Source organism: Henckelia pumila, chromosome 3 (genome assembly GCF_033568475.1).
Source record: "Henckelia pumila isolate YLH828 chromosome 3, ASM3356847v2, whole genome shotgun sequence".
NCBI classification, from domain to species: Eukaryota; Viridiplantae; Streptophyta; class Magnoliopsida; order Lamiales; family Gesneriaceae; genus Henckelia; species Henckelia pumila.
Window position 1 is genome coordinate 175,806,666 of NC_133122.1, and position 72,089 is coordinate 175,878,754.

General features: G+C 34.4%; 4 protein-coding genes and 1 long non-coding RNA gene across 11 annotated transcripts; 2 read left to right on the forward strand and 3 right to left on the reverse strand.

Moving 5' to 3' along the window:
• Nucleotides 1-4,320: 4,320 nt before the first annotated feature.
• Nucleotides 4,321-9,392, reverse strand: LOC140890009 (uncharacterized). The gene is made up of 5 exons (XM_073297758.1): nt 9,056-9,392; nt 6,440-6,587; nt 5,459-5,950; nt 5,245-5,338; nt 4,321-5,148 (listed from the first exon to the last, which is right to left on the reverse strand). The coding sequence occupies exons 1-5, from the start codon at nt 9,390-9,392 to the stop codon at nt 4,321-4,323; spliced, it is 1,899 nt and encodes a 632-aa protein (XP_073153859.1).
• A 9,069-nt stretch (nt 9,393-18,461) lies between these two features.
• Nucleotides 18,462-22,053, forward strand: LOC140889356 (uncharacterized). 3 transcript variants are annotated; one of them, XR_012152135.1, is made up of 6 exons: nt 18,462-18,754; nt 19,324-19,374; nt 19,536-19,782; nt 20,021-21,561; nt 21,633-21,712; nt 21,804-22,053. It is a non-coding gene; the product is annotated as an uncharacterized lncRNA (long non-coding RNA). The 3 variants fall into 3 exon arrangements; XR_012152136.1 differs by having other exon boundaries at nt 19,483-21,561; XR_012152134.1 differs by having other exon boundaries at nt 19,536-21,561.
• Nucleotides 22,054-22,964: 911 nt separating this feature from the next.
• On the forward strand, nt 22,965-44,271 carry LOC140887749 (callose synthase 7). Of its 3 annotated transcripts, XM_073295198.1 has the most exons (42): nt 22,965-23,693; nt 24,847-24,947; nt 25,640-25,752; nt 25,843-25,930; nt 26,032-26,142; nt 26,244-26,366; nt 28,752-28,841; nt 28,996-29,087; nt 29,160-29,289; nt 29,928-30,062; nt 30,139-30,215; nt 30,318-30,405; nt 31,769-31,882; nt 32,627-32,744; nt 32,962-33,293; nt 33,374-33,426; nt 33,515-33,575; nt 34,396-34,477; nt 34,623-34,672; nt 34,755-34,841; nt 35,025-35,129; nt 35,310-35,404; nt 35,484-35,565; nt 35,642-35,805; nt 35,943-36,066; nt 36,169-36,272; nt 36,361-36,463; nt 36,572-36,723; nt 38,093-38,202; nt 38,293-38,412; nt 38,507-38,575; nt 38,703-38,892; nt 38,973-39,084; nt 39,231-39,350; nt 39,903-40,021; nt 40,111-40,194; nt 40,464-40,576; nt 40,810-41,039; nt 42,440-43,237; nt 43,367-43,417; nt 43,526-43,711; nt 43,786-44,271. In XM_073295198.1, exons 1-42 carry the CDS (start codon nt 23,489-23,491, stop codon nt 44,023-44,025), a joined length of 5,721 nt encoding a protein of 1,906 aa, XP_073151299.1. In that variant the 5' UTR covers nt 22,965-23,488; the 3' UTR covers nt 44,026-44,271. The 3 variants fall into 3 exon arrangements, with proteins under 3 accessions (XP_073151299.1, XP_073151300.1, XP_073151301.1); XM_073295199.1 differs by lacking the exons at nt 22,965-23,693; nt 24,847-24,947; nt 25,640-25,752; nt 25,843-25,930; nt 26,032-26,142 and having other exon boundaries at nt 26,244-26,376; XM_073295200.1 differs by lacking the exons at nt 22,965-23,693; nt 24,847-24,947; nt 25,640-25,752; ... (3 more) ...; nt 28,752-28,841; nt 28,996-29,087 and having other exon boundaries at nt 29,168-29,289; nt 29,938-30,062.
• Nucleotides 44,272-50,729: 6,458 nt separating this feature from the next.
• LOC140892698 (GDSL esterase/lipase At4g10955) lies at nt 50,730-52,805 on the reverse strand. The gene is made up of 2 exons (XM_073301661.1): nt 52,595-52,805; nt 50,730-51,824 (listed from the first exon to the last, which is right to left on the reverse strand). Exons 1-2 carry the CDS (start codon nt 52,750-52,752, stop codon nt 50,852-50,854), a joined length of 1,131 nt encoding a protein of 376 aa, XP_073157762.1. The 5' UTR covers nt 52,753-52,805; the 3' UTR covers nt 50,730-50,851.
• Nucleotides 52,806-55,378: 2,573 nt separating this feature from the next.
• Nucleotides 55,379-57,171, reverse strand: LOC140892871 (cytochrome b561 domain-containing protein At4g18260-like). Of its 3 annotated transcripts, none has more exons than XM_073301903.1 (5): nt 57,076-57,171; nt 56,668-56,847; nt 56,378-56,539; nt 55,858-56,006; nt 55,379-55,780 (listed from the first exon to the last, which is right to left on the reverse strand). In XM_073301903.1, the coding sequence occupies exons 2-5, from the start codon at nt 56,806-56,808 to the stop codon at nt 55,480-55,482; spliced, it is 753 nt and encodes a 250-aa protein (XP_073158004.1). In that variant the 5' UTR covers nt 56,809-56,847; nt 57,076-57,171; the 3' UTR covers nt 55,379-55,479. The 3 variants fall into 3 exon arrangements, with proteins under 3 accessions (XP_073158004.1, XP_073158002.1, XP_073158003.1); XM_073301901.1 differs by having other exon boundaries at nt 56,665-56,847; XM_073301902.1 differs by lacking the exon at nt 57,076-57,171 and having other exon boundaries at nt 56,665-57,010.
• Nucleotides 57,172-72,089: the final 14,918 nt, after the last annotated feature.

The window sequence follows — 72,089 nt, forward strand, 5'->3', positions numbered from 1 at the left end:
CCAAAATATGTATTTTAAAGCTCAAATTAAGCATTTTCTTGGACAATATAAGTACGTAAAAAATATACTTCTAAATATGTATTTTTTAATGTAAAAAAATTGAGATGAAGTGCATGCCTATCATTCAGAGTATTGGTATTGATTACAATATCATATTAATTAGAACCATTTTTTTTCAAAATGCCAAGATCCAGTATTTTGTTACTCATTTGGAGTATTTGATTGACCAAAATACGTATTTCAAAGCTCAAATTTAGCATTTTCTTGGACATTATAATTTCTTAATAAATATACTTCTAAATATGTATTTTTTAATGTAAAAAACAAAAAGTGAGATGAATTTCATGAATTTCATGAGTCATGTTGTGAATGGATACTTATCAACTTGAAAACTACTATCTACAATGGATGATCACGCATAAGTAATAGGAATAAAGACTGATAATTATAATATCATACTAAGGATCATCTTACACTTGTTTAGCAATACCAATAAAATGTTATTAATAAATATTATTAACCATAAGGATGGTTTTTTTGAATAAGTATTGGTATTGATTACAATATCGTATTAATTAGTACCATTTTTCTTCAAAATGCCAAGATCCAGTATTTTGTTACTCATTCGGAGTATTTGATTGACCAAAATACGTATTTCAAAGCTCAAATTTAGCATTTTCTTGGACATTATAAGTACTTAATAAATATACTTCTAAATATGTATTTTTTAATGTAAAAAACAAAAAGTGAGATGAATTTCATAAGTCATGTTGTGAATGGATACTTATCAACTTGAAAACTACTATCTACAATGGATGATCACGCATAAGTAATAGGAATGAAGACTGATAATTATAATATCATACTAAGGATCATCTTACACTTGTTTAGCAATACCAATAAAATGTTATTAATGAATATTATTAACTATAAGGATGGTTTTTTTGAATAAGTATTGGTATTGATTACAATATCGTATTAATTAGTACCATTTTTCTTCAAAATGCCAAGATCCAGTATTTTGTTACTCATTCGGAGTATTTGATTGACCAAAATACGTATTTCAAAGCTCAAATTTAGCATTTTCTTGGACATTATAAGTACTTAATAAATATACTTTTAAATATGTATTTTTTAATGTAAAAAACAAAAAGTGAGATGAATTTCATGAGTCATGTTGTGAATGGATACTTATCAACTTGAAAACTACTATCTACAATGGATGATCACGCATAAGTAATAGGAATGAAGACTGATAATTATAATATCATACTAAGGATCATCTTACACTTGTTTAGCAATACCAATAAAATGTTATTAAGGATGGTGTTTTTGAATAAGTATTGGTATTGATTACAATATCGTATTAATTAGTACCATTTTTCTTCAAAATGCCAAGATCCAGTATTTTGTTACTCATTCGGAGTATTTGATTGACCAAAATACGTATTTCAAAGCTCAAATTTAGCATTTTCTTGGACATTATAAGTACTTAATAAATATACTTCTAAATATGTATTTTTTTAATGTAAAAAACAAAAAGTGAGATGAATTTCATGAATTTCATGAGTCATGTTGTGAATGGATACTTATCAACTTGAAAACTACTATCTACAATGGATGATCACGCATAAGTAATAGGAATGAAGACTGATAATTATAATATCATACTAAGGATCATCTTACACTTGTTTAGCAATACCAATAAAATGTTATTAATGAATATTATTAACCATAAGGATGGTTTTTTTGAATAAGTATTGGTATTGATTACAATATCGTATTAATTAGTACCATTTTTCTTCAAAATGCCAAGATCCAGTATTTTGTTACTCATTCGGAGTATTTGATTGACCAAAATACGTATTTCAAAGCTCAAATTTAGCATTTTCTTGGACATTATAAGTACTTAATAAATATACTTCTAAATATGTATTTTTTTAATGTAAAAAACAAAAAGTGAGATGAATTTCATGAATTTCATGAGTCATGTTGTGAATGGATACTTATCAACTTGAAAACTACTATCTACAATGGATGATCACGCATAAGTAATAGGAATGAAGACTGATAATTATAATATCATACTAAGGATCATCTTACACTTGTTTAGAAATATCAATAAAATGTTATTAATGAATATTATTAACCATAAGGATGGTTTTTTTGAATAAGTATTGGTATTGATTACAATATCGTATTAATTAGTACCATTTTTCTTCAAAATGCCAAGATCCAGTATTTTGTTACTCATTCAGAGTATTTGATTGACCAAAATACGTATTTCAAAGCTCAAATTTAGCATTTTCTTGGACATTATAAGTACTTAAAAAATATACTTCTAAATATGTATTTTTTAATGTAAAAAACAAAAATTGAGATGAATTTCATGAATTTTATGAGTCATGTTGTGAATGGATACTTATCAACTTGAAAACTACAATCTACAATGGATGATCACGCATAAGTAATAGGAATGAAAACTGATAATTATAATATCATACTAAGGATCATCTTACACTTGTTTAAAAATACCAATAAAATGTTATTAATGAATATTATTAACCATAAGGATGGTTTTTTTTGAATAAGTATTGGTATTGATTACAATATCGTATTAATTAGTACCATTTTTCTTCAAAATGCCAAGATCCAGTATTTTGTTACTCATTCGGAGTATTTGATTGACCAAAATACGTATTTCAAAGCTCAAATTTAGCATTTTCTTGGACATTATAAGTACTTAAAAAATATACTTCTAAATATGTATTTTTTAATGTAAAAAACAAAAATTGAGATGAATTTCATGAATTTAATGAGTCATGTTGTGAATGGATACTTATCAAATTAAAAACTATTATCTACAATGGATGATCACGCATAAGTAATAGGAATGAAGACTGATAATTATAATATCATACTAAGGATCATCTTACACTTGTTTAGAAATACCAATAAAATGTTATTAATGAATATTATTAACCATAAGGATGGTTTTTTTGAATAAGTATTGGTATTGATTATAATATCGTAATAATTAGTACCATTTTTCTTCAAAATTCCAAGATCCAGTATTTTGTTACTCATTCGGAGTATTTGATTGACCAAAATACGTATTTCAAAGCTCAAATTTAGCATTTTCTTGGATATTATAAGTACTTAATAAATATACTTCTAAATATGTATTTTTTAATGTAAAAAACAAAAAGTGAGATGAATTTCATGAGTCATGTTGTGAATGGATACTTATCAACTTGAAAACTACTATCTACAATGGATTATCACGCATAAGTAATAGGAATGAAGACTGATAATTATGATATCATACTAAGGATCATCTTACACTTGTTTAGCAATACCAATAAAATGTTATTAATGAATATTATTAACCATAAGGATGGTTTTTTTGAATAAGTATTGGTATTGATTACAATATCGTATTAATTAGTACCATTTTTATTCAAAATGCCAAGATCCAGTATTTTGTTACTCATTCGGAGTATTTGATTGACCAAAATACGTATTTCAAAGCTCAAATTTAGCATTTTCTTGGACATTATAAGTACTTAATAAATATACTTTTAAATATGTATTTTTTAATGTAAAAAACAAAAAGTGAGATGAATTTCGTGAATGCGTACGACTTTTTAAATATGTATTTTCTTGGACATTTTTGCTAGTGTTTATTCCTCATCAATGCGTACGGCTTTTTAATTCAGAAAGCTAGTACTATTTAAATGGTTTTGAGTACTTATACATCATATTTGAGAACTTAAGTTCATCAATTAAGTATTATACAAGCACACTAGGCCTAATCCCGATAGTAATTGATCAGCAAAATTTTCACTAGTGTGTGGCAGTGAAAAATAAATTTATGATATCAGTTTTGTTTGCAATTATATGACTAAGGTGCATCACATAAAAATTTCATAATATATGCTAGTGATTAATAAATATCTCATAATATATCACATAACTAAACCATCGAAAATACAAAAGTTTAACCACAATATATATCAAACCAGTAGGACAAAACACATGACAAATTGTCTCATATGACACACAATAACACAATAGAGAAAATGCATTAACTAAACCATCGAAACATCAATACGTAACACGACCAGATCTTGTACGTTTTCTGGCACACCCATGAACGGTTGTTTCTTTCTCTAGCTCCAACAAATTCTTATGGCTGCCAAAGAAATAAAATAAAATAATTAAGACATTGCTGGACATATATAAAAAAAGAACCAAAACAGTTGAATAAAAATGTGAAATAAATAAACAGTAAACGATTTTTTATGGGATGACAACCAATTAGTTGACGGCTTCTTTACAAGTTCTTCTGTTGTGTCCTGTCCTACCACACCTCTTACACTTTGTCACATGATGTTCAACTTGAGAAGGAATCCTCTGAGTCTTTCTACGTCCTGGTTGACTGCGCACTGTAGGAGCATAAATTATATCTCCTTCATCGATATATCCTTCGTACATGTCGAAGGTTGGAATTGGATTGATTACACCTTTGTATGATTGTCGATACCTTTCCATTTTGAAAAAATCATCACAAAATCGATACACCGACAAGGACTTGGATTCTATACAGGCACAAGCATGCTTACATGGAAGCCCATAAATTTGCCAAGCTCGACATGAACAACTCAACAAATTCAAATCAATGGCAAAAGTTTTATCCATATCCACCACCTCAAACCTTGATCCACTTGATCTATGAACCTTCAAGGTACGAGATTTACTACATGCGAGTGAAACATCCTTCTCTTTTCTAGGGCTTAATTCTTGGACCATCTTAAGTGATGATTCTCGTCTTTGGTGCATCATGGTCATAATTTGGATACGTATATGGTCTACCAAAGAAACAATAGGTAAATACCGAGCAGCTTTTACCCAATTGTTCCAACTCTCAGCCATGTTATTGTTGATTATACCCCATCGCTTACCCAAAAACAAAGCATTTGCCCAATTTTCTGGTGAAGAATTCACAATAAATTCTATAGCAAGTGGCATGGACTCAGTTATCTGATTTATATGTTCATCAAATTCATGCCTAGATGGAGCATATGCTGCTTTCTTCAACACCAAAGACCAATGTCTTTTGTTACGGAATGGATACTTTCGCAACACCTACATTAATAAAATAAAATTGTAAAAGACAATGAACACAAACCAATATTAACTGAAACATATATCAAAAAATAAAATGCACTAAACACAACTAACCAGTTTGACAAAATTATCTACAATATGTCTGAGGCAGTAAGCATGGTGACTACCAGGAAACATAGAGTGGATTGCCTTGATCAACCCCGAATTTCTGTTTGAGAAAAAAGTAAAGCCGTGGAAGAAAATGATTCCTTGTGAGGCTAGGACTTCTTTTAATCGATAACAAAACCAATCCTAATTAGAATCATTTTCTGCATCCACAACTGCATACGCTAATGTGAAAAGATCATCATTAGCATCCTTGGTGACAGCGACTAGAAGACTTCCTTTGTACTTATTTTTAATATGACACCCATCCAAAAATAATAACGGCCGACATCCACTAGTGAAACCAACAAGACAAGCATGAAAACAAATGAAAAGTCGTTGAAATTTTTTAGTCATAGGATCAATTTCACATCCAACAAAACTTCCAGGATTTGTTTCTTTAACAGCATGACAATACCATCGCAACTTATCATATGACCCATTCTCAGTCCCATGAATATCATGCATCGCTATTTCTTTGTCCATCCAAACTTTGTGATAGTCAAGTTCCACTCCATAGTCTCTTTGTATGTCTTTTACCATTGTACATGGACGATATGATGGCTCCCCTCTCAACTTCGCTTTCACCAAATTAGCTACCCAAGGTGAATCAGCGTTCGGATGCCCTCTGGACTTCAAATTATCCTCACCACAACAATGGATCAGGTTGCATTTTCTAATTGCAAATGAATTATCAGATTTATGTTTAGAGGCATATATCCTCCAGTCACAATTTTTGCCCCTACAAACAATAATAATCTTCTCACTATCATTTTTCTGGAAAGAAATTGAGCGTCTGGTTGCGATAGCATAATTTTTAATACAAATTCTGAATTCTGCTGCGTCTTTAAATGTTTGTCCTACGCCGCGTATGCATTGAATCCAAGAATCAATTGAGTTGCTTACATTTCCAATTTCGAGCGGGCTTTCACCGGTTGAATTTATATCATCTTCGATTTCAACCCTTTATCATTTTAATATATAATCAGTCTAACAAACATAGATATTCATTTAACCAAAATTCAAATAAATAACTAATAATCGATACTTAAGCATGATGCCCAATCAACAACGCAATGAATTATAAGCTTCTGCATGCACAACATATATATGTATGAAAATAGACTCATTCTCAATAAAAATGACAAATAAAAAAGAATCTTACCCAATGACATTTTTACTGCCCCGACTCTGGTCGATTTTTCTCGATGCCTTCAAATGAATTATGCTCAGTTTCAAACACATATGAAGATTTATCATGTTTCGAACATCATCGTCGTCATTCAGAGCGACAGAAATCTTTTCATGGGGAGCTATGAATTGTAATGTAGTTAATTGGGGATTAATGTCACTACATTTTTGTCCTAAACTATGGAATACCTCCATTAACGTGACACCATTAGGAATTGAAATTAGATAAAGACCCTGGAGGTATCGACAACTACCAAGAAATGATAAATTCATGCTTCCAGATCCGGACTCCATAAATGATGTGACTCTGAAAAATTGAACAAATAATATAAGATTTCAAGCTACGTAGAATGAAACTTCAAAGTGTAAAATAGAAAGGACACTGGTTAGAGTAAAAACAAAAACAAAAAAAGAAAAATGTGAGATTTTTAAGCTATAAAGCACAGAGCATATACACTTCTTACAAAAAGAAGAAAGAAAGAAAGCATATACACAAGAGATAAGGCGATAATCCACAAAAATTAAACACAAACGGAAATTTTACTTTCGAAGAGGATTGTGTTTTTTTTTTGGAAAACACAAGAAAAAATAAGCAGGAGAGAGCAATAAGCTAAATCGTGAAGATTATGTTGGATAAAAAATTACCTGTTAGCGAGCCAAGCGATTTTTGAAAAAGATCACAAAATGAGACGATTTTTTGCCCTAGGGATTCTCTTCCGGAACAGTGATGGCGAAGGAGAAGGATGAGGTTGTGGGATGAGATTGCATTAATTATTTGAAAACGTGTTTCCCACATATATCCAAAAAAAGGGCGATTACGTAGCTTTATTAGGTCAGGGAGTTGAATCTAAGATTTCATATTTTTCAGATACTAAATCTTAAAAATATTTTTGTGGGGACTGATCAATAATGAAACATATGTCTGATGAATTTTTAAATAATTGACCCTTTAAACTTCTCGTAGGGCATGGCCTGTCGAGTTTTATGAAAATATCTCTGCTGTGGAGTAAACAAAATGTCTCAGTTGAAAATCTTGCAATGTTAGATTTAAGTCGTGGAGGAAAAATTGGGTAGAAATTTATTTAAAATAAAAAATAACAATAAAATCTATAACTGTTATTCTTCGATACATATTGAGTAAACCTCTCAAGTTGATGTAATAGTATATAAAATCAGGTTAATCAAGTATACCATGTACGACAAGCTCGTCCGAGAAAGTGTTGATAAGAGAAATCGAACTCTTAACTATTGGTTAAACATTCACGTATTCTACCAACTTAAGCACTTTTATGACTTATAGGTTTTTTATTTGACCTAAACATCTAACGTATTTAAATGAGGACTAAATTCTCTGCTACACTTGACAAATCTAACGGTATATTCAAGGGATTTATAAATTTCAACCAATAATCGTCTAATTTATATCCTAAAGAATTTATACATACTATAATAAAAGAAAGAAATTTTAAAAATAGAACTTTGATTCGTATATTAAAAAATTAACTCGTACTTCCTCGAGGTTTACGAGCTGATTTCCTAATTTTGTTATTATTTAGTTCAATCAAAAATGATTGTATTCCCGAAATTTAGTTAATGAGAATATATTAATAAAATATAAGCAAAAATTTTAAATTCGACTATATATTTTGAACAATCGAAAAAGAGACACAAACGTTTATAACTAAGATGGAAGTATGTTGAAGTGCAATAATTGTCTCTGCTTGGTAGGACGATAGAAACATTGAATTGCACTATTATCACGAGCTATAGTTTTTGGTAAAACGGCAAGCGCTCGGTCCTATTGTATTAGAGCCAAAGTCATGAGTTCAATTCCCAATTGCAAGGAGTGTAATTATTGAGAGAGAGATTGTTGAGGTGCAATAATTGTCCCTGCTTGGTAGAGCGATCGAACCATGATGTTTGGGATATTGTGCGGGTTAAAAGATTTGAGTTATATCATATACTTATGGAGTTGGTCTCTTATTAGACATTCTCACGAAACTTTATGCGTGAGACGATCAAATTCACTTATATTTACAATAAAGAGTTATATTTTTAGTATAAAAAGTAATACACTATCATATATGACCCAATTCTGTCACAAAAAATTTACCCGTGAGACCGTATCACAAGAGTTTGTGATCCTCATGACATTATCCTAAGAGTGCGTCTAATGGTAGATATTTCTTAATACATATGACCTACACATTTATTTTTTTAATATATCTCACATGTTATGATAAAAAAATTTATTTTAGATTCAGCGTTAAAGTATTACCTTGAAAATATGGTAATATAAAATATCCTATTTGTTTGGTGCAATTTCCTAAACCGTTTGGATCTTAGCTCTATGGAACAATATGTTACTGCTGAAACATAGAAGAATTGAAATCTTATATCAAAACACTATGTATGGATGATATGAATTGACCAAAAAAGAAAAAAAGATGGAATGACAATAAGCGTCTATTATTGAATTGATCATTTAAAATTTATTGACTATTCATTTCCTACACACGTCTTTTTTTAGGAGGTCTACAGCCATTATGTGGCATAGGGGTTACATCCCGTACGAAAGTTAATAGTATACCACTTCTACGAATAGCGCGTAATGCTGCGTCTCTTCCGAGACCGGGACCCTTTATCATGACTTCTGCTCGTTGCATACCTTGATCAACTACTGTACGAATAACATTTGCTGCTGCAGTTTGAGCGGCAAAAGGTGTCCCTCTTCTCGTACCCTTGAATCCACAAGTACCGGCGGAGGACCAGGAAACTACTCGACCCCGTACATCTGTAACCGTGACAATGGTATTATTGAAACTTGCTTGAACATGAATAACTCCCTTTGGTATTCTACGTGCACTCTTACGTGAACCACTACGTACATTCCTACGTGAACCAATTCTCGGTATAGCTTTTGCCATATTTTAGCATCTCATAAATATGAGTCCGAAATATATGTTTTGCCAAAATCTGAAGGGAAATAACATTAAAAAGGCGTCCAAATGACTGAATGAGTATCAAAACAGATAATAAACAACACAATTGGGGTCAAAAGTTTAAAAGAAAATATCATCCAATTATTACGAATTTAACTTTTAAAAATTAAAAGAAAAAGTTATATATATAATTGGTCAAGAAATTGTGGTCCCTTGACAGTAAAAAGAAGTGTTATTTTTTGCACCTCTTAATGATTTATCTGAAATTATTGTTTCACCCATTCCCCCAAAACAGTCTAAAGTATCTAACTTGTCGACCCAAACAATAGGAATCGACTATTCGAGGCGTACATTTTGTGTAATAAATTAAAAAAGACGATGTTTATTTATTTATTTAATGTGAAAAGAGAAAAGCAAACAAAACGAATACATATATTTTCCTCTTTATTAATTATGGAAATTTGGATCTTTCACATTAAATATTGACTTCGTGCTACAACTTTCAAGGAAACCATGCATATTGGATCTTTCACATTAAATATTGAATTGGTGCAATAACTTTCAAGCTAAGAAGTGGACAGTCTTCACATATACACATATATTATAAAAACTGAAATTTAAATTGTTATAAAGATTCAAAATATTGAATATTTAATCATGGTGGATGCAATTCACATTAATAATTACACAAAAACTCTTATTAAATGGTTTCACCGATCATTTTTATGATACAAATATTTTATTATGATCACTCATTTTAAAAAAAATATTACTTTTTTATGTTAAATATTGGCCGTGTTTGTTAATGCAATTTGATTTTTTTCTTGTTTAATTTTCTTTTAGAGAGACAAATAAAATGCTTATTGGAAAGTTAAAAGATTGTTGACCATACTCGAAAACAAGTGTCTATTCAAAATTATTGGATAAATAGGTCCAACTAATTTTGATTGATTAAATGATCAAAATATGCAATGATAAGCAGTACAGTACTTCATCATCTCCCTATGGTCTATCGCCCGTTTATGTTAGCATTCATAAATTAAATAAAAATAAGTACCAATACATCGAATAAATTTGCGATAAAATACATGGAATAATTTAAGTGATAAAATATATATTGATAAACATTTAATCAGAAATATGAAATACATAATTAAAGAGAATAAGAAGAACAAAGAGTGTGAAATAAATAAAATCAATTTTTATAAAATTAAAAAAAATATTATACTTCTTGTTTCAATATATATATATTATATAATTTCGAATATATATTGAAAACTAACGATGATATGATCCAATTTCTCAACAACCAGTTTACTTTCTTTTCTAATTTTACTAATTACGTGACTTCATTTAGTAGAACCGTGAGCTGAACCGCAAACTATATACTTTATTGTCATATATAGGGGTGTTCAAGTTGATGGAGTAGATGAACTTTTGGTAATAGGTAAGGAGTTCGATTCCCCTGGCAACACCTTTTGGACTAGCATTTCACACAGGGCTTGCCTAATGTGGTTTATTTGACTAACGTATTTTGCAGGCTATTGCGTTAGTACGGGGTTTACCCAGAGCACACCAAAAAATAGCGGCTCCGGATTCCCACGTCACAAATAAAAAAAACTATATACTTTATTACACTATACAATATATATATGTACATATATATATTATTATTATTACACTGATCATGTTTGCAATGTTCGCGTCAATGTCTTCGGATAAAACGTCATTATCTTCATTCTTTCAGCTCAACTTGGATACTCTGATGATAAATTACTAAAACCGAACATAACTATTAATAATTAAACTAAGAAGATCATAAATTGACCTCTGATGAGATAATAAAAAATGAAAAATATGAGTTATAGGACATAAAAGTTATTTTTCATATTTATATATATATATATATAAAATATATATATAGTTTTGTTATGCTGCCCACTTTTCGTGCCCATCTCCATGCCCACCTATGAGGTGGCAATCATCCAATGATGTGGCAATCATCCAATGATGCCTACCTATGAGGTGACAATTATCCATTTATTGGATGATTACCACCTCATAGGTGGGCATGGAGGTGGGCACGGAAGGTGAACAACATAACATAACTCTATATATATATATATAAACACAGTGAATAGATTAGTTAACAGCTGTAACCAAGATTTTCCAACTAAGCCCTACGCATTAGCCTTTTTCCCAATTCATAAAGAAGACCAGCATCTTAGCTCAGCTCTGGCTCTTACATTAAATCAACACACCTTAAAGTGAACGAATGAATACCATTACACGTGATTTATACATAGGCCTATCTATCATACCTACTTAGGATAACTTTGGTCTTCAAATATTAATTTCTCCTATTAAAATAATATATTATATTTTTCAACATAATAATTAAAGAAAAACCAAAACACCAAAAAGAAAGAAACGAAAAAAAAAGAAAATAATTAATGGATGCAATTAATGTGTGATTTAAAAGTTGCACTCAAATTTTGGTGAAAAGAAAGAAATTATAACTCCGCGAATTAAATATAATTTATTGGATGATCGATCCATAATTATTCCACTAACCTTAATCCATTATTAGTCAATGTTTGCTGGTTTTTAATGTGTGTGATTTGGCTGCAGCATCTGTTTCACGTAATTAAAAAAATATTAATTCAAAATTTGTTGGCTGTGTACGCACTTTGTATTTATCGATCTACTTCGTTTTTCGAGAAGCATATACGTATGTACATTGAATCTCATTAACTCGAGATAGGGACGGAGCCAAAAAAATTTTATTATAGAAACGAAATTTTCATTGTTGTTATTTTTCAGAACACTATTAAAATTAATATTGATAGTAAAAAAAAATATATTTAACAATGTAGATCGATAGGCTTGTACTTTTTTTTATAAGAAAATTGATTTATTAAATTAAAGAAACATGTATTTAAAAATTAGTGAGACGGCACGAAGTTTTGACTAAATTAAAATGGAATATGATGCTATAATTATTTTTAAAAATAAATGTTTCTTAATGAAATAAGGAAAAGGCGAAAATGCTGGGGGCAATAGAGGAGATACGATCACACCCATCAACCTCTATCTGCCTTCGTCTATGGCAGTACGTATTGTAGAACAACTCATAAGATAAAAAAGATATACTCACGTTGGTGAAATAAGTGAAGTTTGGTCAATTATCATAAGTTCATTTTTCCTAATAACACTTTCTCGAACAAATATATCACACAAAACTTGCTAATGTAGTTTATCTGGTCAGAGTACTGTTTTGCACACTTACTACATTATTCCGGAGGCTTTCCGAGCATGCTTTTAAAAAAACATGGATTAACGTTGATCGTCAAGTATCATTGCAAAGGTTATAATTGATTGATTCAAAGAAAAATACAATGCTAAAAAGTTTCACAATCTAATACATTAAAACTCATTCCAATTTTTCTAATAAAAATTCCATAACCCAATTAAGAAATAGCAATTACATTCCTAGCTGAATAGACAATAAATCCTGCCTGACACTGCCAGAATTTGATAAATTGTCTTTTACTCATTATTTTAGTCCCAAACACACCATGTGTTAGGTTTTGGTTAATTTATTTAATCGCAATTTGTGCAAGTTCTAATTGTAATTAGCAGATCTTAATCTGATTTCTGGTGTTTCACAAAAAAAAATAAAATCAGGAGAATATACTTTCATTGGTTAAATTAGAGAACGTGATCATGTTTTGTTTCTCATTTACCAATCGTTTTTTTTCCATATCGTATCATTGAAAAATCGGTTGGATCAATTATAATATAATATGAATATATTTTTTAGTAATGTGTTTGATAGTTTAGATAGAAGAATATTTATTCTTGGATTAATTTAAATTATATTGAAAAAAATTGTTTTTGTTAACTATTTATTTAAATTAAATTAAACTATATATAAACCAATTTTTTTTTTTAGTTTTCACATTAGTAAAATGGACCGAATTTTTTTTAGCCCAATCGTAGAAGACATGAAATTAGCCACTCAAGTTTAAAATGGGTCCACATTAGAGTGGGTTCCGGCCCGGTATGCTACCCCCGAACGAAAACCATTTTATCAACGGTAATCTCGGGAATTTTTTAGTATTATGGATTACCCAATTAACGTTCGAATTTATCTATATCGAACAATTTTATTTTTTTTAAAAAAAAGACACCGTCGGTAGCGGGGGTTTAGACAGACACCTTCTACCTATATATAAGCAAAAGCAGAGAACAAACGTCCCCATGGGGGTGTTCAAGTTGGTGGAGTAGGTGAACTCTTGGCCATAGGTCAGAAGTTCGATTCCTCCTGCCAACGCCTTTTTGGACTAGCATGTCGCACAGGGCTTGCCTAGTGTGATTTACCTGGCTGACGTAGTTTGCAGGCTATTGCGTTAGTTCGGGGGTTTACCCAGAGCGCACCGAAAGGTAGAGGTTGCGGGTTTTCACGTAAAAAAAAAAAGGCAGAGAACAAACACCAAAAGGAGAGGGAGATTAGACCAAGACCTCCCCAACGACAAAAATATATACATCAAAACATCATATCATAAAAACATAAACGACCACAGAGGTTCAAAATAAAAATATCATCAACGGTGGGCAAGGAGAAGTCTACAGTAAACACCACCGAATATAACCAGCATCAAACAAAAACTCAAGGAGGCCGCCCAGAAGAAGCACGCTGTCTGCGCTGCTGATTCAAAGAGGTATAGCGCTTCTGATAGTGCGTGCGAACAGATAGGTATGGTCGTATGGAGGATGACTCGCAGAGGCATGTGAAGTCGCCGAAATCTTCACCTTCTTACCCTTATCAATAGCAACATCCATCACTGGTAATCGTACAGGGACTGGAGGAACAAAGTCCTGACCCTGACCATAACATCAGGCTGTGGTGTAGCAAAAGCCACCACCTCTATCTGTCCAGACTCATCCTCAATAATCAACTGCGAGTCCGAAGCAGAACTGGTACCAATAGCAGAAGAACTCTGACCCAAATTCTCATTCAAGTCCCGGAGGGTCTCAAATGGGTTCAACGAAGACTGAGGTAAAACACGACTCTAAACCTGAGGACGTCGCTGTCTACCCTTCTTCTGAGTCCACCCATCCACAGCAATCGAATGATCAACACTAGAGGGATGGACCAAATCCTGCTGGCTACCCTGAGACCGGCCCCCAGGAGGTGGGGCAGAAGCCTACGGAACAAGAGTAGCCTTACCTTGACGTCTGGGGCATCTCCTACGCCCAGAGGGTCCATTCCGAGTGCAAAACTCAAGGGATAGACCCAACAACTTGTAGTGAGTACATAAATGGGGAACATTTTCATAGACAACCTCAACTTTCTAAGAATGATCTCCCCAACCAGCCCAAATCTGCTCCGAACAAGCCAATAGAACATCCATCTCAACATAGACCCTAGCAAAAGAACCCCGGGAACCCTCAACAGTGATATCATCAATCTTAACTGGTTTACATAGGATATTTGCTAACGGATAAAGACTTTTCTTATCATAAAGATGCAGGGGCGAATCTGGAAACCTGACCCAAACCGGAACAACCGAAGACTCCTTCTCAAATTTAAATTCCGGTGTCCATTTAGAGAAACGAATCATGACAGACCTAATAGAAACCTCAGACCTACTCCAAAACAACAAATAATCCTCCTCCACATAAAGATTTAAAACAATGAAACCACGAGGAAGAAATTTCACGATATGCGAACCCTTCAAGCATTTTTTTTTATAGATATTGTTGTTACAAGATTATTGTATTTATCTTCTCATAGAAACTATTAAAAGTTCTATTCATTTAATTGTGCGTCATGATATATCAGTCACATATTTATAGTTTTCCGATTCTCTACATATAAAAACCGTTTCACAATTATGTTGTTGTTGTTGTTGTTGTTTTTTTTGTTGGTACATGTTCAATTGATTGGATTTAACGAGCAAAATTTGTATAGTTGTTTTGTGCTAACGATCATCATGATATTCTTTCAACACTGATATGTTTTATTGTGGTTTCATATGAATAGAATTTTATAGATTATTTAGGTAGTGTTTACAATCTCTAAAAATAAGTTATTATGAATTTCTTCTTAACAAATTGTGAAGAAAAAAAATTCATAATCACTTATATTTAAAGGTTGTAAATACTACCTTAGTTTTAACTTCAGTCGTATGTTTTGTTAATCACAATGACTTTCTCAGTTCTCATTAAAAGTTATGTATGCCCTCCAACATCTTCTTGATTATCATATGAATATGGATTTTGATTTATTTGTTCTGATTCTTGAAAGAAAGTTTTTCAATTCCACTACGTAGAGCCACTCGGGAAGGAGAGAAATATCGAATTAGCTTTGCGGATATCGACCCATTTAAAACAACCCTTCACCTTCCCCTTCTGTGCTAACCATCACTGATGGGAACCATCAAGATAAAAGTGAATGCATCTGTTTCAAAATCTCAGGATTACTTCAGTATGAGTATGGTGGTTTCGGGGATCATAATGAGTATGTCTTATTCACAGAAGGCAGATGTTTTTCAGATCGGTTCACAATTCACTCATATGACATAGAGCTTTTAGCAGAGCCGTCAAAATGGGCCAGGTCCATTGGGCCAGCCTGTCCCGTCTTGAAAAATCGGTGGGTTGGGTTATGGTTTTATTGGCGTGTTTGGAGGTGGGCCTAAATGGACAAACCCAAATAGGACACGGGGTGAGGCGCGATGTGGCGGTCTTCGGCGAGTTGGCCGCCTGACCCGCAACCTGGGGCGAGGAGTGCTAGCCTGTTTGAGAGCCTTAGCTTCTAGCATTTAAGGCATTTAAGAATGCAGTGCAGAGGGCACTACATGATGGTTGAAATAATCAGATAATTGAGACAGATGTTCTCACAATGATTTTAGCGATTTAGACTCTTTCTCCTTTTGTAATGTACACTATTTTTATAAAATCTATTCGAATACCGTGCAATGGTGATCCATGAGCTCCTATAAAACACTACCAAGGAACGTTAATCATGTGGCACATGACCTAAGCTGTAACGCCCCACTGTATCAAGACGGGTCTTTTTAGCGTGCTTATGTCCTCACTCACACGCACCCTGAGAAACTTTCCAGGGGGTCATCCATCCTATAATTGCCCCAAGTCAAGCACGCTTAACTTTAGAGTTCTTATGTGATGAGCTTCCGAAAAGAAGATGCACCTTCTTGATATGAATAGTACATATGAAATCTTTTAAGCCCTCCTCAACCATGTAGTCCCATACCTACACAGTCTCAGAATCCCTCTCATTTCGGCACGGGATCGGTTCATTCATGTCTCCCTCCGCCTATAAGCCTACCAGGAGCCGCTCATTGTCCGTGCAACCTCTTGGCACCGGCGATCACTCCCTGCCTCTTCAGCCCCGGGCGTCACATGCCCACCAGCCAGTGTTATTAAAACCGGACCGGACCGGCCAGTTTGACCGGGAACCGGTCACCGGTCCGGTCCGGTTCTCTCCTAAGAACCGGAAAACCGGTCCAACCGGTCAGAACCGGTCAAGAACCGGTTGGACCGGTCAATAACCGAAAAACCGGTTGAACCGGTTTTCCGAATTTTTTTTATTTTTTTTTGAAAATTTAAATTTTTATTTTTAAACCTTTAAATTTAATTTTTTTTTATGTATATATATTATTATTTAAAATTTTTCTTCATTAAAAAAATTTATTTTAATAGTTATTTGTTTTTTTAAAATTAAATATTTCATTATTTAAATAATTTATAACTATAATTGATATTTTGAATATATTAACATCTTTATTTAGCTTTCAAATTATGACAAATATATATTTTTTTGTCTATTTAAATATATTTTTGAGTTTTTAAAATTCAAAATATATTATTTATTATATTATATTATATAAACGATTTTTCGGTTGGACCGTCCGGTTAAAATGGTCCGACCAGTTGGACCATTTTTTTTAGATAGACCGGTTCGATCACCGGTCCGGTTATGAAAACACTGCCACCAGCTTCCGCTTGGTTCGTCCCCGAACCATACCGTACTAAAAGAGGTCAGCTCTGATACCATTTGTAACGCCCCACTGTATCAAGACGGGTCTTTTCAGCGTGCTTATGTCCTCACTCACATGCACCCTGAGAAACTTTCCAGGGGGTCACCCATCATATAATTGCTCCAAGTTAAGCACGCTTAACTTTGGAGTTCTTATGTGATGAGCTTCCGAAAAAAAGATGCACATTCTTGATATGAATAGTACATATGAAATCTTTTAAGCCCTCCTCAACCATGTAGTCTCATACCTACACAGTCTCAGAATCCCTCTCATTCCGGCACGGGATCGGTTCATTCATGTCTCCCTCCGCCTAGAAGTCTACCAGGAGCCGCTCATTGTCCGTGCAACCTCTTGGCACCGGCGATCACTCCCTGCCTCTTCAGCCACGTGCGTCACATAAGCCGTAGATGTTTTCTAGATGCTAACAATTATTGTTGACAGAAGCAATTTTGCAGTCCATAAAAAAATTTGTATCTCATGATTTATTGATGTCTTAACGAGATGATAATTATTTGATAAAAAAACAATTAAATAATTCGATTTATTTCCTCACAAGTAATAAAGCACACAATTGTATGTTTGATGTGTATTTATAAATTTTACAATAGTTCTCATCTTCTATCTACCGATCAGTACAACGTGTCCATTAAAAAATTGACAAAAACTCCTATGAGACGGTCTCAAGGGTCATTTTTTTGAGACGGATCTAGGGGTGTAAGCGAACCGAGCTACTCGTGAGTAGCTCGTAGAGAACTCGGTCAAAAACTCGACTCGAGCTCGATTTGACCGAGCTCGAGTAGCTCGATTAGTCATTCGAGTCGAGCTCGAGTTTCTCATATATCTATTCGAGTAGCTCGCGAGCTACTCGAATAGATATATTATTATTTATATGTTATTTAGTTATTTAAATATGTATGAACAAGGATAGTTTCGTCATTTTGATATAATACTTTGAAGCCCTAAAAATCTGGATTCAAGCAACAAGCCGCCAACATTCTAGTCTTCTAATATGAGTCTTTCACCCTTCTACTTCAACCGACGGGACTAGGTTTTTCACCTAGCCACTTTGAAGACACTATCCTCATTTTTTATCTGCTCCAGAAGCTTCATCGTGTAGTGTAAAGTGTAGACTGTAGATGGCGTCAAAAGGCCGAGCAGAAAAACGCAAATAAGATCGTGTTAACGAGTTCCAACTTTCGATATCACTAAACAGAAGAACCCATGGATCGGCCGAGAGCTCCATCGTGAGAGGGAAGATCAGAAGTTTACATACATTCTGCGGTTTGTTCTCTTCAATTTTTTCCCCTAACAATCGTAAATTTCAGCTATTGTTTTCTGTTTTGTTTCTAAGGCATGACAAGTTGTATCATTTCGTTTTGAATTCTCATGAGCCGCACTCATAAGATCATAACCATTTTTTTTTCATGTACCATTTCGTTGGTTGTCTTAAATTTGAAAAGAAACAATCTTGATATTTACTCGTTTTATTACTTCTCTGTTGTGTGTTTATGTGTTTCTTGGTCATAAATCTAATGGGCCAAAGGAATATAAGCACTGATGGTTTGCCAATTTCTTAGAATTTAATTAGATACAAATTGGAATATGATTAAAAGTGATAGTGGCTAGTGGGCCTTGAAACCGTGCAATTGGTTAATGAAAATAACATGTTGATGAAATCAGAGAGCTAATTTGTGATATAGGACGAGATCAGACAACTAAATTTCTTGTATAATTTCATCTTATTTGTTCCTACTCTATTTTTGTAGACATAACAAAACAAATAATATGAATTATATCTAATGAATTATACTAATGAATTCTTTTTTTTATTATATATTATCATATTACAGGGACAACTAATGCTTTTGTGTACAACTCAACCAAAATGCAATCAATCTCAGGTAGCGACATCTAATTTATTAAAATTCTCTAATTACTTGAGGTGATATATCACTTTTATTATTTATAAAATGATATATACAGTGTTTTATCATTTTTTTATGTTATAGGAGATTTAAATCAATGTGAAGGATCTTCAACCCCTTTTTTTGGCTTCAACTAGTTCTTATAGCCCATTGATGGAATCCAATATGACTCCCAATGTTTCTGGACCTTCAACATCTAATGATGCTTCTGGAAGAGTTGAAAATTTGGACAAAAAGCAAGAATCTCAAGATCATTTAGAGGATGCTGATCTTGGTCCAGATCCATTTGCACCAAAAAAAAGAATTAGAAAATCTAGTGTGTGGGAAGAGTTTAGAGAAATTGAGGTAAATGGTCTCAAGAAAGCAGAGTGTCTACATTGTAAGGTACGTCTGACCATTACTAAAGGTAAGCCTACAAGTAGCTTTATAAGGCATTTAAAAACTTGTGCAATAAAAATAACAAAGCAAAGAAATGCACAACAAAAGACAATGCTGAGTTTTCCTCCAGTTGGTTGTGCATCATTTCAACCTGCTTTAATTTCTACAAAGTTTGATATGGGTAGAATGAGATAGGCAGCAGCACATTGGATTTTAATGCATGAACATCCCTTCACTATTTTAGAAGAAGAAGGGCTTAACATGATGTTAAAGTTGGGGATGCCTGAGTGGAAAAAAAAATCGCGTACTACTGGATAGGCTGATTGTGTGGCTGTATATGAACAATAAAAGAAGAAGTTAAAGAATCATCTTAACAAGGTTGAAAAGGTGAGTTTGACAACTGATATGTGGAAGTCTAAAAATCAGAAAATCGAGTACATGGTAGTGACAGGGCATTGGATTGATGCTGAATGGAAGCTGCAAAAACGAGTCCTTAGCTTTGTACACATTCCTCCACCTCGTAGGGGTCTTCAAATATCAGATGCCATCTTCAAATGTGTGAAAGATTGGGGCATTCAAAACAAGGTATTTTCTATTTCAGTTGACAATGCTTCAAATAATGATTCTGCTATTCGTTTATTGAAAGATAATTTCTCAAGGGCTAGCAAGTTGTTGTGTGAAGGAAAACTTTTTCATGTTAGATGTTGTGCACATGTTCTAAATCTCATGGTTCAGGATGGTTTGAGTCAAATTATAGATATCACTGAAAAAATAAGGGAAAGTGTAGATTATATTAATCGGTCAGATGGAAGAATTATTATTTTTTCAGAGATAGTGCAACAATTGCGATTGCCTGGGAAAAAATTAATTCATGATTGTTGAACAAGGTGGAATTCGACATATGAGATGTTGAATTGTGCACTTAAATTTCGTGAAGTGTTTCCACAATTTGCTGATTGAGATCCACATTATGATTGTTGTCCAAATTTAGATGATTGGGAAAAGGTTGAGAAAGTATGTTTACTTTTACAGTACTTTTGGACATCTACACAAATTATTTCTGGAAGTGATTATCCAACATCTAATTTGTTTCTTAAAGAAGTTCAAAAGATAAAAATGATGTTAGATCGAAATGCTAATGTCGAAGATGAATTTATACAAGCGATGGTTAGAAAAATGAAAGGAAAATTTGATAAATATTGGGGACAGGTCAATTTATTGATGGCTATTGGTGCCATTTTGGATCCTAGGCTGAAAATGTTAAGTGTAGAATTTTGTTTCTAAAAAATGTACTCGAATTCGAATGCCCAAGAAAAAATCAGAGATGTTAAAAAAGCTTTGTATGATCTTTATGATGAGTATGTGGTTGCTATCAATGTTGAGAAAGGAGAAAACCCAAGTGGAAATCAAGCTGGTGGTGATGGTCAAATAGAGGAAGATTGGGATGATTGGGACGAATACATAAAAAAAAATCAGGGTTCACGCCCTCAAAATTCTGAGTTGGATGATTATTTGTCAAAACCTGTCGAGCCAAAGGCAAGCCGAGAGAAGTTTGATTGCTTGGAATGGTGGAAGGTGAATAGGCTAACATATAAGATATTATCCAAGATGGCTCGAGATATATTAGCGATTCCAATAACCACAGTGTCTTCGGAATCAACATTTAGCGCTGGAACAAGGGTCATTGATGCTTATCACTCTTCATTAGCTCCAGAGACAGTACAAGTACTGATGTGTGCAGGAGATTGGTGTAGATGCCTCCATGGAGTGAAAAAGAAATCAAAAGTAAGTTAGTAAATTTAACTTTTAATGAATTTATATTTTATTATTTAACTCAACATTTGTTTCTTTTACAGAAGGAGCCAAAGATAAAATAAATTGATCTTCAATTACCTTGAATAATAAGGATCGCTTCATATGCTTTGATATTTAAAAGGTTTGTATTGTTTAAGTTTTCATTTACATTTTTGAGTTTAACTTGGATTACTCTGTTTCTTTGATTTTCTTATTTTTTGTTTTTGCTATAGGTTTCTCGACTCCTTTCAAGTTTTGAAGGCATATCTCCTTGAAGATTTTTTTTTGAATCGGTTTATATTGGAAAATGTTGATGAAACTTGATGTTTGTCAGTAGAATTTGTTGGAAATTGTTGGATTATATTTTGATTGGTTGGAGTTGGGTTTTTAAGGGACATGGTTTCTGTATGTTTCTTTTCCATTCGGATTTGTTCCATTTTTATTTTCAGTTTTTTAAGGTATTGATGCATGATTATAAATTTATATGAAATTTTGTATTTAATTAAATTTTCTGGTAATCTGGTTCATGCAAAAAAATAAATAAATTTAAGTTTCTAGTTACCAACTCGAGTTTTCGAGCTCGAGCTCGAGCAGCTCGTAACATTCTCGAGTCGAGCTCGAGTTTTTAATTTAATGCTTAATTGAGCTCGAGCTCGAACTCGAGTATAAAAAATTTATGTCGAGTCGAGCTCGAGTAGTTTGATACTCGAGCTCGACTCGACTCGTTTGCACCCCTAGACGGATCTCTTATATGAGTTATCCATGAAAAATATTATATTTTATGCCAAAAGTACTACTTATTACTATAAATATGGGCAGAATTGACCCATCTCACGAATAAAATCGTCTCACAGGAATGTTACTCTAAACATTTTCATAAGTTAACTATTATAAGCCTAATCGCTTAAGATATGGAAGCCCACGAGGAAGCCCAATATTATATATATATAAATATTTATAAATATAGTATAATCGATCATATAATTTAGTGCATCATGATACTCCCCCTTTCGATTTGGTGATTCACTTTAGTCAATCAATTCCTTAACCTTTTTAAGGTATGACTTGTGTATTTTATTCCAAGAGAAAAGTTTAATTATATTATAAACAAAAATAATGTTGTCCTAAATCTTCAATTTTTTTGGTTACGTGGAACCCGCAACCGTATGTTATATTGCACATCGACTTAAATCAGTGTGCATACAAACCACACAACACTTGGAAAGAGAATGACATAAGAATCGAACTCTTCATCAAACGGCGAAACAGATTTGACTGAAAATAAAATGCCATAGGAATCGAACTCTTCATCAATAATAGTCAAATGCTTCACTTAACCCACTCTGACGCTCTTGAGATCATTTATTGACTCTCCGTTTGAACATCACTTTTCTTCAAAGTTCAAATGATGTACTTTTTGAGCAATGAGAAGAGGGATTGTAAAGATGGCTATAACGTGGTGCAATTTTCCCTCGAAAACTCCACCCTCTTCAAATTCCTCTCACCAAAGCCAACAAACGAAAGTGCGATTCACACACATGATTTGAACGAACTTTTAGAGCGAGCAATGCCCCACTTGCTCCCCACTCCACTTATAAACATCGCTAAAGCAAAACTGTAAAGCACCCCATAATCACAAACCAGACAAAAGATTTCTTCACATAGCGTTATCCCCCCTATTCTTTTCTTCTTCCTAGAGAAACCCATTGGAAAAAAATAAAGGTTTTTGCCCCACTGCTGCTCCAAAGTATCCATCTCTGTGTACCCTTTTCTTTATAGGGTGTATATATACACACACCAATGGACATGTTCTTTTACGCTTTCTCCGAGGAAATTCAGAAGGGTTTTGATGGTTCAATCAGTTTCAGAAGGAAAAAGAAGAAAAAAAAGACAAGATTTTTACTGGTAGAGTGTTATTATGGCGAGTTCAAGTGGGACCAAAGATGTGGGCCCGCAAAGATCTATGTCGAGGAGGATGACAAAAATGGCCTCCATGGTGGAGGCAGGTGATGATAACACCACCGTGGACAGTGAGACTGTGCCGTCGTCTCTTGCTTCCATTGCCCCTATCCTGCGGGTGGCGAATGAGATTGAACCAGAGAACCGCCGTGTTGCTTATCTCTGTAAGATGGAGTATATATTGAAGTTTGATCATACATACACGCCTATTATATTTTCATTTAGTTATCTCATCTGACTTGCTAGGATTGTTTTGTTTCATTTGTAGTCGGTACAAACCAATTAATTGTTATCTGAATAGTGAATTGATGTCTTAGATTCGCAGACGGTTGGATGCAATAAAATCTATGCAAATATTTGGGGTTAAATGATGTCGAAGAGTGAGATTCTTGCCATAGTTTGAACTTTGAACAGGGATAGTTTGCAAATTCTCGCCATAGTACGAGCACAGTTAGTTAGGTTGTTTTTGTGGTTTTAAGACTATATTTTCCATTAAGTTGCTGTACAGTTCAAGCATGCTGCAGGAACGAATATGACCTTAGTTTGATATATTTAGCAGTTTTCAAAATTTTCCTACTTTAAGAGGACTTTAATATACTTCGAGGCTTCGATAATTAACTGAATTTCTATGTCTATTTGATTGTTTATCCAAGATTCTCTTCGTGATTGCACTATTTGCATACATGCACAATCAGTTTTTTAGTAGTTTGAAAAATTCTTATCTGACATATCATCCATCCATACTGTTCCGTGCTTTTCTTTTGCTTTATTTTACAAAACAACATCTGGTTCTTTAATCTATGAAAACATAATGCATAGAGGGATTACAGCTTGGTTGTTTCTACTCTCTTTTTCAAAGGGAAAAATCCATTCTGTTCCTGCTAAATAACTCTCGATGCAGATCTAGGGTTTGCTAGATTGCTGAGTCATTAATTGCTATTCAATTTAACAACTTTCTCACGTAAGTGAGTAAGTCCTTGATGCCACTGCAGAGAATATAGATAGTTGGACCCCATTCCATGTCATCTGGAAATGAACTTTATTTTTTTAAGAAAATGCTGGTAAAACCACAAACAATCCGTTTTTCTCATTCCCAACTGTCATTTTCACCCTCACTCACAATAATGTTCGCTTCTAGCTCTTGGTCGATTTTCTTTGCTACTTCTTACAGGGGCAAATTTTTATCTTTCACATCTGGATCCTTTTTTATTTGGAACCATGCAAAAGAATTAACTGTGTATGAATTCTTATTATCCATGACCTAATCAGTGTGTTCAAAAGTTAACTTGTTCTTCTTCTTGTTTTCTTATTTTTTAGGTCGCTTCCATGCATTTGAGAAGGCGCACCGAATGGATCCAACTTCAAGCGGACGGGGTGTTCGGCAATTTAAGACATATTTACTACACAGACTTCAAAAGGTGGGTCTATAATGCTTAAGTTAGGTTTGATATTCATTGATGCAATATTTTAGAAACCGATAAAACTCATAGTCAGAAGAGGACTTAAAAAGTGTATTCTAGGTCAAACTTAGCCAAAATCCATGTAGTTTCTAATGGCTGTAGTAAATGGAAATTCATAATCCTGAGTCTTGTTTGCAAATTAGAATGTCTAAAATTCATTAGTTAAGACACTGTTTGTTGCTTGATGCGAAGGATAAGACTCCATGTCCTTGTCTAATCCAGCGTCTGGCTCGAGTACAATGATTATCGGAGTTAAAAATAATTATATTAAAAAAATTTTCAACATATTATCCCTATATTATAGATTCTTATCATTCCATCCCACGAGCTAAATGATGCTTAATTTGTTTGTCAATCAACTCATTAGCAACACAATGCTATTGTAAGTACTGGTAATAAGAGTAAAATGTAATATTTCATAATTATTTGATTTTTTTCCTATAAATATTTCAGTTAGTGGTGTCCTAATTTCAAATTTCCTAGGTTATATAAAGTTGATGACAATGAATCACCAGAAAGAAATTTGCAACTATTTAATTTATTTCAGACATCACAGAGTTATCTTGATGTTGCTTATCTCTGATAGCTTGATATAATCTTTGATTGGTTCAACTCTAACTCATTCTTCTTTACCTCTTTAATGATCGCAGGAAGAAGTTGAAACAGAACACGTACTTGCTAAAAATGATCCTCGAGAAATCCAGAAATATTACCAGAACTTCTGTGAGAAAAACATAAGAGAGGGCCAATATACAAAAAAACCGTGAGGCTTTAACTCAAACCATGCTATTTTAGATCCACATTTAAGAACTTTGTGTCACAGTTTAATTATTGTTTTCCCCCCTTTTTAAAGGGAGGAGATAGCTAAGATTTATCAGATTGCAACTGTGTTGTACGATGTGCTGAAGACAGTGGTACCTTCATCGAAAGTTGATCATGAGGTTTGATTTATCGTATGCTTTGTGATCCTCAAAATTTTGGAGTATTTTTTTATTTCAATGTTTAATAATATAGTTGGTCTTGATCAATACAATGTATGCAGACCCAAAAATATGCCAAAGATGTCGAGGAGAAGAAAGAGCGAAACGAGCACTACAATATTCTTCCCTTGTACGCTGTCGGAGTTGAGCCAGAAATTATGAAACTTCCTGAGGTTATATTATGAAGATGCTCCCGGAATGGAGTTTTACTGATGTCTACAGATATCTATGTGCTAGTTAGTCATAGTTTATTCACTATTTTTTTCTTGACCAGATTAAAGCAGCCCTGCGAGCAATTCGTAATGTGGAAGGTCTTCCATCATTTCTAACTTCTACAGAGAAGGAGAGACCTGTCCATGACATTCTTGAATGGCTCGCTGTAATATTTGGTTTTCAGGTAAACTCAGGTAACTTATTTGTACAGCAAAATACATATTTCGTGAGGATTTTGGTAGACGTACTTGACTACTTGCTAACATAAAGAAGTGTTTTTTTTTTTTGGCTAGAATGAGCTAGATATGTAACTTGAATTTTAAGCGTTGGTAGTGAATTCACACCACATGACACCCATCTGGGTAACAATGGATGTATAGTGAACACAGATCTGAGGGAAATAAACAAGGAGCATAGGTAGACCCGGTTCTGCTGTTATTAAGTTGGTTTTCTTGAATAATGACTAGGGTACAAGGTCACCTATTTGTATATAGTTTCCTTAAATTGATATCCATTACCCAATTTATTTGGTACAAAAAATATAATTTGGAGTTAAGTTACCTTGATTAGTTTAGGATATGATTGATAGTACTCATTGCTTGTTTGGTTCAAATAAATCTAATTATCCAGTTCTATGAGATGTATTTATTTGCTATATGCATTTGATTAATATCCTCATTTCATTCGTATGAATATTGATCACATCATCTTGAAAAACAAATGAATAAACCCAATAAAGAATTCTACACCTTAAAAAAACCTAGAATAACCTACGAAGTACAAAAGCATAATATAATATTATGATTTTAACAGGGCTGGTTTCTTATTTTTACATTTCTTCATCTTATCATTCATTTTATTGCATAATTTTGTGTCGTATTGTACTAAGCAGTGGATATTTAAATTATCATGATCAAGTTGTATTTTTTGAATATGCTTAAAAAGTATTTTATATTTTAATCAAACAATCGGTTGAAATATTAATTTTCAAGGTTCTAAAATTCGCTAGGCGCTAGTTGGGCGCCAGACCAACGCCTAGCGCCTTGGCCGCCTAGGCGGGGACCAGGCGCCACTTGGCGGATTCCTCGGTATAACATAATAAATCAGATATTATAACTCAAACACGATAACATCAAATTTAATATGAGTTAAAAATCACATAACTAATAAAATTCCACAAATTTACTCTACTTCTTCTTCTCCATAAATTTCTACTTATTATTCTCCATTTTTTCTTATTTTTTATTTGGAAACGACGTTGAAAGGGTTTTCGTAGAAGGGTAATAAAATTTTTCTGTCATTTTTTTACTCGGCTTATAATTTAAAACCCCAAAAAAAAATTTCATTTCCGCCTAGGGCCGCCTAGAGCCCACCTAGGACACCTAGGCTGGCCGACTAGCACTTTTTCGGTGCGGTCGACCGGCGCTTAGGCGCTGCCTAGGCCGATTTTTAGAACACTCTTAATTTTCCACACCAAAGATTAATTAAATTTGTATTGGTCCAACTGTGAAAAGGTAATGTATTTTCAATTATAATCACAATCTCAATTTTCCTTTCGTGAAACCATGATTATTTAAAATAGTAGAAGGATAAAACTGCAAAATCTTTCAATCACAATCACAATTTTAATCATTCAAACCAAATATATTATTACTTTTTTTTCTTTATTCCATACCCTGTTGAATCACTTTACTAATCCTAGTATTACTCAGTCATACATGATCACAGGAAATGCAGTCTAAGATAATACGATATTTTTTAGTATTTGTATATAGCTAGTTCGCAGAATATAGAGTGGCATAGAGCCATAGACAGTGACTTATCGGGACATATGAGTATCTAAGTCGGTGAACTGTTAAAAACATGCCATTCTTGAATCTTTGCAATAGTTTGGATTTTTTCCCTAAACAGTTGGAATTGTACCCTTTTTGAATCAGAATTTAGCATTTTGAGTTTATTGCATGCTGTTGTTTGTTTAGGTTCACGAGGCGAGAGCTTTGACCTGACACCATTTGCACCCAACAATCTCATTCTCAATGATTACACTCTTTGCAATCAATGTGAATCGAATTCATGACCTTGACTCTAAAATCAATTGTAGGACTGAGCGCTTACCGCTTTACCAAAAGCTATAGCTGGTGGTAATGATGCAACTCAAATTTTTTAAATCGCACGGCAGCCCAAGTGGCTTGGTTCGATCGCTTCAACAAACTCAAATTGAAATTCTCTTATGTTCTTACTTGTGTGTTATTCCTTCCAATGTTGGAGTAGTCCGAAGAAATTGAGTAGAAGACTAAATAAACCCAAAATTAAGTAAAAACCAAAATGAAAAGAAAAGGTGATGGACAAATGTTATGGTTAATCAATATCTTGGGGATTTGACCTTAGTGGGACAGCAATAAAATATTTATCCTAAAATTTATCTTCAATGGGTCTTTTGACATTGTAATTTTACTCATAAGCATATTGACTTAACTCCATTGCAACTTTATTCATTTTTTCGTTCCGACATATTCATGAATCTGGCAGTTGATTACATAATGCTTTTGTTCATTTTTGGGTATTAAAGAAAGGGAATGTAGCAAATCAGCGGGAGCACTTGATATTGCTTCTTGCAAATATGGATGTAAGAAAGAAAAATCCTCATGGCTATGAGCAAGTAAGTATTTCATTCATTCATCCTATTATAGCTCTAATAAAATCAGATAATTGTAATATGTTTACAGTCCCCTCACCTCTATTTTTATGAGAACTGCATGTTTTTTCTTTTCTTTCTGACGTATCTGGAATAAAGATTATAAATGTTACTGCAGTTGGATGACGAAACAATCAAGGAATTGATGCACAAAATTTTCAAAAACTATCAGTCATGGTGCAAATACTTACATTTTGACCCAATTCTAGAGTAAGTTGAATTCTTTACAGCTATATTATCACCTCATACCAGGTGATGATAACCAATCTTATTTTCTGGCAGGTCTCCCCGGGATGATAGTCATAGGAGGCAACAAGCACAACTTCTTTATATTGGACTTTATCTTCTGATTTGGGGTGAAGCTTCAAATATTCGTTTTATGCCAGAATGCATATGCTTTATTTTTCACCATGTATGTTCCTTCTCAGTATTAACTTTTACATCTTCCTCGCCATCGCATTATACATGTTTATAATTTGTTTATAATGTCAAGAAAAGGAAAATATTATGCTGGGTAATTGTCTTGTTTTTAATCCGTACGTGTATCATAATCATACAGTGTTAGTGTGCCGTCCATGAGACTCAGAGGCCTGGCTTCAAATTGGATGTGATAATATGCTGCATTTTATTTTGCTAGTTCTCGAATAGAATTTTGCTCAACATGTGAAAGGGAGCTGGACGATGATATTGAATTAATAAATTCTTCCTCTCTCAACAGTTTAACCCTTTATAGGAAGGTAGTCATCCTCTCATTAGAGTAATATATGCTTTCAAAGACATCTTGACCACAGGTTGTCGTCTTTGACGAGTTTCTATCACATTATTTGATTTTGTGTATTTTCTGACTTGCAACTTTTAATAATCATTAAAAAGGATAGCTCCTTCTTTAAAATAATGAAATAGTAGATAAGCTTATGTTTAAACATCTCGATATTTATTTTTATTTGTGAATTCTATTGTTCATCAGTAACCTGTCCAGCACTTCTTGTTTCTTTTTTGTGTTTGTTTTCTTTAATGGAATATGCGACTCTCATTTCTTCTGCACACAAGATGGCAAAAGAGATGCATGGATTTCTGTTCGGAAATGTCCAACAAGTCACTGGAGAGACATTAATTATACATCCTAAAGGCGAGGAAGCATTTCTCAAGGAAGTTGTGACACCTCTTTATGAGGTTCTTCGCAAGGTACATCCTTACTTGCCTACTTTTGGTCATATATATATCGTTTTGCTTTCTAAATCAACAATCTTCATGCATGAAGGAAGCCAGCGGAAACAAAGATGGGAAAGCAAGCCATTCATCCTGGAGAAACTATGACGATCTTAATGAATACTTTTGGTAATTTAATGGATTATCAATCCTATCTTTCTAGTTTAGTAGATCTCTCAATCACTGATTTATTTATGTTGGTTCTTGACATTCCTTTTACTCCTTCTATAGGAGTGGAAAGAGTTCAAAGCTAAAATGGCCATTGGATGGAAAAGGTGATTTTTTTGTGAATCCAGATACGGCTAAGCCAGCAAATAAGGTATTTTCTGCCATATGTTTGTACTAAAAAAGAGAAGTATAAGGGTTTTCTTATCATGTCTTGTCCTCATTTTTCTTTGCGTTTTAATTTACATTGAAACTGCCCTAAAATTAACTTCAGATGCAGTTTGATATGGTTTTGTATGCAGTAACTAGGAATCTAGGAATTTTTATATGTGACTCACTTGAATACTTGATGCATTGATCAACATGCTGTTTTGTAGCACAGTTAACTTTCCATGAATGGTTATTTGATGAACAACACATTCACTTAACTTGTATGTTCACTTCTTAATCGATAAAAGGTGAGCTGCCTTTCCTGATATCCTTGCATGTTGTTTCCTTGTCTTTGTTTTTTTTATCTAGCTACCTGAAAAACTAACTTTTCAAAAAGAAAAAAAGATCGCTGATCAATCACTTAACATCCTTAGATTGTGAGGCCAGATGACATCGAGTAATTGCCATGAATTTATTTGATTGGTCAAAATGAATCACAATTGTTTATTCTGGCTAACGAAACTGACTGTTGAGCTTTTTGTGAAATGTATAAACAATAAGAAATAAATTTCGAAATCTTTTGTGAATAAGAGGGGTTCTAGAAGTAAGGTAATGCTTAAAGGCTCTGAAAAAAGGAACTGGTATGCTTAGAATGGAAAAAGGGGTGGTGGTTTCTGGATCCGATTTCACACTTGAAGAAAGATAACCAAAGTTCTTAAATAAGAAATTATGATACTTTGAATTATAACGAGATTACCATAGATAGGCCGATCCTATTAAAGGGGCATTCCCCTCTCTAAGGAGAGCATGATCTGTGACGTTGGTAATAGTAAGGCCTGGTCGTAGTTATTGGGATGCACTCATTGCTGCTCTCCGACCTTAACTAGCACTTCTATTTGGGTCAATGTATAAACGAGAAGAAATAAATTTTAATTTTGAAATTAACAAAATGAGAACTTCCTTTTCTTTCAATCCGTTTGCAAGATATGGTTTAGACTTAATGATTCAAAAACTTATCAATATTAAGAAATGGAAGATCAAGTTCTGTTTCCTGATGGGTGAGGGGCATCATAAATCAGCAACGACCACCACCGAAGTTCCTCACACTCCTGTCATTTTTGATAGAATACCTTTTCTTTTCTTTTTTATTTATTTTCAAGGTTTGAGTGTGTATCTTGTTATTAAAATGATAATTTCTTCTGATGCTGGACTATTAATAAGAACAATAAGATCCAAGAAGGCTGTAAATAAGGATTTTATGAGCCTTTTTGATACCTAATGAAAGTGTTATTTCACTTGTTACTGCCTATATACACTAATTCTATCTGATAAAATTAAGAGCATACTAATTTCGTTTAGTCTTGCAGAAGGATAACCAGCCTGTGGGAAAACCCAAGACAAATTTTGTTGAAGTTCGTACATTTTGGCACCTTTATCGGGACTTTGACAGAATGTGGATTTTTTTTATATTGGCTCTCCAGGTACTTCGATTTCATACATCCTTTTGTTAATCTTCCTTGTATGGATTTGTTGGCTTATATTTATCTTAATTGATGTTATGTTGATCGGCTTTAAGTAAAACTTCACTTGCATTCAAATCATAGAGCACAACCAAAGAAGGATTTTTGGTAGAAGAATAGGAGAAAAAAAGGTAACTAATTATATTTTAATCGATGCCTTTTAATGGAAAAAAAATAGAACAAATAACTTCATTGGGGAGTTAATAGGTTTCTGAGAGATAAAGAGGGATGAGCCATAATGAAGGATGTACATAATTTGTCTCTATCCATTTAAAGCTATGTTGGATCGCTGGATGACCTGGTCTAGAATCTTCATCCTTATTAGAAAGGTTTTTTTATATTCTGGATTTGCATTTTATGGTTCAGGTTAGATTTGTTGTTTGATCTGCTATAGTTTGTGAAGTGAGGATTGGCCTGAGCTCAAGCATATTGAATGGGGTTATAATTGAATAAAATGAGTATCTTTATTAGCCCTTTCTGTTAAAGGGTGTTTGAGTAAAATGACAAGAAAGCCTTGTAACTTCATATCCTAGTGTAGTTATTTAGCATCTTCGGTTGTGGACCCCTCCTAAATGGTTCAACAATATAAAATCTTGTTATTAGATTATTTTATTTATTCATATGTTTTGAGTCGCTATTTTATTTCTTGATTTTTCCTTGGTTGGTTGGTTCATATATATATGAATCCCCCCCTTTATATTTCAGGCAATGATAATAATTGCATGGCATCAACGTGGATCCTCGAATGTTCTTTTCGATGACGTTGTCTATCAAAGTGTTTCAAGCATATTTGTCACTGCAGCCTTTCTAAATTTTTTGAGAGGTACTTGTGATAATCTCTTCTATGTGTTGACTTTTGTGTCCATGTTCATCTCTCTATTTCTGTCTCTTCGATCTTTCGGTTTTTGTTTCTTCTATCTCTGACTAAAGTCTCTGACCAGTGTCAGTTTTATTTCCCCGTTGTGTTTGAACAGATTACAGAGTGTCTTTCACTATAGTTGTAATAAAATTCACTACTTGTCTACCTTCTTTTATTGCAGCTGTCCTGGATATAGTCCTTAGTTTTAAGGCCTGGAGGAGCCTAAAGTCATCCCAGATACTCCGGTATCTCGTGAAATTCATAGTTGCTGCTTTTTGGCTAGTGGTCATGCCGGTTACTTATTCAAGATCTTTTCAAAATCCATCCGGGTTACTGAAATTCTTCAATAATTTGGGAGCAGATTGGCAGAGCCATTCATTGTATTATTACTGTGTTGCAATTTATTTAATACCAAATATATTAGCTGCCTTTCTGTTTCTATTTCCTTTCCTGCGGAGATCTATGGAACGCTCAGATTGGCGAATAATTGTCATGTTGATGTGGTGGGCTCAGGTATGTTTCTATGCAATTTAGTGTTGTTGATGAATTTGATGTTTTAATGGATAATTTCGAGAGTCATCAATTTATTTTAGCCGAAGCTATACATTGGAAGAGGCATGCATGAAGACATGTTTTCTCTTCTAAAGTAAGAAGCATATGGATGAGAAGATCTGAATGAGTTCAAGTTCATCTCTTGTAGTTTTGCCTAATTTTTTTACCTTCTTTATGTTTAGATACACACTCTTTTGGATTACGCTACTAATAAGCAAGCTAGCATTCAGCTTTTATGTTGAGGTAACATCTTTCTGTATTGTAGTAGTTTCATATTTTATTTCTTTGATATATTGAGGACACTTGGTGAGTATTGGGAATGGACTTATTTCGTTCTTATGGCATTGAGCGTGTAATTCTCTCAAGCCATAGGCTTCTACCCTAGGCGTTATGTTCCTGATACTAGACTGTTATCTAGCTCTTTCTGAGCATTATTTCCTTTCTGCTTGTAGAATGATGGAAACTTTATGTTGCATATTCTTTGTTTATTGAAGATAGAATTGTACACAAAGATTGATGATGTCAAGAAGGCATCTTCCATGAATTTAGGGGGATGACGTGAAATCTGGACTATTGCTTAAGCCTATTTTACTTTCTGTACTGAACAGACAGATATCGAGTCTTCTGAGATTGCTTTTATGCGTCATATTTTTTTTATATGAATCAATATACAAGGTTTCTCGTTCCAAGAACGTTGGTGTGAATTGGAGAATGCATGGAGAAGCACAAAATACTTTCTGTAAATATGTATTTGGCTCTCAGAGTCTCAGTTCTAGTGTCCAAGACCAGGAATATGGTAAAAAGTCAAATTTCACACTCAACTACAGGTTCTGACGTTAGATCTGATATACCAGTTTGTTGTTTCTCATGAGATCAAGGCTTGATCTACCTGCATATTTTATTCAATTTTTTTTTTGTTTCGGTTTCCAGACATAAGCATGTACTTAGAAAGGGTCAGAGTATCCTTTTTCAGGCACACCGAATATATTGTATTTTTGCGTTAACAATGTGTTGTATCAATTTGATTCATATTTTTAACACTCCTTCTTTTTGATCTGATTAGATAATGCCATTAATTGAACCAACAAGGACTATCATGAATCTCACTGTCAGTAGCTATGATTGGCATGAATTTTTTCCAAACGGTAATTTCTTTGCTGCTTGGAAAAATTATTATTTGTTACTTTCATGAATTTTTCCTAATGGTAACTTCTTCTCCGCAAGAAAAAGTTATTGTTTGTTACTTTCAAGATGGTGATGGAATCAATTTGCATTTGTTACACAATGCAGTTACGCATAATATTGGTGTTGTTATTGCAATATGGACTCCAATTGTTTTGGTACGTAATAAAATATATATCAATGTGAAAATTTGTCACCGAAATGTGAACTTATACATATCAAATGATTACTTGCATTTAGGTCTATTTCATGGATACACAAATATGGTATGCTATCTTCGCAACTCTTGTTGGTGGGATATATGGAGCATTCAGTCATCTTGGGGAGGTAAAGGGTTCTTATTTTGTCATTTGATTTGATACTGTTAAAATCTGTTTGTTTGCTGTTATGCTTAGTTACAGAACTCATTGAGTGCTTTACAGAGTGGAAAAGATGACGGACATGGTTAATTTTGCTGTCATACTAATTCTTTTCTCCATGTCTTCACCACCCCCCTCCTCCAAATTGTAGATCCGGACACTTGGTATGATAAGGGCTAGATTTGAATCTGTTCCTTCAGCTTTCAGCGAGCGCCTTGTCCCATATTCCAAAGAGGAAACCAGACGAAATCTGCAGGTAATATAATTTGTGCATGTTCTCACGATCATTGGATGTTTCGAATATATATGTTTAAGTACGCTAGAAACATAATGGTTTTCAGATTTAATTTCTCACAACTCAGTTTCTGGCTTTTGATCTGTTGAAATTTGCACCTACGTACTTTTTTGCTGGTTGATGTGTAAGCTGTTATGGCAGGATGACACAACAGAAAGAATAAGCATTGCAAAGTTCTCGCAAATGTGGAATGAATTTATACTATCTATGAGAAACGAGGATTTGATCAGCCACAGGTTGGTATTTTAACTTCTTCTTGTCAGCATTTTTCAAAACCTAGTTATGAAAGTTTATCCCTGCATCAAAATTTTTCAGAGAAAGAGACCTGCTTCTTGTGCCATATTCATCTGGTGAAGTCTCTGTTGTCCAGTGGCCTCCTTTCTTACTTGCTAGCAAGGTAAAATTGGTTTGGTCCCCCTAATTGAACTGTCAAGTGCTTCTCTTCTCTTCTCATTACTTCATTTTGCCACTAGATTCCAATCGCATTAGACATGGCAAAAGACTACAATGAGAGGGAAGATGCTGATCTCTTCAAGAAAATTAAGACCGACGATTTCATGTATTTTGCAATTATTGAATGCTACGAGACACTGAGGGACATCCTAATTGCCCTTCTGGTGAATGACGGGGAAAAGAAGTAAGAGACATGCGTGGTTAACGTGCCTTTGCCCATAAACTCTCGAAGTTATGATTTTATTTGTTCATGGACAAGGAAATCTCGTGTTATCCTTAATGAAAAAGAGTTTTTTTAATTGAATGTTGGCCATTTTTTAGAGTTATTTGGAGAATATGTCGTGAAGTGGAAAGGAGTATTCGGAATCAAAGATTCTTGAAGGAATTTCGGATGAGCGGCCTGCCTTTGCTAAGTGATAAATTGGATAAATTTTTAAACCTTCTTGTAAGTTTTGATTATTGAAGTATCTTCTTCACCGGATTCCTTATTAATCAAATCTGGAAATCAAATTGCGAGTTCTGTGTAACAAATGTCGTATGTTTGCAGATGGAAGAAAATGAAGATGATCAGTCATATAGATCTCATATAATTAACACATTCCAGGATATTATAGAGATTATCATCCAGGATGTGATGAATAATGGCCACGAGTATGTATCTGTGGATAATGTTGACTGCTCATTTTATAATAGTTTACTTTCAATGTTTTTAGATGTATTATTTCCTTTCTTCTGTCAGGGTTCTGAAGGAAGTTTATATATTTCAAGAAAATAACAAAAAAGAGGAGAATTTTCAAAACATAAACATTGAACTCTTACTTAGCAGGTCATGGAGGGAAAAGGTTTGGGCCATCACTTTGATAAATTTCACAATTCTATTTTGATCTTTTTCTTTTATCGATTTTTGCCTCGTTTTTGGAAATTTTCCTTATGTTTTAAATATTCTACAGGTTGTCAGACTTCATTTGCTTTTAACTGTGAAAGAATCAGCCATAAATGTGCCCATGAATTTAGAAGCTCGTCGACGCCTGACTTTTTTTGCCAATTCCTTATTTATGGTGATGCCTAGAGCACCAAAAGTTCGTAACATGCTCTCTTTTAGGTCAGTTCTCAACCAGAAAGCCCTGCATTTCTTGTGTGCTGACGCACATTTCAATTAATTTGACATAATTGTTACTTGTCTCTCATTGGGAGTTATGTTCAAGGAAAATGCTGCAATTATTAATTAAGAAGCGGAATTTTTTCCTGTTAAGAATTAAGATATGTAGCTTCATGAGAAGTCTGTCAGTTTTGGGCCTCAATGCGAACGCGCTTGGTGTTTTTGACTTTGCAGTTTGCACAAAGGATCTAACTTGGACTAAGTATTACTTGATATACATATCACAGAGAAGCATCATTTACTTTGGAAGGCTAGACATAATTGAATTAACCAATAAAGGATTTTTGGAAACAACTTAGATATGAGAAAGATAATTTAAAACCTCAATTCTGTTTTTTTCCCTTTGAAATTGTACGAATAACAGATAGGATGTGGTAAAAATTTCGAGCATAATACATGCATTTCAACGTTAAGTTGCTCAATTGACGATTCTCTTAAAAGATGTATTTCTTTACTGAATTTTTTGAAAAATTAATGCTGCTAGACCTTTTGGTAAGATTGGGAATGATTGACACGTGGGTGAGGAAAGATGGTGGGTATTAGGTAGTAACTTGAATTACATGAAGAATGTGGGAATGGTATGCATTTATTAAATCCTTTCGTTTTAATCTAGTTATCATATGATTTGGGGGCTATGTTTAGTGATTTGCATTTGATGTACCAAAATTATTTTTTAAAAGGTATGACCTCTCAATAAATATGTAGAGTTGAGATTTTTTTGTTGTATTTTTATAGAAAAAATATAGTTTGTTGAGATTTTTTTTTAAAAAAAATATGCCAGTATTTCTAAGAATGTATTATCTGATTGGGTAGTTATGAACACGAGAATTGAATTCTGCCCAAGATCTTGTCATTCAACCAATGAAGTGGCATATAACAGTTTCAGAATCTTACATGCACTCTGACAAATATGAGTTTCTCCATTCTTTTTAGGATCACATTGCCCTACCTTTGGCACTTGATGATGCAGTAACAGATTTTATTCCATTGTTATGCATTCAATTAGAAGTTTTGATTACAAAATTCATTCAATTGAAATGCGTCAGTTTGAAGACATATATTGTGGTTCTGTAGAAGAGTTCTTGGCTTGTGATCAAACTTTATTGCAGAAGATGAAAAATGGCCCCATTATGCTGTGACTTCATCTGTTACCAGTTTATGTGAATTAATGAATTTGAAATGTATTTTAAGGATTTCTTTTTATCTGTTAATGAATAACTTTAATTTCGATATCATATCAGAGTAACACAATACTAACCGTGAACTGTCATTTGCTATTCTTGTAAAACTTCATTGTCATTTATATTCTCAGTATTTTGACACCATACTATAAAGAAGAGGTTCTTTATTCGACCGATGAGCTTAACAAGGAAAATGAGGATGGCATAAGTATTATTTTTTACCTCCAGAAAATATATCCGGGTGAGTTTTGGATTCTTCACTTCTGAATGCTTTTGATAAAATTATGACAGATGTATTAAACTCTTGCACTGTTTACTGTCTCATGAAAAGACGAATGGAAAAACTACGAGGAGCGGATCAGTGATTCAAAATTTGTTTCTGCCGGCAAAGACCGGGCAGAATTGGATCGTCAATGGGTATCTTACCGGGCTCAAACTCTATCCCGGACAGGTCAGACAATTTTTGGCCTTAAATCTAAGAATAATAAGGTAACAACACCTTTCTTTTGGCCATTGATTCTAATTTTTTCTTGTTGGAACACCAGTGAGAGGGATGATGTACTATAGGGAGGCTTTGGAACTTCAATGCTTTCTGGATTTTGCTGACGATAAGGGTTGGTGGATCTCTTTCTCTAAACATTTAATATTCAAGTAAATTTTCACGTATTTTAGGGTTTTTTTTATAAGCTTTCAATTGGTGCAAAGCCATAGGTTAACTAACATTTCGTGGTTCTTATCCAGCTATTTTTGGTGGTTATCGGGCAATTGATAAAAATCAGAGTGACTACAGGATACTCAAGGAGCAAGCACAAGCTTTGGCTGATCTGAAATTCACCTATGTAGTGTCCTGTCAGGTTTATGGCATGCAGAAAAAATCCAGGGATATTCGAGATCAGCGCTGCTATGCAAATATTTTGAATCTAATGCTGACGTAAGTTTCAATCTAAGAAATTACTCAATTTTGGAGATATCGATATGGTTTATCTACAAATTTCATATAAATCCTTGCAGGCATGCATCCCTGCGCGTTGCTTATATAGATGAGAGGGAAGAGACAGTCAATGGAAAATCGGAGAAGATTTATTATTCTGTCCTGGTCAAGGGAGGGGACAAGTTGGATGAGGTATGAAGTTCGCCACGACTAGGCCTGCTGCAAAGAAATTTTTCGGTGGAAGAAATAAAGGATCTGTGAACTTTATTTCAACGATGACTCTTCTCTTTTTGCTTGCTTTGTATGTTATAAGTGATGCCTAAACGCCTTATTGGCAGGAAATATATCGTATCAAGCTTCCCGGTAATCCAAAAATTGGTGAAGGGAAACCTGAGAATCAAAATCATGCTATTATTTTTACTCGCGGAGAAGCTTTGCAGACCATAGACATGAATCAGGTCAGTGTAATCTTCCTTTGTGGACATACAAGATTGAACATTGGTTTTGGTGAGTAATCTATTAAAAAAACTTGTTTTTTAGGTTATGTTCAAAACAAAAATACTTGGGAGATGCTAGTATGAATACACTGATGAGAGACACTCGTTAATTTTTAATACTTGAGAGATGCAAGTACCAATATTCTCACTAGCGGCTCTTGGGTAGCAACAATTGTCGTTGTTTTGTGTGGCAGTCTATGTGGTAGAATGAATGATAATACGATGCTTGGATTGCTACTTTAGTAATGCTAAACTACTTTTAAAAGGTCTTATATTAAAGAAAGAGCCCATTCTTAACAATATAACATTAGTAAAACTATACTAATAAAAATGATATTCATTGTCTCCCAAATGGGTTCTGTGATAGAATCCAGGCAATGCAAATGGATGTTAGCCTAGCAGTATTATCGACAATTGGGCTCTCTTTTCTCATGCAGGAGGGGGGAAATAGATCTTATATTATAATTGTTCATCTGAATGAACATAATTCTATCAATAATTTTTATTCCTCAGGATAATTATTTTGAGGAAGCTTTCAAGATGCGCAATGTGTTGGAGGAATTTTTAAAAACTCATCATGGACAAAGAAGGCCCACAATATTGGGTATAAGGGAGCATATTTTCACTGGAAGGTTTGTTTTTGAATTCACTGGGCTGCAGTATCTCAACTAATAGTTCTGGTAAATTTGTACTTGATTTACCCTTTTTCTTTTGATCGCAGTGTTTCTTCACTCGCATGGTTCATGTCCAATCAAGAAACTAGTTTTGTCACCATTGGGCAAAGAATTTTGGCAAACCCTTTAAGGTAAATGGTTTTCCACAACAGCAAGTTTCTTTAACGTTGTGGCATTATAACTTTGTTTGTGATATATCGATTCAAAAGAAGTTTCCACTTTCATTCTTGGCATGTCGATGCTTCCATATGCTTCAGATAGCGCCTTAAGCTTGTCCTGCATTCTGGTGTTGATTTTGCGGATGGTTGTTGATCTGCACCTCATGTTTTTAATGCTAGTCTGAACACAATTCAATTGTGGTGATATTTTTTTGTTTTTAATAAACATTTTTCTTAAACAGGGTAAGGTTCCACTATGGGCATCCTGACATTTTTGACAGACTCTTTCATTTAACAAGAGGGGGCATAAGCAAAGCTTCGAGAGTAATAAACTTGAGCGAAGATATATTTTCTGGTGATTTTATTTTTAATTTTCTTTAAAGTTGTGCTTGAATTGATGAATTTCAAATTCCTTGACTTGCGCTTGGATCCACTCCATATTAAGTTATGCAATCTCAATAGTGATTGTGGTAGAAATCGATCCCTCAAATCCATCAATTCAAGCGCAATCCAAGCGACTTTTTTAATTTAACTTGTTGAGTGAGTTGCATTCTCTAGGTTACAATTCAACTTTATTGCTTTCTCTAGGTTACAATTCAACTTTACGAAGGGGCTATGTAACACATCATGAATACATTCAAGTAGGCAAGGGCCGAGATGTTGGTATGAACCAGATATCTCTTTTTGAGGCAAAGGTTGCAAATGGCAATGGCGAGCAGACGCTCAGTCGAGATGTCTACCGACTTGGACGTCGCTTTGATTTTTATAGAATGTTGTCCTTCTACTTCACCACCGTGGGGTTTTACTTCAGTAGTATGGTACACAAGATTACTCACACTTCTTATCATGCTTTCTTAAATTATATGTCGATCGATGCTCATTAATATTAGATTTATTAGATTTCTCAAATTACTCGATTTTGTTTTATTAGTTAATTAAAAAGTTGGATATAAAGTGAGAGAGATTTCGAATTCATGGATTTCATAAGTGCCCAAATAAATGGGATGAAGTTTAATCTTGGTTTTAAAATGGGGATGAAAGGATTTGATTTGAAAGAAATGATTTGATTTGAGGAGTGATTTAGAGAATGACTTTCAAATGACACCACGTTGAATGTATTTGTGTTGGAGATCACGATAAGATAATTAAATAATTAGATTGATTGTTTGAATCTTAAATTGATAGGCTGTATACTTGGATAACATAGATTATGGGATTATGTAGATATGGATCCCAAACTTAAGGTATTTTCCTTTTTTAGGATTCGCACTATGTAATTGTATAAATAAGTGTACAAACGTTGAAGTAAGATAAAAGATTTTCACATTACTAACGTGGTATCAGAGCCCATGTTCCATCGTAATGTGTTACTGCCCATAGTTGGGTCACCCGTTGTCTTGTACCTTCACGCTCCAGATATTCATTCCTGGGCGTGATGTGGTATGTTAGTTGTCCCACATCGGCTGGATAAAATTCCTGGGAGTTCCATACATGGAATTGGAAAATCCTCCCCCATTGGGATGACTTTTGGGGTTGAGTTAGGTTCAAGTCCATAACATGTAGAAGTGGATAGATATTTCATTAAGGAGAAAATTGATAGTGGACTTATTTGTACACCATATGTACCTACCAATGTCAACTCGCTGATGTGCACACCAAAGCACCGAACAACGAAGCCTGTTGGAGATCTTACCAGATTGATTGTTTCAATTTTAAATTGATAGGCCATATTTTTGGATAGTATAGATTATGGGATTATGTAGATATGAATCCCAAACGTATGTTGTTTTCCTTTTTTAGGACTCTTACTCAGTTTACAAACGTTGAAGTAAGACAAAAAGGTTTCCACATCACTGACAATTCGCAATCCTTCATAATTACTACTAATTGAAAGAAGATGGATTCTCTTAACCAAAATTTGCCAAACAACTATTATATATTGAAATCATGGAATTTCAATGACTCGATTCATATACGCTCTAAGCTTATTGTTTAATCTCTTTAGATAATCTTGTTGAAGCATTTGAAATAGTATAGGACCGAGGCCGGGAAATTCTCCTAAATTCAGTTTTCTGCCCCTCGTATGAAGAAAATTGGCGAACAGTGATATAATCCAAGTGCCTATCTGTCCAATCAAGTTGTGTCCTTGCATTTGCCATCATTTGTGTCGTATTAAATCAAACTTAATTAATTTGGATTTGATCGGAAATTTTTCCAGGTTACTGTGCTTACAGTTTATGTGTTCTTATATGGACGCCTATATATGGTCTTGAGTGGGTTGGAAAGACGTATTCTAGAGGATCCGTCTTTGCGTCAGAGTAAAGCTCTGGAGGAGGCTTTGGCTACCCAGTCCTTCTTTCAGCTTGGCTTGTTGCTTGTGCTACCTATGGTGATGGAAATCGGTCTCGAAAGAGGATTTCGCACTGCTATTGGTGATTTCATAATCATGCAGCTGCAGCTGGCATCTGTATTCTTCACATTTCAGCTTGGAACGAAAGCCCATTATTATGGCAGAACTATTCTGCATGGAGGCGCCAAATACCGAGCCACCGGTCGTGGTTTTGTTGTTTTTCATGACAAGTTTGCTGATAATTACAGAATGTATTCTCGTAGTCACTTCGTAAAGGGTTTAGAGCTTTTAATACTGCTGATAGTTTATGAGGTCTACGGACATTCTTATCGCAATTCATCGTTGTACTTCTTTATCACCTTTTCAATGTGGTTCCTTGTTGCTTCCTGGTTATTTGCTCCTTTTATTTTTAATCCATCTGGATTCGAGTGGCAAAAAACAGTGGATGATTGGACGGATTGGAAAAGGTGGATGGGAAACCGTGGTGGGATTGGGATCTCTCCTGATAAAAGCTGGGAATCCTGGTGGAATGAAGAACAAGAACACTTGAAATACACAAATATGAGGGGTAGAATTCTTGAGATTGTCCTCGCGTTCCGCTTTTTCATCTACCAATTCGGGATCGTTTACCAGCTTAAGATATCACATGGAAGCAAGAATATCTTGGTAATAACTGTTATTGCAATCTCTATTTTTGTTCTGTAATTTTAATCTCTGTTTTTGTTTTTTTCTTCTGCTTTTCATCTTTTCTTCTCTGTTTCCCCTCATCGGTTTATCTTGCTATCATCTCCACAGGTTTATGGCCTTTCTTGGTTTGTTATGTTAATCGCTCTTCTGGTCTTAAAGGTAAGCCTTTATCTCCTTGGTTCTTCGCCACCTCTACGTTGACACTATATCACTGACTTTTATAACACCCCCCCAACCCCTCCCTTTTTTTTTTTTTTTTTACAACAGATGGTGTCAATGGGTAGACGAAGATTTGGTACCGACTTTCAGCTTATGTCCAGGATTCTAAAAGCGCTTTTGTTCCTTGGATTCGTATCGGTTATGATTGTGCTATTTGTGGTGTGTAATCTAACTGTAAGTGATATATTTGCTGCTCTCTTGGCCTTCATGCCCACTGGCTGGGCCCTTATTCTGGTAAGTGTAATATTCTATCAACAGTTCTTTGATTCGACCCGCAAGTTCTGGTACTTACTGTTTCATATTTACAGATTGCTCAAGCATGTGGGCCGTGTTTAAAGCGTATTGGGATCTGGGATTCGGTGATGGAGCTGTCTAGAGCGTATGAAGCCATAATGGGACTCATTATCTTCATGCCGGTGGTAGTGCTATCTTGGTTCCCCTTCGTATCAGAATTCCAGACGAGGCTTCTTTTCAACCAAGCTTTTAGTCGCGGACTACAGATTTCAATGATTTTGGCTGGGAAGAAAGACAAGGCACCATCCAGTTGATTTTTCTCACCTTTACACTGAAAATTCGATTACTCGAAACAAAGGAGGAATTCACATTTGTTAAAAGCAGCAGTAACAATTTTTATAGTATATTGTTCGAACTTAGGATGATTAATAGGTGGAGACTGATTTGGTAATGTAGACTGTAGAGTTAGTTATCTTTGTTGGTTCTCTTCTCTTGCAGTATATGTTTAGTTTTTCAAGTGTAATCACGAATAGAAAGTAATTAAAGGGATGGGTTTTAAATACTTCGATAAATTCATTTATATTTCTTTTTTTTTAACAAAAGATAAAATTAATTATAATTTTTTTGAGTGGAAAATATAATTTCGAGTATGAAGTATAGGGAGAATTAATACGCATTTTTATCTGCGATGGATTGATTTTCATATTATATTCATGCATGTTTTCTCTTACAACTTGTGTGTCTAAATGTTTTTTTTTTTTGGGTGACGTGGGAACCCGCAGCTGCTATCTTTTGGTGCGCTGTGGGTAAACCCTCAGACTAACGCAATAGCCTGCAAATTACGCTGGTCAGGTAAACTACAACAGACAAGTTTTGTGTAACAGACTAGTTCAAGAAGGTGTTGATAGAGGGAATCGAACTCCTGATCTATGACCAAGAGTTCACCTACTCCATCAATTTGGACACCCCTTGGGGTGTGTGTACATTTTTTATTTCTCGCTGAAATGGTCCATTGTTTGCAATTTTGTCTGCTTGGTATAATTATTTACAGATAGGTTTCATGGATATATTAGTTGATTCGATTCTTATATTGAGGGAAAAGTGATATGTTTGATATAAAAATAATGTTTTCCATGAGTCAGATTGAGTCGCATATGAGTTTGAAACAAAAAAATTTTCATATCTTTTATTATATCTTACTAGATTATTATAATAGAGAGCCTTTAATTAATCAATTTTCAATTAATTGGTGAAGCTTGAGATGAAATTACGATTATATTGTAACTTAATTCTCAATAAAACCAAAATTATTAGACAAATTAGTCATTTTATATGGTCATTTTTTTAAACCATTGGATTTTATCTTATTTATTAAAATGATACTCGCTATCTTTGTTTGTATTTTAAAATTTTTAGAGTAGATAATTATCACTCTTAAAACTTTTTTAATATGATCTAAATCATCGTGTGAGTTCTAAAAATAACATGAAAATTAATTAATATAAAAAAAATTATGTATTTGGAAGCATCGCGTGCAATAGACGTTGGTATAATACCATAGATAATAGTTGAGCATTGCACTTTACACTATATAAATAAGTAAATTTGATTTCATTTATATATATTTTTATATTTTTCCCAACTAATCATATATATTGGATAAAATGATAAATAATTTAAATTTATTTTTATATTATTTTAGAAATGAAAAAATAATAATAATTTTAAAAAATGATTGAAAAAAAACATTTGTATATAACATTAATACTAAATATATTATATGATGTTATATACAAATAGCGCGTGTGTGCAGTTATGCTAATCTTATATTATATAAGAGCATCTTATATCAACTATATAGAATCATGATGTAATTTCGGATGTCAAGCACCTTCCATTTTATCAAATTAAGTATATGGTTTCACTGCATTATAATATCATAGTTCTTTGTATTTTATATTTTTCTCGTCATTTCAATTTTAAAAAATAACAAATCTTATTTTAATTTTTTTAAAAAATAAATACTTCATTGTTTAAAATTTTTATGGAACACACATGTGACCCAGTTTGCTAATAAATATTAAAGTTTACAAATAGAGCAAAAGCGTAAAATTTACAATGGCACAAAAGTAGTACACACCCAAATATATTGCGCATTGATCAGTCATATGTACAAAAGTTGAGGTCAAAAGATCGTGGTATTTAATTCGAAGTGATTTACTTTTAAACTGTTTATTCTTTATTGATTTAATATTTTGTTAATTATTTAATGATCGCACAATTTTAATATTTATTTTAAACATTTGAAAAATAAATAAATTATAATGATAAAAAAGGATCCCTAAAAAAAAGGAAAAAAAGAAAGAGGCTTTCATCGCATGTGATAAAACAACGCTCTTAAATTTCGTTACTTACTAAAATTGGAGGGTCCAATTCAAGATCCAAGTCCAATCTAACTCAAAGTTTCAAGTCCGGAGTGAACATGAAACCAAACAAGGAGTGTTAGAGGGGGCCGTGAGGGTAAGAGGAGAGCTTGGACGCCCCTCAAAACGAAAAGAATGAGTTGCAAATGAAGTAAACAAATTCGGTATTTATAGGAAGATTGTAGGGGGACCACACATATTCTGTAAGTGACCATGTAAGTGATACTCATGTGCTTGTTCATCCGAAACTCGCTCTTCTAGGGCGGATCAAAGTGTGACCTCACCCTTGAGGCAAAACTGAAGCTAAGGGCTCGTCCACCTCAGCTAAACTCTGCCCTAGCTACTCTCATCTCCATCCTCAACTCCTCGGCTCATCCTTAGCTCTTTAGCAGCTCCTCACTTCCAAACTCTCAAACTCATCCTCAACTCCTTAGCCACTTCTTAGCTCACCTTCACCTTGGTCACCTCCCTTCGCTCCAACTTCAAATTCAACTCCAACATGTTTTGCCTTCACCACTTACCCTCATAGGCCAATCTTACCCTTTAGAGATGGACTCGAACCTTGTTTCTTAACTATGGGCTCTAATTGGACCTAAGCATGTGATCCGTCAATTCGTGGGGTATCAAATTCATATATGTGCAAAAAGTACTTTTAAATCTTCAAAATCTTACAAGTACATTGTCCTTGTATGAATATTTTAGAATTAATAATAAGATTTTGTACGAGTGTTTTAAAGATAAAATTTTATAAAAATCGACGAGAGAATAATTAATTAAGAGGAAATGTGTACACACGCATGAGTAATTATTTAAGCGCCTAATAAAGTTTAATTATGGGGATTGTGAAAGGCTAAATTAATAAATTTGTGATAATGAGAGAATAAAAGACAGCCAACGCCAAAAATGAGAGATATCCACACATACAATACACCTTATCGTCTGATGTAACATTTTTATCTTTTCTTCGTGTTCATCACCTTGCCCTACCTATATATATGAACCATAATTATGCTAATATAATACCAAAAAATAATGATATGACATCATAAATTGCTGACGTGATAATAAAAATTATTGGTGTGACATTGTGTATCTGAGACCATTCTAGCAATTGATCGAAAATAGCCAATAATTAAAATTTAGTTAACCAAAATCTAAATTTAACAAGTTAATTGACTGAAACTCAAAATGAGATCAGTCGGTCATTGGTGTACTAAAAAAATTATTTTCCCGTGGAATTATTAAAAAAAACCTAATATATTAAATTCCCATATTATATATTATTTTTTCTGATAATAATAATAAGTTAGAACTAAAATGAAATTAATTGATTCTTTAATATGTCTTTCACACACGTACAATACTCTTGAAAAAGAAAACAAGCTAGTGAATAGTATCACCGTGCCTTCACTGTTGTTCTACCTAACATAATATATAATAATTACAATAAGTCAAGATTTGTAATATAAAAAGTTAATTTTAATTTTTTTAACAGTCATCATTCTCCCTAGCCTTCTATTTTTAATCTATATTAATCTTCAGGATTTTTAGAAAATATTGCCATATCAACATCCACATAATTACAAATCTTGGCATAATATTTGTATGCTACAAATTCCACAATATTAATATGGGAAAGGTTTGCTAAATTTGAGGATAACTGCGTTTTGTATTTTTGTGATTTATTTGAATTACGTAGCAAAATATTACGACTATATGGAAGTAAATGGTAAAAAAAGTAAAAAACCAGATTCTCTTGATCATGTAAATGCATTACTCTAGCTAGTTCATTTGTGCTGACATGCCACTAAACATTGTTTATGTTAATTTTGAAAAATAATATTGACGTATCCGATATCATGTATGTTAACATGAATTAAACCAAAATGACTAAAAATTAACATTAATGCACTACGAACAAATTTGAAAAGTTAATATATAAATATATATACACGTACTATTATATAAAAGTTGAGATCCTTTGAATAACTGTTTTTTGGTGTGTAAAAATATCTTTTAATTTTACCATTTTATCCACATTTTTCTCCACTTTTTCTCTTCTACCTTTTTGAATATAGTAGTATATAAAATTTATATTATCTTTACAATAACTAATTTTCAACTACTAAATAATATATTATTTCATAAATAAAAAAAATCATAAAATATCATATATTTTATCACGCACGCAACTGCGTGTGCTTCTATCTCTAGCATATATAAAATATAAGTCAATGAGCTAAACATGTTATTTTATTTTTACCTGAAAAATATTATACATATCATCAATCAAAATACATAAACATAAAGGGAAATCCACATTTTTAAAAAAAAAACTGAAAATCCACATTTCTTGATCATGTAATTTGCACTTTTTCTATTTTTAATTATATTAATGATGAATGTGTAATTTAGTCATGTATCCTTGTATATATTTTTTTACATTTCTGGTCCTTCACCTCGTATATTTTTTATACTAGCAACCTGGCACACGCATTGCGTGTGTAACAAAAAAATTAATATTTATTATGTTTGTTTATTTTGAAGGCGGAAGAAGAAGAAATAATCTTCTTATTGAGAAACTGATGTGTTTGCATAGATAAGAACGTGAGAATAATTAAAAGAAAGTGGTAGAGGGGTATTTTCGATAAATAGAAAACAGACAAGGACACCAAACAATTTTTATATGGTGTTTAGTTTTAATAAATAGTAAGAGATTATTATTTTTGGTTTGTTTTTAGGAACAACACGATGGACTTTGATGAAAATTAAGACAAACAATGAAAAAACAATACAAGTTACACGACTAAAACAAATCATCGTAACATAAACAAATATAAAAAAAATAATACAAGTTACATGATTAAAAATACAAATTCATTATTAATAGAACTAAAACTGACAAAAACTGCAAATTAGAAAGGAATTAAAAAAAAAAGTAATTAACCTATCAATGAAGGGATTTTGGTGAAGGGTGCAATAAAATTACCCTGAAATTTTGGCAACATGATTAGTTTACGTCTCGTGCTATTTCTTAGCATCTTTCTGTCCAATGACTAGGCTTTTGCAAAACATTATTTAATGGTTAAATTATACTATCAAATAACTTTCCTAATCATTCCAAAAAAAAAAAAAACCCTCATATATTATACATATGTATATATATATATATAATAAGCTCTTAGTATCCTCCGATACAAGCGAGGTAGTGATTTTCAAGGTTAAACAGTAAACTCAAGAAAAATTAAATCCCTTCCTCCCATTCATCAGCAAAAAATGAAGAAAAAATCCACAAACCAGCCTCCCCCAAAACCACCCAAAAATGAAAACAAACAATCCCTCAAGTGTTTGATCAAGAACTTAAGACCTAAAGTTTACATCACAGACTCATCAAATTTCAAGAATCTGGTGCAAGAGCTCACCGGGAATGGATCAAATCACTCCCCGCCTCCTTCCTCCATCCCTCTCATGTCTCCACCAACACATGATGATCATGCACGTGTATATCAAGAAAACAGCGTCGAATCTTCTTCGTCGTGTTTCAGCAGTACCCCTTTGGAGGGTTCGCCGGATTTACGCGTGCACGAGTCTCATGATGATCGCTTTGTACTGTTGGAAGATTCATTCGGTAGCCAAAACCAGGGTTTTCCATCGCTGTATGCGGATTTGGAGACGCTTTTGATGGAGATGGACTCGATTAATTCTTCGCATGACTATGATGGATCATGGTATGATCATGGGATGATCAATCAGCAAGAGGTCTGTGTTTATGATTATGATTTATCAACCATGATATGATCCATCTTCTCACTGTATATAATAGTATATACGAGTATATATACATATTCTATGTGTTGCATGTATATTTGTATTGATCGAGGGGTTGAGCACATGAGATGTGCTTGTATTTTTGTAAGTATTGTCTGAATTTTATATCTATATGTAAATATGTATGTATATTGTGTATATATATAGATATACAGAAATCTAGGAAATCAATGTATAGTTTATGCACCTTTTGTACACAAAACATACATGATTTCCCCCGGCCGGTATTTTTCGCTTATCTTTCTTATCAGGATCGATGGAGTTTAATTTATATATGCTTCTCTCAAGTTTGCTCAAAATATTGCATGGCATCTTCATACAATGCACGCATATATGAACTTCAAGATCAATGCTGTCATGATACAATTCAAACAATATTTCAAGCTAAAGCAGAAGAATGCAACTGAGTTGTGTTCATTTAGTTTCTTTCAATATTGTATCTGATATAATCATGTTAATGGAAATATGTATAGGAGACTCATGAGGTGCAATCTAAAATAATTTAAAAAGTAAAATAAATATCACCCCATATGTGTTTGAAAGCAAAAGTATATTACCGAAGATAAGAAATATATGTTTTTCATGCGAAAACTATTTTTAATGTTTCTAAAGACCATGAAAAAACATTATTTTAAAAGCATAAACCTTTTTTTAAAAGAAACTTTGGTTTCGATCGATGTCCCAAATCCATGCCAGACTATAGACGGCAAAAATTGATTGGAAAAAAACTCAAACATCAAAAACAAAGACACTAGCTAGGAATCATCACAACATAATAAGATGAGCCAGTTGTTATTATTTTTTGTCCCTTCAACGTGAAGGTTCATCATGATATACTATTTTTGTCATAGAAAAAGCCAAAAGCATGATTGAAATTTCTCCATATATATCAAGCCTTGCTCGGGGATCGTTCTGGAGGTGGGAGACTATACAAAGATTTCAACTGTCTGCTAATCAGTTTACTGTTATTCAGAGCCGTTTGCATTTCCAAGTCATCTGACCACCATTGCTCCAATCCGTGCGCCTCGAGAAACTTCTGCTTGCCCTTTGACAGCACAAAAAGCTTGGCAGCACAGGATTCGTTTCTTGGTTTTGTATTCTCTTTCTCCGCCGAGCTGTCTTCTCTTCCATCTGGATCGGCATAATAGCAACAGATATAGTCACTATTATTTACATACAGATGCGGTATCCATTGCTTTGATCCTAAGGTTACACACTTTGAGCCATCATCACTGTTAGCCTGAATTTCAGTACTAGAAGGGATTATTGACTTGACTCTATTCCACATAACCCCTGCTTTTTCTCCCATGTTTCTTAGACTTGAAACCAGTGAAACTGAGGGGGGATTGAACAAATGTGCCTCCACGAATATCCCTTCTTTGGCTAGTGTTTTTCCAACTTGAAGAGCAAAACCGGCTCCCAGAGAATGGCCTGAAATGCATATATTGCTGCTACCGTACTTTTCAGATATCGATTTAAGAGCCTTCAAAGCACAACTAAATCTTACGGATCCCTTCAAGCTTTCCCAAGCTAGGAACCGGAGATCATCCTCAATATCCCTTCGTATTGTTGGACTTTTAAGAAGTGTTCCTCTGAGAGCCAAAACTGCCCTTGGTGCACCACTAGGTCTTATAAGCACAAAATCTGTTAAAGCTGCAGCACGATCCCATTCTAGTATGGCACCAAAAATTGATCCGTCTCTTTCATCTATGAGAGTCTCGACTAGTTTGTATTTAAAGGGTGTCCACCATTTAGGAGCAAGAGCGTTTTCAGTGGTTCTGTTCTCTTGTCTATCGAGTTCGAGCAAGTACACGGCTTGTATGAAGCAGGCAATCACTGTCCTTTTGTAATTACCATCCTTCCTACAGGTCATGCAATTTTCAGGGGTTACCTTAGTTTTTTCAACTTTTTACAGAAATAGCACAGAACAGTGAACACATTGGGGAAAAAAATAGCCGCGCAAACAAAAAGATTAACCTGAAATTACATATATTATTCCAAATTTTATAATGTAAGAAATGCTCCTATGAATACATCTCAGATGATTATCAAATGAACAAGGTACGAGTTTCGACTTCTGCAAGCAAGAACTTTGTTATGTTTTGTGAAATCTTGAAAAAAGATCTATATCACCGATCACCTTTTCCGACGAACAATTGCACCAAGGACACGGTCACAACATCAAGACTCAAGAGATTATCTTTGACCGTGACATGAACGAAAAATTACGAAATCTCTTTAGTCTGATCCCAATCAAACAGATAAACTGAAACTCCATAAAAACAAAAGTCCATAAGTCGAATCCCGAACCATACACAGTTAAGGGAAAGGGTTCCACCTACAAAATCATCCTTTGTTCCGGTTTAGATTATCAGTTTTAAACCAGAGTAAAGATTATTCAAATTATAAATTGGAGAACACATGCAGTAAGAGATCACGGCCTTCGATGTCAAATCAACCTCAACCTTTTACCATAGATCAACATACTCAACTTATAAGACTTAATCTTTTCCTAAATCCAACTAAAATAAAGATCCTGCTCACAATTAAACTAATAAAATGAAAACACCAAACTCAAAATCCTCACTGGAAGAAAGAAAAATAAAAAAAAAGGTTAAAAATGAACACCGACCAGTTGGAACTAATTAGATCTCTCCAGTTGATGGAAGGAACATTGCGAGGTCCAGACACATGAAACGCATACGGGTGTTGATTGTGAGTGGCGAGCTCCGTCTCCATCACCTGAAGAATCTCACTCTTGGTCTCCTCCGCCGCCACCCGCTTCCCCATTTCCGCTCTTAACTCCAAAAACCCAACTCAAAACTTCTTCAGTTGGACCACAAAGTAAGCAGATGAGATGCCAAGAACTTCAAGAAACAGGAAAGTGGGGCTTTGTCAAGGCTTAATTTGGTGCCGTTGTTATGGAATCGGATTCCAAGAGATAAACGTGGGATTTAAATTCGTTGGATTTGGAATAAATCTAACGTTAATGATTACTTCTAATTTTGAAAACATATATCTGGTATTGTTTTTGGTTTTCAGGGGTTCCTTACAACGGTCATATTTGACTCCAGATAATAGCCTACTTGCTTAAACCCGGCCCAACCAGATATATAAAGGGCAAAAGGCTTGATTCGGTGGGTCGGGCTGAACCGACCGGTCTAAAATCGGTCAATTGGTCAAGAAAACGAGCTCGACATACGGTTTTTTATAAACCTATCCGGCTATGCATACTAATTAGAGTTGTCGGACGAGTCAACCCATGACATAACGGGTTGTAGGTTAGACCAATGTTTTAAAAATCTCCGCCTAGGCCCACCGCCCCGTTTAGTGTCTGGAGGCGTTGCTCTCTTAACTGCCCGCCTAGGCGCATTCTGCCTAGACGGTCAAGTTATTAATTATTATAAAAAAAATAAATTAAAACTTAAAAGAGAAGAAAGGGTCTAGAACGAGAGAGAGATAAAAACAAAAGAAAAGGCGGAGGAAAAGCAGAGAAATGAGAAAAGAGAGGACCGAGAACGTGACAGTCTTCAATCTTCAAGCTTTTTGTTGTCGGCCATTGAAACTCTCGCCGCCTCTTTCACGTGATAGACTATATTATTAAAATTTTACAAGAATTTCATACAAAAACTGAAAAAACATATGACATAAAAATTATATTTTATAGTAAAATTCATAAATATCCAAAGATATTTTTTTTAGGTTTAAAAAAAACCGCCTAGACGGCTAGGCGTTAGGCGGTGGTTGTCGTCCACCTACCGCTTAGGGCTTTTTAGAACATTGGGTTAGACAGGTCGGCCCACAAAAAATAAAAATAAATAAATAAGTAAAAAATCATTATAATTAATTAAATTTTTTTTTCATAATTAAATATTTATAAAAACATATTCTAATTATTGATTTTACACGTTTATATTTTATACAAAATCATTAATACAAAAAAATTCAAAAATTTCATTAAAAAATACATATATATCATCAATGTAGTTTTTTAAAATTTTTCTTCTAGATTCGCCGGCTAAGCCAAGCCCACCTCAAACTATCCTGCTTGGGCTTGAGACCCGCGCAGGTTGCTCGCATTTAAATGTATTGCAAAAATTCCAACTCAAGTCAATCTACTTAAATTATGTGACGGGCAGACCGGTTCGATTGCCTAACCCAAATTGACGGCGCTAATATTAATAACAATGTGTTTATATTTTATGAACATTGAATTAGTTTTAATTTCTAGGTTTTTACTTGAATAATTATCTTTTTTTCTTAAAAATAATTATTTTTAAAATGATATAGTTGTGATATAACTTTAATTAACGTATTAATTTTTGAAATTTTATTTTGTTTTGTAGTTACTAGAATCGAAAACATGTATGATGTTTCAATTGGTCTGCGAGTTTAATCCTGATTGGACCTGATAAATTTTGGGATGGGGTGAGCCCAAATTTTTTCTAGATGGGACGATTCTTTAGATTGGCCAAACTCGTTCTTATCATACTTAAAATTTTTTTAATTTTTTTAGTTGGGGTCAGAGATTGTTACAATTGAGTTTCAAACTCGAAACCTCGTCCCATACTTGAAATATTAATGTCAGATGAGCTACACGTCAATGTGGGTTGGAAAATTTTCAATCCAATCCGACTATTTTGTATGACGGAGCGGGCCAATTCGACGGACCTAACCCATTTTGACACCTCTAATTATGTAATATTTGAATTTTGAAATGTAATTCGATATAAAATCATAATTTGATCGAAGATTTTAAATTTTTATTTATTTCGAATAAATATAATATAGAAGTTTGATTTGCGAGGAATTAAGGTCTTGAATGTAAAAATCGATTTGGGTTTAGTCCAAAATTTGAAATTTCCAATTCTGCAAGATATTGGACCTTTCTGAAACACATTTCATCAGATTTTTGTTTTTCTTTTTTTTTTGGGGGTCTAAGTAAGTCTTTTACAGCAAGGGTAAGCTGCTACATTTCACAGTGTAATTTTAATGGACTATACATAAGTAGTGTTTGCAATCACTTAAAAAAAGTGATTGTTAGCTTTTGGTTAAAAAAAATTATTTTTTGTGTTTCTTAAACCTAGATTATGTGTTAGCTTATGCTTAACTTAATTGAAATCCAACAGCTAGTCATGTGTTAGCTTTTGACTTAAAAAAATCATTTTTGTGTGTTTCTTAAACTTAGATTATGTGTTAGCTTATGTTTAACTTAATTGAAATCCAAAAGTGTTTCTAATAAGAAGGTCATTGTTAAAATCATTCTAATAACTTATTTATCAAATACTATCAAACTTTGATTTTTAGATTTTCACTTTTGTTTCCAAACACTACCAACTTTTAATTTTTATTAACTTTTTTATAACATATAAATTAATTACTTTTATAAAAACACAATCTATTGCAAACACTTCCATATGAAAGAGAGGTTCATCGATCCATAATGTAACATGTATACTGAGGTAAAAGGAATCATATAATATATCTATAAGTATATTGATCAATAAAATAAACAAATCATATAATTTCTTCTTTCCTCTGGCATCTTGGAGACATCTCTTGATCAGTGGGCTGCACAGGCTCATTTCCTAGAATCACCCCTTGTCTCTGTATATAGTGCCACTTTTCTTGAAGAAGGTAGATGAAGAACAAGGACGAGATCTCCACCGTAAAAACTACGGTCCAAACCGTGGCGTTTCTTGATGTCCTTCTATGGTAGGCTTGTAATCCAGTGTATATGTTGATGACTCCAAGCAAAGAAACTGCTGTTCCTACTAGCCAGTGAAAAAGAAACCAAAAGCTCCTTCCTTTGCTTCCCCTGCACACAAAGATTTCTCAGTTTATGCTTAAATATTCTTGACTATATATATATTTCAGGAATGAGCCTTCAATTACCTATGTGGCCTTATCATGCCAACCAAAGCTTGTAGCCATATGGCACCATATATGGCTAGGCCTATTCTCTGGTGATCATTGCTGAAAGAATTTTCAAAGTATATTATTGACAGTACTGCTGCTGCTGTTGCAAGGAGGGCTGCCACGACCTTCAGACGAACCCGAATCGTATTATATTGATTTACAGCAACAATTTACATCAGTCGGTCTCATTGTTGAAAGAAACTAGCTTAGGAAGCATTTCGCGGCTCATTGAGAGTATGATTTAGTTCTAATATTTTCACTTTCTTGCTAAGTATTCATAATTAGTAGAACGGCGAAGTTAGTGTCATGATTTTATCATGATTCCTGTTAGCAAAGGTTGATTGTGGGGAATGATCTTATCCAACTAACAAAGTTCTTGGTGATAATGATACATTCCTGTAACAGTATACTGTAGAGATATTTGTATATTGAGCAGTGGTTGAATGGAGAAAAAAATTGTTAGAAAATGGGATGTAATTTGAGAATTTGAACTTGCCTGTGTAATAGCATGAATGTAGAGTATAATTCTTTGCTTTCTCCGGGATTCCCTTCTATTTGACATCCTCTTAACAAGAATCGCCGCGGGCATAAGAAAACCAACCGAAGCCCAGAGTAGGAATCCATGAAGTTTGATTTGGAAGGATAGTTGTGGAGTTATCTGAAACCATGTACAAATTCAAGCAATTCATCAAAAAACAGAAGATCATGACATATATGCATGTAAAGAGACGATAAACTACGGTGCTTCCTTGAAAAAAGTACTTAGCTGTAGAAGTATTACACTACCTCAGGAATCTTGTGTTTGTTACTGGAATGAACATTTTCTCTTCTGGTGAGATCATTCGCTGAGACGACAGATAGCAGGAGACTAAGCACAGCAATCCCTGCAGGGAATGAAACATGCACCGGCTTCTGTGCGGATATCATAGCTCAATCTTGATTTAGATGGCCCTTTCTCTTAAAGCCCTGGTAGAACAAGAAAGAAGCATATGTGAGGAAATGTGAAAAGGGGAAACCAGCTGCAAAAGCACTTTCATCTTCTTTCTTTTGTGTTAATAAATATTATCTGTATGATCTGGTGGCTTGGAAACATTGTTTTTTGCGACGAAAATCCCTTTCTTTCTCTGATATTCTTTCTGTTTATGGCACATAAATTTATCAACACTTGTTTATATGAAAAGGAGAGAGCATTACCCTTTTATTTTATGTATCCTCCTCCTTTGATCTTTCGGCTTGTAAAGCATGAATATAATGGTAAAAGGAATATTTCTTAAGGCGAGACTATTGCATTGAGTTCATATATATCTTTCTGAGTGTACTATATAGGAGAATATTAGGAATTGGGATGTTGTTCAAATTTCAACAACGTGGGGTCTTTTTTCTTACAGGCTTTTTGGTTTTAATGGAGGTAAAAGTTGAAATTCGTATGAAAATGTCGACAAATTATATTGTCTGCACAATATTGTACAGATAATAGAGAGCAGTAGTACTTGCCGCAGTTCCACTAAGAATTTACAGATATAATTGAAACCGCACATTATCTATCATGTGTATGCCATTTGTAAGATGGAGCATCTTTGTAGGACATATACAACAGCTAAAAATTTTAGACCAAGAGGGAGCAAAAAGGATACAAGACGCGACGATTTACGTTCCAACCCGAAAAAAATACATGTACGTAACACACATGGTCGACGTGTTACTTTGGGGATTTTATAGTTTCATCCCAAATTACATACAATCTTTTACTTTGATCCATACTAGAGTAATAATGGTTTCTAACAAACACAGCTCAGAAAAGCACAAAGAAGAAGAGGATTTTGGGTGGAGCCTGACACTATATTATATATTCCCATGCAACTTTTAGTTGTGGGAAATCTATATATCAGCGACTTAAAAAATTCAAAAAAGCAAGAGATGGTCCCTGTTTCCACTCAAGAATATATGTCAAATGATACTGGGGTTGAGTCTCAAGTGTGATGATGATAAATTGGATCTTACATTCTAATTGCATTTTTCTTGGTGTTTTCATCGTTGGTTGTAAATCTTGGACTCATCATCTCACGCATGACTTGTACAGTTGGAACATGCATGGATCGACCAATATTGGTTTATTGTATAGTACTACTACGTACCAAAAAATAAAATAAAATAATTCTCAACATTATAATTAAGTTGAATTATGTTATATATGCACTCACGTACAACGACACTTAAACACAAATTACATATATATCATCTTTTTCTGACAGGAAAATCCTAAAATTTATTGTATAGTCTTTCTAAAACTACATATTGAGCATTTTAAATATATATTTGATCGTTGTTTCATCAAACATTTTGAACCCTTTTTCGTTAGTTCGAACTACGGAAAATATTTATATATATATTGATGGGACTGAATTTGATTATGGGATCTTGTTTTCCTTGATTTTGAGTAAGCTACCAATATTACAAGGACACCCCATGTGCTCACACAGCTCGCTTAATTGGTTTGTAGATAAAACGGAAAAATAGTTTTGAAGCATTAAATATTTTCTTCCTAAATCATACTTTTAGTATCACCACACCAAATCAAGCTTTTAATATCAATGGTCTCAACACAAACGGAAGAATTTACGAAATTTGACAAAAAGGAACCAACGTGAGAGTTGACTTAAATCAATTATCTCAACACAAAAACTTCTATGTGACTGTTTCTAATCTCAATTTTATGAGATGGATATATATTCGATCCGACCGAACTCAACGCTTGAAAAAATATTATTTTTTACTGCAAATATAAATTGAATCGATCCTTCTTATGAATATAAATCTATGAAACCGTCTCATAAGAGACCTCCTCAAAATCAAAGATTTTCCAAACTTGATAGTCACGGTTGAATATTATAATCCATGATTAATTTAGAAATTATCATTGACAATAAAAGGTTCAACATATACAAATTTTAATTTATGATACTGATTCCACATGAAAATTTTTCTTTAATGATGAAAGTATTTATTTTTTTTCAAAAAGACAATAATTGAAGTTGTTGGCTTGGAAAAGTTTTGTCCAGAGTTAGTCAGATGCTCATCGTCGAGATTGGCGTGTACGGGAATTGAGCAGCCTCTTGTGAATATTCCATTTGTATTCAAAATTATGATTTGAGTCGAATTTAAATATGTTTGGACTTTTTTCCAAACCAAAGTTGACCCCAATTATTTTGTTGATGGTTCGAGTCATCGTAAGATTTAATATTTTTTTAATATATATACTAATAAAAAACACGTGTTGTTCACGTAAGATCAGTTATTTTATGGTCAATTAGTTATTCAATTGAATCAAAAAGGTTAGACATGTCATAAATTTCCAATATTCATTGACTTCATTGTCTAATTCAATATTCAAGCTAAGTAAAAAGAAATTATTTAGAAACATGAATACAGTCGCAAACGAAAAATCAAATTATCTTTGAAAAGAATTTAAACACCTCGGGCGCATAATGGTATATTTGTGAAGGAAGGTACTCTAGCTAGATCACTTACTAAATATCAAAAGGGCAAGATCGTAAGAAATCAAAATATGTTATATAATTGCAATAATTAAACATATTAATATATTATATCATATTTATTACTTTATATATATTTAATTTGGATTTTCAAAATATTTTATAATACACATAATATTCTTATAATTATTAATTGACTGGTAATACAATTAATATAAGTGTAAATCTATTATCTATTATCTATTATCTATTACCTATTTAAAAGTGTAAATAAAAGGATAAAATTTTAAAATTGTGAAATAACAACTTACCATTTTATTTACACTATAAGTAATGTCATATAATAACATATAAGGATGTAAAAATAAAAACAACATTTTAGTAAAGGTATAAAGGTAAATAAATATTTCTATTATATTATATATAAATAGTGATATTCATAAATACATTATATATTTATGACATTCATTGAATTGCAACTAATGCATCCCTTAACACCATTACATAATTTATTTTTTGAAAAGAACCATTTTTTTATTTTATCACAATTTGTTTTTATTTATTTTACACTTTATGTTAATGTTAGGAATATAAAAATATATAAGAATAAGTTAAATTATAGTTTGTGGCTTAATTGAGTTGTAGTTAATCAAATAGATAAATAAATCTTGAAAAAAACAAAAAAAAAAACTAAAACTTACGATATTAATATAAAAATTTAGAATTAAAAAAAATTAAGAATATAAATCTTGAAAAGAACAAAACTAAAACAAAAAATTTAGTGTAATAATATTAAAATACATGTATCTATTATATGTAAATAGTAATAATATTCATAAATACATTATACATTTATGACATTCATTGAATTGAAACTAATGCATTCCTTAACACCATTACACAATTTTTTTTTATTTTTTTGAAAAGAACCATTTTTTTCACAATTTTTTTTTATTTACGGTATTAATATAAAAAGTTATAATTAAAAAAAATTAAGAATATAAATCTTGAAAAGAACAAAACTAAAACAAAAAATTTAGTGTAATAATATTAAAAGTTATCTATTATATGTAAATAGTAATAATATTCATAAATACATTATACATTTATCACATTCATTGAATTGCAACTAACGCGTCCTTTAACACCATACACAATTTATTTTTTAATTATTATTTTTCGAATAAAACCATTTTTTTAATTTTTCACAATTTGTTTTTATTTATTTTACACTTTGTTGGGTCCGGAAATGCAAGCAATCTTGATTTTGATGATAATAAAACTTGTTATTGTGTTTCTAACATATTTTCTAAGTGTGCAGCTGATAGAAGACAAATTGGAAGTGTTAAGTTGTTGGAATACAATCTTAGCTCAACTTAGGTTCTGGCGCAGCTTCTTTTTTTGAACATATATCATTGCTCAATGATCCAAATGACCAGCGGCCTAAACCGTTGCATAGCCAACGCAAAAGTCTACAAGTCATGTCTATGACATTTGGACGAATTCGGATGATATCTAGGTCAAACTGCTACCTCAAGAGTGAACTAGATGAACAAGATGACAACAGATGTATTGACAGACCAGTTCTGTTGTAATGACCATATCTATCAGATCTATGATCCAAATGTAATGATTCAGTATGTGTTGGAAATATATGAAGATGATCTACAAATCATCTTCACAAGTCAAAGTCCGAATCGGAGCCTAAGAAGATGATAAAACACGTTGAAGTTGTGGTTCAACACAGGTTGATAACAGAACTCAAGGTTGTATACAGTCTGGTAATTTGAGCATATCTCTCTTAAATGAGATCCAAATGGAGTGCTTCTTGATGCGTTGGAAATCCAAGACAAAGGTCTACAACTTTGATGTTCACCAATTTGCCCATAAATCAACGCATCAAGATCTACAAGACCTCGACCGATCAACATTCTCCCGACCGATGAAGACCTCGATAGATTTGAGCAGCTCTGGTATTTTGGGCATAACTTTTGCATAAGAACTCCGAATTAAATTATTTTTATGGGTTTGGCAATCCAAGATCAAGGGATACAACTTTCATGTTTATCACTTTGCCCAGAAGTCAACACAAAAAGAGTTGCAAGCATCTGAACATACAACAACAACTCAAGCAGACGAGAATCTCACTTGACTCCTCACCAAGCTTGTCACCTGCTCTATATCAACCGACCAACTTGAAGATATCAACCGATCTAAGCATGTCAACCGACTCGTAGATATCAACTGCTCACCAAGCTTGTCATCTGATATCGCCTGTCTACTGCTCTAGATCCAGATCTAGTCAACCGGTCAAAGCTACTGTCCAAAAAGAGAAATATGAACGTTGTGATATCAGAATCTTTTCTAACGGTCATATTTCTTGTATCTAACGTCTATATTATTCTTGGAGCCTATAAATACAAGATCTAGAGATTGAAAAAACAAGAGAGTGGACACTCGAAAGAATATTCAGCTTGTTAGAGCTTTTTCACATGAAGAGGGCGTCAAAACAGATTATTTAGCTTATTCAAGAGTTTGCCCTTGGTGTGAAGAAAACAACAGATTCCTTGAGCTTTTACAGTCAAGTTCTTCACATCCCAACCCCAACTCACTCACACCATATGAGAGATGATTTGTAAACATTAGTTGAGTGAGAGTTTTAACACAAAGACGTTAAAGATTGTGTTTGTAAGTCTTGGCATAAAGACGTTAAACATTATGCGGATTGTGAGGTTGCGACCTACAATCGATTTGAGAATCTAGGTGTTCCAACTTACGCAGTGGGATAATTCCTAAGGTTGGAGTGGGGTGATTACAAAATGTTGTAATGCTCAAAGTCTTCTAGTGGATTCTTCCATGAGGAAGAAAGGGTGACGTAGGAGATTGAGGTCCGAACATCCATAAACATATTGGTGTCTCTTTAATTTATCGCACTTACTTCTTGCTACTGTTTTTGGATGATTTTTTGAATCATTTTATATGTTCTTTAAAGTACCAAAATATTGTATACAAAGTGTTTGATAAAATGCTTCAACCAAAATGTTTTTACTATCTCAACTTGCAATCTTTTCAAAAGATTTCTCAAATGCTTAATCAGTTTTTAGATGAATTATTTAGAGTATTTTCCTCTTGGTTTTGTAATCAAACTCGATATAATTTATCGGTGCTTGGTTCGTATTCGAACATTTCAAGAACGAGCTATTGTAACTCAAAATATTTTTAAAGTGTGTATTCACCCCCCTCTACACACCGTTTTCGATCCTATCACACTTTATGTAATGTTAGAAAATATAAAAATATATAAGAACAAGCTAAATTTTAGTTTGTGACTTAATTGAGTTGTAATTAATAAAATAGATAAATAAATCTTGAAACGAAAAAAGAAAAGACTAAAACTTACGGTATTAATATAAAAAGTTAGAATTTAAAATATATAAGAATATAAATCTTGAAAATAACAAAATTAAAACAAAAAAATTAGTGTAATAATACTAAAAGTAAGAGTTAAAAATATATATTTTGTAGGAGTATAAATTAAATCTATTACCTATCTAAAAGTGTTAATAAAAAGGTAAATTTTACCATTGTGAACAATTTTGCCCTTTTATTTACACTATAAGTAAGGTCATAGTAAGAAGCCATACAACATCGTAGCAACTCAGGCCAGTTCTGAACCAGATTATGAATGATTTTCAGAGTGATTTCCTGCCAGGTAGATTGATATTTGACAATATTATTCTAAGTTTTGAGATTCTGCACTGGATCTGCAGTAGAAAAGTGGGCAATACGGGTTATGCTTCTTTAAAATTGGATATGAGCAAGGCGTACGATAGAGTGGAATGGAGCTTTTTAATAGGTATGATGCTGAAATTGGGGTTGATCTGTAACGCCCTGTTTTTATCTTAAATGAGTTTATTTGAGTTAATCAGAGATTACAGAGTTCTCGAGCCGGTTTGATTTTGATCAGGGTCCTTTTTGCAAATTTTGGAAATTTCAGGGACTAAAACGCAAATATCGATTTTTATATATTATCTACACTTAGATTTTGTTGACAAAGTCTTCTTCTTCCTCCTCCAAACCGTGAGCTCCATTGAAGACGCCTCCAACCTTTTCCAAGCTTCCAGATTTCAGTCCGAGCTCGATCCGGCCGTTGGAATTTATTTCTGAAGGCAGATTATCGATCACTGTAGTGAGAGCTCCGTTTTATCGTAAGTTTTTCTACGATCGGATACATTCTAGTTTTTGGATGTTGTTAGAATCGTTTGAGATTCGAGTATGTTGTTCTCTACAGAGTTCTGATCGTTTATTATCTGTCGGTTTTGAATTAGAGCGACGTTCGGATTTGTTATGATTTTTGGAAGCCATTTTCGAAAATGTGGATTTGAGATTGATGGGTTTGCTTTGTTTTGGTTGTCTTAGAATTTTTATGAGGTTATATCTCTATTGAACTGCTGTCTGCGTTGTCGGTTTGTTCAGTTATAGCCGTTATGCCGTCGGTTTGAGTTTTGGAGATTTGAACCGTTTTTGAAGTTGTTGAAATTGGCTTGTAAGTCGATCATGGTAATTGATCTTTGATTGTATCTGAACAGATTCGTTTGGAGTTGTCAAGCCCTGTGTTAGCAGCATTTGGTCGTCGAGAATTGGACGAAGAACGGTAAAGAGATTACCTTGAACCGTTGCCTTTGTTGTTGGATTGTTTAGTTGTTGATTAAACCTTTTGTTGTAGCTTATCCAGAGTTGGAACTACTGCATTGAAAGGTAAAAGCAGTCATCGTAGCGGGATAGCATACTCGGGACTGTTGGTTCTCGAGTTTCCCCTTTTTAAATCACATATTGCATCGATACTTGTTCTAGCATGTGGAACTTGTATTTGTTGATTGATTGAGTTTTTGTTATGTGGCTCATGTTTATGTTTCTGTTATGCACTCATCTTGAGCCTACTTTGATTTCAGCGGGCAGAACCGCCCTTTTTGTTAGACGTTTGGGAACTATGATTGAGTGGCCTAGGTTGTAGTATTTCGCCTAGTGCTAGCATACTCATTATGGTTGCTCAAAGTCTAGAGGAGTGGGATACGTGGCACCACCTCGATTGGAAGAGTCGGTGAGTCGTTACGTGATCTCATCCTCGGGATCCCAAAAGCAGAGTAATACTCCCGTGTTTATCAGAATCGATATCCTGGTTTTAAAGACATGCATATCATTAACTTCGACTTGAATATGTGGTTTGATAGCATGTTGTATATTCATTACTTGATATGTTGCTTTTACTAGGATTATCATTCTCACCGGTTATCCGGCTGTTGCTTTGTTTTGTATGTGTACGTGGCAACAGGAAGGGCAGGATCAAGTCAGCATAGACCTGGTTAGCGTCCAGAGCAAGAGATAGAAGTGAGACTCGTTTAGAAGTCGAATCAGCATGTCAACCTAGTTATGTTTTGCGATTATGTTTAGTCATTCGAACTTCTCGTATATGTTTTGTAAGCAAGAACGATGTAGGTGCTATTGAATTGAATGTTGCTCTTCCCTAAACCTTTCTTGTATTGTTATTGAAATGTCAAATACTCTTAATGCAAGTGTTTAGGTTTTGTTTGAGTTTATTACAGTGCCTTAACTTTTTTGGGCGAGGGGACGGCGCGGGCGCGCGGCCTCTTTGCGAGATATGAGCGCGGGCGCGCTGGGATTTGCGGGATGTAGGCGCGGGCATGCTGATGTCAGCGCGGGTGCGCGAGCCTCCTTTAAAAAAAAAAAAATATTTATTGGGTTCTTGATTACTTATCGCTTGTTGTCTGATATTAGTTGTTTAGAAACGAGGTCTCACATGATCAATCTTGGGTGGAGTTGATTATGAGATGTGTTAGCTCAGTCCAGTATTCTTTTTCTCTTAATGGGGAGTTGGTTGGTAATGTGGTTCCTAGAAGAGGACTGCGACAGAGAGACCCTCTTTCCCCTTATTTGTTTGTTTTATGTGCTCACGGTCTTTCTTCTTTCCTAATATCTTTAGAGGACCGAAATTTGATGAAAGGAGTCAGAATTTCTTCATCCAACCCTTCTATCTCCCATCTGTTCTTTGCAGATGATAGCCTGATGTTTTTTCGGGCGACGATGGAAGATAGTTTTGCGATCTGAAATTTTTTGAATCTCTATGAGAAAGCATCGGGTCAGCTGGTCAGCTTTGAGAAATCTTCTATGACCTTTAGTCCAAATACGGATGAGAATTTGAGTAATGGCATTAAAAATCTGGTATGTATTCCTGTGGTTCAAGGACATGAATTTTATCTTGGTCTCCCGGTGTATTCCTCCAAAAATAAAAATTTGCAGTTTCGATACTTGGTTGAGAGGGTCGTCAATCGAACTCAAGGCTGGGGTAATAAAACTTTCTCAACAGGAGGAAAAGAAACTCTTATTAAATCAGTGCTACAAGCGATTCCTACTTATGCTATGTCATGTTTCAAAATCCCTAAATCGATATGTGAGGAAATAGAACGTGTATGTTCTACCTTTTGGTGGGGAATGGAGGGTGGTAGAAGATGAATGCATTGGTCATCTTGGAAGTCTTTTTGCAAGCCTAAATGCATGGATGGTATGGGTTTTCGTCATTTGGAATCTTTTAATAAGGCCCTCTTGGCGAAACAGATTTAGAAAATTATCACTAAGCCTGATTTACTTGTGACCCAAGTTCTTAAAGCGAGATATTTTAGACATCAAGATGTTATCTCTAGCCCCATGGGTTGCAATCCGTCTTATATTTGGAGGTCCATGATATGGAGTCGTTCTCTTCTTGCAAAGGGTCTAAATTGGCGTGTAGGTGATGGCTCGAAAATTGCCACACAAGGAGAGCAGTGGATTTTTGGTAAAGAAGCCCAGTTAGCTCAACCCCCACTCAGTGTTGATTATGAGACCGTGAATACTCTTATCGAGAATGGTAGGTGGAATGAGTCCTTGATTCGCCAATTATTTGTGCCTCACCAGGTAGATGAAATCTTATCTATTCCTCTTTCCCAGGGCCGCACTCAGGATCAACGTTTCTGGGCTTTTGATTCAAAGGGGAATTACTCAGTGAAAAATGGTTATAAAGCAGAGATTGGATTCTTTGCACCTCCACAATCCAATTCTGCTGTGCACTCTATGAAATGGTGGAAGTTTATATGGGCACTTTCTATTCCTTCGAAAGTTCGTATCTTTGTGTGGAGGGTCCTAAATCATATAATTCCTACAGAAGCTAATTTTCTTTATCACCATGTTCCAGTGCAAGGTTTCTGTAGTAGCCCATTTCCAATTTACAAGATTAAATGGTTAATTATGTTTAGATCTAATAAATATTTTGTTAACAAGAACACATGGCATGAGAATGAGCAAGGGTTGATGGATTTGACCATGGGCTCGGGTCGGTCATGGTTGATCAACTAGGGCTCGGGCATGGAGCAAGGGCTTGGGCATGGAGCTAGGGCTCGGGCATGTGTTTGTGCTTGGCTTGGGTCAGGGCTTAGGGTGCTCAAGAAAGTGATGTGCAAGGCCAAGGTAGTGTTCGGTCATGGGAAGAACACATGGTATTCAGGTTGGGAATGAACACGTGGCTGGAGCTAAAGCACGATTAGTGTCCTGCCAGGTTTCATGCACTCGGTTGACACTTGTCCCGGCTCATCTTCTATAAATAGGAGTCGAGGGTTCGGTCATTTTACACCATTTCATCTCACTTCTTAGTTCTACTCGGACCAAGGAGTAGCTCGAGAGATCGGGAAAGAGTAGCTCGGGAGTTCGGGAAGGAGTAGCTCGGGGCTTGACCAGGTGCAGCTCAGGTCGGGCTTGACAAGGAGCAGTTCAGGTCGGGCTTGACCAGGAGCAGTTCAGGTCGGGCTTGAAGGGAGAGGCCAGGTCGGGTCAGTATTGAGACCAGGTCGGGTCGGGGCTTGGACCTAAGGTAGCTAGGGGTTGTCTTCTTCCAGCTTAGTTTAGACTTCGGTGTGAGATACGAAAGTACTGTTTGAGATATCCTGACTGAGTATGCATGTATTATGTGACTGCATGATTTATATGTCATTGATTTATGCTGCATACATTTGCATATTGAGCTATCTCGTTCGAGATGTCTATAGTAGGGTTTTACCCTATCCTGTTAGTGGTTGGACTTCCATCGATTTGGGTCCGGCATATCCACTGGTATTTTGGTATGGGAGCCACCTCCTGAAGCGAAAACACAGCGTGCTACATACCAGGGCCCGGTCTGTCTTTGTTATCTGATCCTTGACCTCGAGTTTATAGGGAGTTCACTTTGCATGCATGTATACTCATACTCTCGTGCTGAGCGTTTTATGCTCACGTCTCGTACTCTGTGTTTCTGGACACCCTATTCCATGGGGCAGGTTTGCGATTGTACGAGGCGGGTGGATCCAAGAGGGGCTAGGCAGTGGTTGGTCAGCTGGAGCTTCGCCCGGGTTTTATTTTTGTTGTTTTTGGATTGATACAGCTTTCGATTTGATTGTATAAACTATTCGGATATTTATAGATTCCTTTTCTTGGGATTGTATTATTGTTTATGGTTTCCGCAGCTTATTTCTGATTTTTGTTTAATTAAGTTAATTGCATGCCTAAGTTCTGTTTGTAGGTGATCCAGGTAAGAGTCACTATATTTATGGTATCAGAGCATGCATAGTATTCTTGGGAATTTAGATTCTGCATAAGATAACCGTGAGGTAATTTTTGTAGATGGCGGATCGTGATGATCAGAGTAGTCACGACAGTATTGGTGGACGTTGGGGCGATGCTGACCGGGAGCATCATTGGGAATGCCATCATCGTCGTCGTGATGAGGATCGTTTCAGTGTGCGCCGCTTCCTGCAGATGGGTCCTAAGCCCTTGGTTGGAGGCGAGTCTCCAGAGGATGCGAAAAACTGGTTAGACCGCATGGAGATGACTTTCCAGACTTTCCACTGCACTGAGGAGCAGAAGATGGAGACACTGGGTTACCTTCTGGATGGGCGAGCCCGTAGGTGGTGGAGGTTTACTTCTGCACCATTTGTTATGGCGAGAGAAGTGGCCACCTGGGCCGAGTTCCGCACAGCTTTTCAGAAGCTGTATTTTCCTCCTGCACTCCGTCAGTCGAAGGCGGGAGAGCTACTGAGTCTGTGACACGGAGCCATGTCTATTGACGAGTATCAGCAAAAGTTCTTTGATCTGTTGTCTTATTGTCCTGAGATTGCCGACAGCTCTGAGATGAAGTATAATCTGTTCCTTCAGGGCCTTAACCCTGAGATTCATGATCGCGTGGCGGTTGGTGATGACATGACTTACGAGGGTTTGGTGAGCCATTGTCACCAGGAGGAGGATAGCATTCGGCGGAACAGGTCTTTCTCTCAGTTTAGGCCTGCGAGTTCTTTGGGTCCCCGTGCTCAGACTTTCAAGAAGTCTGGATCTACTTCTTCTTCCTCTGGTTCTGCTGGTGTTGTCCGTTTTGGGAAGAAGAACAAGTGCGATCATTGTGGGAAGAACCATCCGTCAGACAAGTGCCGTAGAGCTTCTGGAGCTTGTTCCATCGTGGAGAGGTGGGTCATCTCCGGAGAGATTGTTCACTTTCTGGGGGAGGCGGTTCTGGCTCTGGTTCAGGATCTGGTTGTCAGGCCACCGTTCAGCAGAGATCGCAGGGACAGCCTGCTGGGAGTTCTCACTTGAGGCCGCGGGCTTCTGGCCAGGTGTTAGCCTTGAGTCACGATCAGGCAGTGGAGGAGAATGAGAAGGTCATCGCAGGTACATTTCTGTTATATGGCATACCTGCTCTTATAATTATTGACACTGGTGCATCTCATTCCTTCATTTCTGCACGTTTTGTTAAGAGGCATAAGTTACCATGCATTGCACTAGACGTAGTAGTTTCTGTTTCTACTCCGACGAGCCAATCTGCTTTGGCTAAGTGTCTAGTGATGGGTTGCCCTTTAGAGTTCAAGGGTAACATTCTGTTAGCGAATCTCATGGTCCTTGCGATGGACGACTTCGATTGTATTCTGGGGATAGACATGTTGACTACCTATCGAGCTTCAGTGGACTGCTATCAGAGATTAGTACGCTTTCATCCGGATGAGAGTTATAGCTGGTTTTTCTATGGTGAGGAGCATGACTGTAACACCCCTTTTTTTTTTTTTTTTTTATCTTAATTGAACTTATTTGAGATATTCAGTGATTTCAGAATTAGAGAGCCGAACTTTTACTTATCAGGGACTATTTTGCAATTTTTAGATTTTCAGGGACTAAATTATAAATTATGAGATTGTTATATTGTGTGAGTTGACTAAGTCTTTTCATTATCCTTCTCATCCCCTCCAAGACGCCATTCTCCATTGAAGGCGGTTCCAAAGCTTCCCAAGCTTTCAAATTTCAGTCTGAGCTCAATCTGTCCGATACAATCGATTTCTGACTTGATATCTACGATCACAGCTTCGAGTGCTCCGTTTGGATGTAAGTTTATCTTAATTCTGAGAGGTTTGAATTTTTGGATGTTGTTAGAATTAATTTATATTCGGAGAGGATGATTATTAGATAGCTGTGACAGTATATCTAAGACGGTTCGAAGATCTAACGACGATCAGATTTGATATGAATTTTTTTATTGTTTTCGAAAATCTGAAATTTGAGATGTGTTGGTTTTGTTTTGGATATGATTTTTGAGGATTGGAATGAGTATATTGAATTGATATCCTGCTGTCTGCATTTCCGATTTGATAAGTTTATAGCCGTTATGCCGTCAGTTTGAAGTTTGAACGTCGTTTTGATGCTTTGAGTTTTACCGAGTTTGATATGAGTTTTGATGTCGATTTTGATCTCTGTGACTTCTTCAGATAGATTGAGTTGAAGTCTTTGAAGATTGTGAACCCGACAGTCTTGATCAGTGTAGAAGAGTTGAGCCGGTATAGTATCGATGTCTTTCTTTATCGATTGATTGAACTTGACTTGGATATTGATTGAGGAATTGTTGTTTTCAGATTGAAGTTTTTGGAACGACAAAGAAGAGGTATAAGACGACTTTGGAATGAAATAGGACGATTAACTTGAATCCGAATTGATTCGAGTGTCCTAGAAGAAATCACATATTGCATGTTTATATGCTTATTTGAACTTATGATTGAATTGATGATTGAATGCATGAGATTTCATATGCATTCATTTTGAGCCGATTTATTATTCATTTTGAATTAGACGATCTGGAGATTATAGTTGAGTGGCCTTGGTAGGCGATTTACTACAAGTATCGATTAACTCACTATAATGCCCTAGAGTCTAGAGGATTAAAGTATACCTCATCCACCTCGAAAGGGGAGTTCGGTGTGATTATTGGGTATTTTAACCTCGGGATCCCAAACCAAAGAAAGAAAGAAGAATTCCTTTTGATTATCTGAGTCTGATAATCCATAAGTTTTAAAGTTATGCATATCATTTTAATTCCGCAATTGAATGAATTACTTGAGGTATATGTGGAATTTGATTATATATCATGTTTTGATATATTATGTGATATTGTATGCTAGTCTCTTTTACTGGAAATATTATTCTCACCGAATTATCCTGCTGTTGTCTTTGTTTGTATGTGTACTTGGCAACATGTAGGGCAGGATCAAGCCAGAGACATCTTGGATAGGTGGATGAGAGAGTAGAAGTGAGGCCCTTGGTTTTAGGAGTTGAATTGAATTCAAACTCAATTTGTATTTTGGTATTGTAAACCTAGAATTGAAGCATGTTCTATTAGTTTGGATGAATGTATAACTCTAGAACTACTTTGTATGGATTATGCATGTTGAATAAGTTTATGCATATTGATTGGTTTGTGTTTTGATTGAGTTGGGATTTGAAATGTTGAAAGAAAACCAGAATTATTTTCTAGTACAGAGCATCTCGCTCGATCGGTTGAATCTTACCGATCGAGCGAGCACCCCTGTACCGAGGCAGAGAGTTGGGCATTTCTTGTCCGCTCGATCGGTAAGATTTTACCGATCGAGCGGAGGCCTTTTATTTTCCCGGCAGAGTCTTGGAAATTTTTGGCGCTCGATCGGTAAGATTTTACCGATCGAGCAAGCACCCCTTTTATAATTTTTTTTTATTTCTTAATTCTTATTGTTTAATTGAGTTGATTAATTGGATTACGATTAATTAGATGATTAGAATCGAGGTCTCACATTAAGTGGTATCATAGAGATAAGATCTTGGACTGAATTTAGAAAAAAGCGGGGTAGATCGAGTCCGCTTGTATTGACTTCTCGCGTGTGTTTGAGTTATTTAATTTATTTATTAAATACGATGCGAGCATGCTTTATTGATTGAGAATTATTTGAATTACATGATTATGTGATTTAATTTATAAAGCATGGATTGATTGAGATATGAACTATAATCATTCATTGGATCCGAGTTCCATCTGTTGAATTGTGTTAGAAGATCAGAGGTGGTGGGACACTGGAATTTTGAGATTGAGTTATCTGTGTTCTAATCCCTTTGATTTTAGATGAGTACTCGAAGACGATTGAACTTGAATACTCCGCCAATTTTTGCTATGACTGAAAATCCACCTGTAGTGACTCCTCAGAATGACCAGGGCGATACGGTTGAGAATCAGATGGATGCCACGGCTACCCCTATGGAAACCTTACTGAAGAGGTTTCAGTCTTTCCGACCACCGATCTTGAAAGGTACGGAGAATCCCGTGGATTGCGAGGGCTGGTTGGATGATATAGA

What these genes read in the sequence shown, in the direction of transcription:
- LOC140887749 (XM_073295198.1), top strand. Translation starts at nt 23,489, where the DNA reads ATGGCGAGTTCAAGTGGGACCAAAGATGTGGGCCCGCAAAGATCTATG. An exon ending in TATGGACTCCAATTGTTTTG is followed by an intron (nt 34,673 to 34,754) that starts GTACGTAATAAA and finishes ACTTGCATTTAG; the next exon opens with GTCTATTTCATGGATACACA. An exon ending in ATTTTGAATCTAATGCTGAC is followed by an intron (nt 38,893 to 38,972) that starts GTAAGTTTCAAT and finishes AAATCCTTGCAG; the next exon opens with GCATGCATCCCTGCGCGTTG.
- LOC140892698 (XM_073301661.1), bottom strand. Translation starts at nt 52,752, where the DNA reads ATGGGGAAGCGGGTGGCGGCGGAGGAGACCAAGAGTGAGATTCTTCAG. An exon ending in GATCTAATTAGTTCCAACTG is followed by an intron (nt 51,825 to 52,594) that starts GTCGGTGTTCAT and finishes CATGACCTGTAG; the next exon opens with GAAGGATGGTAATTACAAAA.
- LOC140890009 (XM_073297758.1), bottom strand. Translation starts at nt 9,392, where the DNA reads ATGGCAAAAGCTATACCGAGAATTGGTTCACGTAGGAATGTACGTAGT. An exon ending in ACGCGCTATTCGTAGAAGTG is followed by an intron (nt 6,588 to 9,055) that starts GTATACTATTAA and finishes TACAATTCATAG; the next exon opens with CTCCCCATGAAAAGATTTCT. An exon ending in TAGATAATTTTGTCAAACTG is followed by an intron (nt 5,149 to 5,244) that starts GTTAGTTGTGTT and finishes TTATTAATGTAG; the next exon opens with GTGTTGCGAAAGTATCCATT.
- LOC140892871 (XM_073301901.1), bottom strand. Translation starts at nt 56,808, where the DNA reads ATGATATCCGCACAGAAGCCGGTGCATGTTTCATTCCCTGCAGGGATT. An exon ending in AACACAAGATTCCTGAGGTA is followed by an intron (nt 56,540 to 56,664) that starts GTGTAATACTTC and finishes ACATGGTTTCAG; the next exon opens with ATAACTCCACAACTATCCTT. An exon ending in ACATTCATGCTATTACACAG is followed by an intron (nt 56,007 to 56,377) that starts GCAAGTTCAAAT and finishes GTTCGTCTGAAG; the next exon opens with GTCGTGGCAGCCCTCCTTGC.